This window comes from Chionomys nivalis, chromosome 24 (genome assembly GCF_950005125.1).
Source record: "Chionomys nivalis chromosome 24, mChiNiv1.1, whole genome shotgun sequence".
Classification (NCBI taxonomy): Eukaryota; Metazoa; Chordata; class Mammalia; order Rodentia; family Cricetidae; genus Chionomys; species Chionomys nivalis.
In genome coordinates this window covers 4,299,448-4,371,536 of record NC_080109.1, presented here as the reverse complement: position 1 = coordinate 4,371,536, position 72,089 = coordinate 4,299,448, and the positions used below count along the sequence as shown (strand labels likewise).

The window sequence follows — 72,089 nt, the reverse complement described above, 5'->3', positions numbered from 1 at the left end:
TTCTAAAGTCTTCATAAATGCCTCCAAGCAATGATTTAAAAAAAATGTTCACAATTATTTTGATAACAAGGTTTTTTCCCCCGGACTTCTGATTTTGCCCTTCCAGATGTTTTGATGTGTTGGGTGACCTGATGCTAAAAGAAACATCACACGATACTGTCACAGGTTGTTACAATTCCAGTAACTGGCTTTGATGCAAAGATGACTACAAAACTTGTAGTAGCTTCGACATTGCAACATTATTTCTAAGTGTCCCTGCACTGTGCATGAAATGTGGGACTTTAGAAAATGTGTAAATAGCATTTATATCATTAATTCTTCCAAGCTGAAAACAATTGTAACTCATTAGAGACTAGCAAGGCGTTAAAAACTTAGTGTTAATTTTTCCTCTAAAAGGCTTTTACTTAATACTTGATAGTTGGCAAAAATATTGGTGCAAAGATTTAAAATTTTAACTGAGAATTTAGTAAGCTTTTAAGACAATCTTTTTCTTTGAGATTTGTGTTGCTATTTTTATAAGTAGTGTGTGTAAGACCCAGGATGGCTCCTGGGTGCTACTGCACATAGAGATTAGAGGAAAAATCCATGTACTTTTCTCCTCCCACCTTCACGTGGGTTCCAAAGACATGACTCGGGTCGTCAGGATTGCTTAGCAAGCACCCTTACCCACTAAGACAGCCAGCTAGCATCTCTTGTCCAAGGACTCGTTTCTTAGATGAGAACTTGAAATCATTTCTTAAAACTCTGAATATTTAACCATTTTCTGCTTCACTACTAGAAAAAAGTAATGTTTACATCTTTATGTAATACACTGTGAGACGCATCACACTAACATGAAAAGTCGCCAGGCAGGTACTGTTGCTGTCAATAGAAGAAGCAGGAGAATGAGAAACTTGGCTAACAATTGCCTAGGTTACAAGAGACCTAGACCAGAAGTTGACTTCTCCAATTGCAGACGGACGACTTCATCCTCTTAAGTTGTCAGAGGCTTTGCATCTTCTATCGCCAGGTCAAAATGGTATTCACCCAAGGGAAATTCTGGGTGGCTACATTCTAAAGATTGTGGAAGCTGGTCACACCACTGAACTGTAAACATTCTGACTTGCCAATCGAGGGATAAAGCAGCTTGGTACAAAGCATTCAATGCATGGAAGTCACAACGCCAAAAGTCACCACACAGTGACAAAGACTAGCTGAGAAACTGATCATTTGTAACTTATGACTACCCAGAGAATAAGCCTAACCCCTCCCAAGGAGCTCTGTGATTCTCCAGGCAGAAAGTAATTACAACAAGGGCTATTTTTAAAAGTTGTGAGCTCTCACAACACACCCTAATGCTCCTGCAACCAGTGCCTCTTCCCTCACCAGAGCTGTCTCCAGATGGCATTAGCAGATTACCAGCAGGTTCACCTAGTCGGCACTTTTACTGCCCCCAAGCCATCCAATGCCAATGATTCTGGGGCCTTTATGAATGACTTGTTAGAGGTAACATGTTTCATCATTTGTAAATTGGAGTGTTTATGAATAGCATAGTTTTCCTAACTCGTGGACTCGTTTTTGTCTGGTTATATTGAGAGCATTAGGACTCTTAGGAAAGATAAAGCACTACCTCTCCAAGAGGCCACTGCCATCTCCAGATGACCGGGAGAAGTTTGATCACGAGTTTGCCCTCTCCACTTCCTTTCACGGGATCCACAACATTGCCCAGAACCGGAGCAGGGTGCGCAAGGTGATCTGGCTGTCCGTGGTGCTGGGCTCTGTCTCACTCGTGGTGTGGCAAATCTACAGTCGCTTGGTCAACTTCTTCACGTGGCCCACCACCACATCTGTAGAGGTGCAGTATGTGGAAAAAATCGAGTTCCCGGCTGTGACATTCTGTAACTTGAATAGGTGAGACTCGTTGCTTTAAGTGTGATTTTTATTTAATTTTGGCATAAATTTGATAATTTACATATGTTCTGATGCAGCATTTAGCCTAAGGAAAAGCATTGAAATTTTTAAATTGAATTTAAGGTACAAATATAAAAGAACCGTGCTAATGTCTTCATTCCATCATATTTTCCCTTTCCCCATCTTTCCTTGTGCAAGTACCAAGTTCTATGGTTTAGTAGATGTCATATGATTCCCTGAACTTAAGTATGCTAACGAGAGAGGGGAAACCTTATGAAATTGAGTAATTACCGAACACAATAGACACATACCCTCGTGTTCTATGGAGTGTTTTAGAGACATCTGGCACCTCCAAGATGAACAAGGTTTCTAAGCATAATACATGGAAATATGTTTGCATGGTAATATGATGGATGTCTAGAAGTATTAGAGACACTGTGCATGTTATATATAAGGGGTTTGTGTGTGACCAGCAATACTTCAAAGCTTCAGTTTATTCATTCATGTGTTAGAAAACCTCAGTGTGCATTGCCTCACAATATTTAAACCACATGCATTCTGACAAAGGCAAGGCTGGTTTGCAGGGACCCTTGATGAAAGAAGCAGAGACACTGGAAAGGACCATGTGAGGACATCTGCGGTCACTGTTCCCAGACAATCTGTAACTAGTGGGCAGAAACACTTTCAGAAATTACGCTGAAAGCCTGGCGGTGGTGGCGCACATCTTTAATCCCAGCACTCAGGAGGCAGAGGCAGGCGGATCTGAGTTCGAGGCCAGCCTGGTCTACAAGAGGTAGTTCCAGGACAGGAACCAAAAACTACGGAGAAACCCTGTCTCGAAAAATAAAAAGAAATTACGCTGAATGAAATGTAGCCTAAGATGTGTGATCTTATCAGGAAGGGGTATTTGCTCACTGTCTGCATGTTCTGTACAGTGAAGTCTGCACAGTCTAGTCAGGTCTTCTCCCTTCTCATCCTCCCCTGTCTCAGCATGACAAAAGTTGCCTCCTTGGTGGATTTGGGCAAGAAACCCAAAGCTCCCATGCCTCACCTCCCAGTCAGAATGTGTCCTGGAGATTCAGACCGACAGCATATCTCAACCCAGGTCCCTGGGACAGAGCCTCATCTCCCAGCCAGAACTTCCAGTGTGTCCTGGGAGACTCAGGCTGAGGCTGACAGCATGTTCTCTCCACTCAGGTTCACGTGGCAGGGGTTTAATGAGTGTAACTTAGACACTGGGGATGTCCAGCTCTTTGATTCCCATGTATCTGGAAGAAAGACCTCAGAGGCCATGCTTCAATACTCATGTGTCGAACTATATTATCGGTAGATATTGATAGCTAAAAATATTGCTACAGAATTCATGACATCTAAGAAGGGATCGAAAAATTTTAATTTCCCATGGTCCCCGTGTGTGTGTAGGTTAGAGCTGAAACCACAGGTTCACCCTACCCTGGCCTTACTGGCACACTTCTTCCCACTAACAGCATGTTTTGAAGTAGAAATTGTGGGTCTTAAAGATGCTGAAGATGAAATTTTAAGAAATCATCCTTTGTTTTTGAAGGACATGCATTCTTATCAGTTGTACTCTTTCCTAGGATGATTGCATTTCCATTTAAAGGGTAATGCAAAGTTGTCAATGACTTCATCAATATCGGCCTCAGTGCTTTAGTTTTCAGTACACGCAATGTCACGCTCAACATAGTCTTCATATGTTTTATAGATGCCCACTGGAGTCGTCAATCTGCTTCACTTAGTTTGTTACAAATATCCATTAACTTCAATTTTAAAGTTTCTTGACAGAAAGCAAAGTACAGACAAGAATTAATCTCAGAAAGGTACATTTGACTCAGAGTCACAAAAAAGTTGTAGAATAGATTCTGGAAAATGAGCTCTTATTCATCGCCTTTTTATTTGGAACTAATCTAGTAAATTAGCTCTATCAGATTCCTGCTAAATATCATCATTGCTGAATTCCCCACGGATTTCCAGGACCTATATTCCCAGCCAGCAACAACTTAAAGAATAATTTAAGTGTGTATTAAAGGTTAAATAAACTCAGTGCAAGACATTTTTAGTTTTATGCTGAATATTATATCTTATAAAAACTTTTTTTATTTCTAATAGTGCCAGGCTTTTATTAAATGTTCTGAAATTACTACTAAGTTCTCAACTTTCATTAGTGTAACAAATACAGTTTGAGAATATTTTAAGCTGAAAAATTTCATAATTTATTCCCTGTATGTATGCCACCCACAGAAAAGCTGGTTCTTTTTAATCTCGCTGTATAGTCATCTTGAAGAATCCATGACAGGCATTGCCTCATGGCCTCTATAGGGTTATCACATCTGCAGTGTGACTAATTCAGGGTGAAAGCTGCGCCTCTCACCAGTTGATGAATGGCTAGCAAAGCTGTGCACACAAAACAGCCTTAGATTCAGCATTAAAATTTGAAAACTTCTTGTTTCTATTGGGAATAGAGTTGGAGAGTATTATGCTCAACAAGGTAACCCAGGCATGCTCAAATTGCCTAAACTACACAACATATTCACACATTATCCCTCTAAATATCTAAATTCTACTTTTATAGATCAGTTAACACAAATTTAAGTTTCACAAATGACCAAGTCTAGAACAAAAGATTCTAGAATGCCATGGAAACCATGTCCTGCATGACATGGACTCTACCAAGAATGGACCACCCATTGCTTTCTGTGCTGCAGGATAAAGAGAAGAGATGAAAGCTGATCACTTCCAGGTTTATAGGATTGAAATATGAAATCATTAACTGCATTTTAAAGGGATGAAAGACATGTATATAAAAATCTAAAGATGTACAGTGGAAATTAACAAATATAACCATTTACGAATGTAATTTTGCCTTGTTTCTATCTTTGAGAAATTTTTTACATTCTAACCGATGCCTTCATTCCTACAAATAGATTTCAAGCAGAGGCTGTATCAAAATTTGGCATCATTTTCTTCTTATGGGATGTAGTTTCCAAAGTCCTCCGCCTTCAGGAAGTTAATGCAAACATCACTCACTCTCCAGAGACCTTAGATTTTGTTACAAGTCACCAAAATTTCAGCATTACAGAATTTGTCAAGAACAATGGTTTTTATCTCAATAAGGACACTTTGTTGGACTGTAAATTTTTTGGAAAACCATGTGGTCCAAAGGTAATGGTTGACTCTTTATCCAAATCTAATCGAGATAGTCTGCTATGGTTTTATTCTAAGCTCAAATAAAATAGTCTTGAGAAATCAACCTGTTCAAGTATATTTCCTTAGCTTTCCTAATTTCTGCTTTATAATAGCAAGAGATGTGGGATTCATGTGAGACAAATTTCTTCTTTCAAGAAGGTATATATGGGGTTGGAGAGACAGCTGAAGGGGTAAAAGCATTGTTTGATGTACAGGCATGGTGATCCGAGTTTAGATCCAGCAACCTTACACCTGGTGCTGTGCTTGCAGGCAGTAGAGGCAGGAAGCATGTGGGAGCTGAATACAAGTCCAGGAAAGAATGTGGGAAGTGAGATTGGGGTAATCAAAGTTGTGCTTAGACATCACAGATGAGAGTACATCGTATGCACACACACACACCGGGTGGCTAGAGAAAATGATGACAAAAGGTTTTAAAGACCTTTTTTGAAGCACCTTTTTTTCAAAGTAAAAGAACAAAATAGGTTACTGTAATTTTTCCTTATCTTTCAACACCATATTTAAAGAAAGCATTTCTCTCCCCCTTAAGCAGCTACCACAGTGTTTTTAAGATGGTGGCATCTTGGGGGCAGGGGGGAGTACACAGAAATGAGTCTTCCAGTCTTCCACTAAGAATTATATGTAACATGCAGAATATACAGAGTGAGCTTTCTATCCACGTGGAACACATCTAAAATTGTTTCAATTACTGATACAACTCCTCTAAGAGTGTGTCTGGAATCTGGAATCTGATATTCCTTATTCTATGAGAGGGACTCAAAGTGAACAATCAAATTCATAGTCCCACAAGACAATCAGCATTCTGAGAGGCACATGATAAATACTACTGAGTGGACGGGGGGGGGGGGGGGGGTGAGCAGCAGGGATGGCCTGAATGCTCACCTAAAGGGGCTCGTCTTCCTTGCTTTGTTTTTACTAATCTTTAAATTCAGTCCTGAGAAATTTTTCCCTAGTGATAACATACATTACAGAAACCCAAATCTAGCAATCTGAAGTAAAATATATGAATTGTTTTTGTTAACTGGGTAACATAAAAGCAGGGTTGCCTTTAGAAAATGCTTTGCCATGAACCTCCTTTCTTTGATTCTGCTTCCCCATCCCAAAACTTTCCCTGCCCGCTCTTGGTATGCCATCTCCCCACAGAGCCAAAACTTGTCACGGATTTTCTCACAGTGACACCTTAGCACTCAAGAACCCAGGTGAGGATCCAATGAGAGGCTCATCTACTCCTAGGCCACTTGGTGTGGAGAGCATCCCAGCTTATGTAGGATGCACATCTCTAAGGAGGATGGGGCAGTTATCACAGGAGGTCAATGGGGAGGGAATGTGACTGCCCCACGGAGAACACAGGAAAGAGCAGTGACTTGTCAGAGGAGGGGCGTTGAGGCCCTTCACCAAAGTCCAAACATGTGTTTCTGTGAGTCATCAAAAAACTACTTTTAAGTTTTAAAAAAATGCTTAGATGTAAAAATGTCTCATTTAAAAACGTGAATTTACTTAACTGTTCTTTATACAAGTGTAACCTGTTAAATACATGCATAAATTGCCAGACTACCAATTTTTTATATAAGCATCCTCAAATAAGCATTTGCGAATATAGAAAATGGTAGAGTGATTGGAACTCGAGGGTATTGAAAAGTTTTCCACTGACTTGTTCTGTTTGTTTTTGTGTTGGAGGATTTCAAACACGTTTTTACTGAATATGGAAATTGCTTTACTTTTAACCACGGTGAGAATTTCCAAAGCAAGAATAAAGTGAGCTTGTCTGGAAGAGGCTTAAAGCTGCTCTTCAATGTCCATCAGGTATCCGCTTTGCTTCATTTCAGTCTGGGCTGAAAAGGGACAAGTGCACAGTACTCCATTTTAGTAACAATGTTTTTCTGTCAAATTCCACTGGTTGAGGTCATTTCACCCTTTGACAGTTTGCTCTAATTGCTCCTGAGCTGTGGATTCCTGTTTTAGAGCTGCAGAAAGCAGATGCTTCAGGAGTAAAACAGATAGTGCTTGCTGTTCTGGTACTTCCTATTAGGATTCAAGGGATCATTTATGCAGTGGAGTAAAGAAATGGAGAGTTCTACTGTGCCTTGTTATACAGCTAATGATATTCTCACTAAAATCAATTGTAGTAGGATTTTCATCTTGACATGGGAAAATGTTTTGAGAAGAACCTCTATATAAACATTAATTCATCATAGAATTGTTCCCTGAAAAGGAGAAAAACCCACAAATACCTTTTCCTAAGCCTCATTGTTCATTGGTTTGTTTTGTTTGTGGATGCTGCTTATAACTGGCCTATGAAGTTGGGTTTGAACCTAGGAGACAGGTGTCCCAGCATCTAGGAATCGCATTGCTGTTACTCCAAACGTGCTGGGAGAATAGCCCCCATACCTGCCCTCTGCTACCATGGGTCTGTAGATCAGTATTCTGCCATGCTGGTAGAGTATTCAAGGAGACAATGAATGGCAGAGAAAGATGACCTCTTCATCTTGAATCACAACAAATTGCTGCATCCTCAATAAGCATGAATGAGGTCCCAGCTGCTTTTAAACAACTTCTGTTAATATCTTCATAATTTCCTCCTGTGACTCACTCGAAATCATTTATGCCCAAACACAATGCTGTGTTCAGAAAATATTTCGCCAATATTTAAACTATTTAGATAATAGCCCTAGGGTTATTTTACACATTAATTGTGAATTTTTATTAGTGAAATTCAAAATATTTGTATAGTACAATTAAAACCTACAAATGTAATGTTCCATAAACAAATGACACCTAGATATTTCTGTAAATGAACATGGGCAATGCTTAAGGTTTTAGCAAGTCCAAGACAACCGACCTCAGTGACAAAAATCTAAAACTTACTCATCAAAGATAATTACACAATAGTGGAGTAATTCACTGCAGAATCTTTATATGCACACATCCAGCCTTTTCCTTATGTTTGAAACTGTAGCATCACTAGCAATTTACTTGTTAATCTTTACCTGATATAGATGTATATATTTAAAAAAAAGTAATGGCATCGATTTTCACAATTACTGAAGACATTTGATCTTTAAACACAAGGTTTAATAAGACACCTGCAATAAGAGGCAAGGAAAGGAACCTAGGAAATGAGAGGGTCAGGAAGTGAGGTCGTCGGCTGACATGACTGCTTTTCTGGATTTACTCAGGAGCAACTGACACGGGTTGGGTGTACTTGAGCACACACTCAGCAACTCTGACACCACCTGGAAAGAGTTTTAGCTACCAAATTTCCACACCTCTCATACATCAGTAGTATGAAGCCTAATATGATAGAGCTGACCTTAGGAATTCAAATACACCATGAGCTAATGAACCCAGACCTTGAACTCCTGTATAACTAGTGTGTGTGTGTGCACACGTGTGTTCCCTTCAGGAGGAATTTACTGATAACCCCTTGCCTGGTTTTGCTGATGCCGGGATCATCTTTGTCATTCACTCGCCAAAGAAGGAGCCACAGTTTGATGGCTTAGGTCTGTCTTCTCCTGTGGGCATGCACTCACGGGTGACCATCCGCCAAGTGAAGGTAAAATGTGGGAGATGTAGGGAGAAGGGATTAGCTGGGAATGGCTGCATTAGACACGCAAACAACTTTTTCATGAGAGACCCCTTTCTCCTGTGCTTTTAAACTAAAGGCTGGAAGAGCCAACACTGCATTTCAGATTCTTTTCTCTGGAGGCTCTTCTGTAGTAAAAGGCAGTAGATTCCTACCTACAACCTGAGTGAGCGTGGGAAAGTCTATTAAATGCAAGGTAACTTCAGATAGCAATCAGAACAGGACCACAAAGTCGCTTCAGAACTAAATGTTTCCTCTGTGAAGCCATCTGCAAAGAATAAAAAAAAACAAGTGAAAGAGCATCAGCCATGGAGACGTCATGTGGCGGGTTCCACGTGACAGTGAAAGCATCAGCCATGGAGACACGTCATGTGGCGGGTTCCACACGCCAAGCTTTACTCATGAGCTTCCTTAACTAACATTTTAAATTTGCATCCACTCCCTGTCCTTGGCTAATGGACAACTTTTCGTTTCTAGAGACAAGATGTTTAAAAATGAGGTAACATAAAGCAAAGTACTTGTTTGTTACATGTTAAATAGCAACAGTTGCTCAATAAGGAATTTTTGTCATATTGGTTGATGGTTTGTGAGCAACCTGAATAATATGGCAGCATAACATTTGCATAAATATTTTTTCCTTATTTGAATTTTTACAATTGTTGGACTATGTGATGTTTTCATTGACATTTAGGGTGAAGGTTTAAAGGCTGAGGTTAGACTTGGCCCTCAGGGGCTTTCAAGATAATAGCATGGACAAATGGGTTGTAAACATAGTGTATCTAAAATCTTAAACGCTGAGATAAGCCAAAGTGTAGAGCATCCTTTAATGGAAAACATGGACCAACTGAATTCCATCTCCTAACCTGGCATTTGTCCTGTCGTCTTCAGACAGTCCACCAGGAATACCCGTGGGGAGAGTGCAAACCTGACATCAAGCTGAAGAGCTTCAACACCTACAACACCTACAGCTGTCTGAAGGAGTGCAAAGCCCAGCACATACAGAGGCTGTGCGGATGCTTGCCCTTCCTGCTTCCAGGTAGATAGACTGGCAGCTTTTCCCACACGGCTGAACTCTAAGCTTACGATTTAGTGCATCCTTGAATTGTTTTCCGTGCTCATGGAAGGCTAGACTGGAAAATGGCCCACTCACCACCTTTATCTCAGCCCATTTGGAAACATGGAAGTGTAGAACGGGTTTCTGGGGAGGAAAATGATGCTGTCGGCCTAGGTCCTCAATTCTTAGAAGGTTAAAGTCAGATGTTCTCAAATAGATTAAAATTAATAATGTCAAGGGTTTTGTAATTTGAAATTTAAAACTAGGTTATGTATACTTATAGCAGGCCCTAAAGATCTCACTGTTAGGGAACTCTTCGCCTTATGGCTGTGGGAAAAATAAAAAACTTCCAAGACTTCTTTGTGCACAGTCTCGGGTATTTCCAGGACCAGGGATCCCTCAATCACTGAGCAAAGGTTAAACCTTGGGTCTTATTTTAATACTTTCTCATCTACCTGATGCCACATCTCTCTGCACTTCCTATAACATGGGAAAAATTGTGTCCTGCTGAGCAGGGTCCTGAGGATAAAAAAGTAATAGAAAACATAGATAAAAATCTATAAAATTGAGGAACAATTTGATTTATATTTATCCTATTGCCTTTCCTTAGCATGTCCATAAAGAGATGAATTATGAGAGAAGGAGCCATGGGGAGAATAAATCTGTAGCCTCTCTAGAGTGCTCATAGTGTCTGTCTCTGTCTCTGGGTGGATATGTGCTCCCCCCCGCCCGTATTTCTATCTACCTACTTCATCTCTATCTTAAAGGCTCACAGAAATGTTATTTCAACAAAAAGATGAAAAGTGTGCCCTTAGCACACTATTCCTACTTGTTCTTTCTCTTTTCCTCTCCCTCCATCCCTCCATACCTCTCCTTCCCTCCCTCTTCAGGGTTCCCTTTCTCTCCCTCTTTCCTTCCTTACCCTCCTCATCCTTGTCTTTTAAACTTCCTAAATTTGGAGTACAGCCTTCTACAGCCTCACAGGCACTGTGAAAAACTGTCCAGTCTCAAGATTTTGAAGATTGAGTAAACATTGTGGCTAACCTCAGAGACCACTTGTGTTATACCAACAAAGAAATATCTGGTTACCTAAAAAGGCCATGGTTTTTACAAATGAGCTTAGGGAGTAAACTTAGACCATAAATTGATTTTTCTTTGTCTCAAGATTTACAGCAGATACATAACAAATACTGGCACCTACATGGCCTAACCCAACCCCCTAGAGCAGTTCTCTACCTTCCGAGTGCTGTTGACCCTATAAGGTAGTTCACGTTGTGGTGACCCAATCATGACATTATTTTCATTATTACTTCATAACTGTAATTTTGCAACTATTATGAATTGTAATGTATATATTTTTAGAGACAGAGATTTGACAAAATTGCAACTCATAGATAACTGCTACCCTAAAGGTGGTTATCAATGTGTGTAAAGACATATAAATAATAAACAATAAGCTAATATTCAGAGGTAGCAGGATACAAGATAGAGTACCCCAAGGCTTCTCTAACAATCATGGTCTAGTACAAGTCACCTTCTGGGGCTTAGTTCATCTGGAAAATGATAATTTTTACATCATAAGCTTATGAACATGATAAAATGAGAAAATTGTGGAAGCAAATGTAAAATTAAAATTTACAAACACTTAAAAAAAACTTGAGGGGACAAATGAAAAGGATCCAAAAATAGTGGTCTTAACAGTTCCTTTCTCTAGATTCTGACATGGTTGCATGTTTATATTCTGAAGAATAAATGTCCATATGAAGGATGGATAAAGATGATACAGAAAAATGTGCTTCTAATTTGGGTTGCTGATTTTATCAAAAACCTGCGGCCCATATGTAGCTCAGTACTGGAGGTGGCTGTCTTGGAGCTGGAGGAACTTAGAATGATTGAGGTTCTGAATTCAATCAAATGCATCCAGTGACCTCAAATAACAATGTTCAGAATTGATCCCCTAAATCTATCCAGATAGGTGCACATTTCAAAGCTTTATGGTCTTTTCTAATGGGAGAATTTTATTTCAAGAAAAGCCTTTATATGTTACAATTACTGTTTTTAAGGAAATGGTGTCGAATGCAATCTACTAAAACACTACAACTGTGTGTCTCCTATCATTGGTAAGTGGTTTTACTTTCTGTTGGCAGACACTTTTCCCACCATTCAGTACCCAAATAAGCAACATCGAGACTTAATTACAAATGCTCAGTCAATAGTTCAGGCTTATTACTAGCTAACTCTTATATTTAGCCCATGTTTCTTATCTATGCTTTGCCTGGTGTTCATCTTCTCTCTGCATCTGCTCACTATGCCAGACTCCTTCCTTTTCCTGCCCAACGTTATCTGTTTGGCTCTCCTGCCTAACCTTATTCTGTTCAGCTATTAGCCAGTCAGCTCCTTTATTAAACTAACCACAGTGACAAATATTCATACAGTGTATAGGGAATATGCCACAACTTTCAAGGATTATATTAAAATTGTTTAGTTACAAGATAAATAACTCTGGATATCCTGGAGATGAAAAAGGAAGTGATATAAATTTTTAAAAAAAATCCTTAGCACTTACTATATAAACACAGTAAAAGAAAATTCCCTATGACTACAGGAAATCTCTACGTTAAAGGCACAGGATGACAGAGTGCCAGCAGGTGCTCAGGGGCTTCTTTCCAAGTCTGTCTAAATAGCCTTCATTTTGAGTGCTGAAATATTTCCACAGTTTGATCAAATGTTCATATAAAATTCAGATGTGAATCTTGTTACTTTGAAAATCATTTATATTTTAAGAACATTCTTTAACACATGTCACATAACATTTTTGTGTAAACAAAATTATAACTACACACGTCTTATGCATTGACAACCTAAACAAATTTTGCCTAAACTTTGCATAGACCCCAAATTATTTTTATTCTATGCTTGTACAATTTGTTCCATATATAACTTCATATTTGTTTTTAAATCATCAATTGCCCTCTTAAATTGTAATATTATATTCCCTTTGAATTTTGGAATATAGCAACTTACCTAAACAACCCAGGGACAAAGGATTTATTTTAACTCATGGTTCCAGGTTCCATACAGTCTGTGACCATGGGGAGGTCAAGGCGGAAGGAACTAGAAAGAGCTGATCTTACTACAACCACAGTGAAGAGCAGAGAAGAGTGAACTGAAACACACACTTGTTCTTAGTTTAGTTTCTCATGTGGTTCAAGACTCCTTAAATGGTTCCCCCCAGAATGGGTGGGACTTCCCACCTCAATTAATATAAACAATAAATAATGTACCATAGAAATGCCCACACGCCCACCCAATCTACAGAATCCCAAATTGGAATTCCCTTCTCAGGTGTTTCTAGACTTTGTCAAGTAGACCAAACTAACCATTGCACTCTTCTATTAGTCTTTTCTAACCCATTGTAGAAATATATTTAAGATGGCAACAGCAGAAGAAATAGTTTTCTTTTAAATGATGATCAAATATTTCATGGTCTGGATATAAAGTAGATTTATATATTCTTTAGTTTCCAAACCAATTACACAAATGCCATAATGCCACATTGAAAACAAAGAATAATAACTACATTGTCAACTTTGTTTTCCAATCACTGAAAGCAAGAGGAAGAGCCTGGGGAAGCAAATCATGCATACAGTCGTTGTTTGGGGATGGCTATGGGATAACAGGGTCCCAAAGCTGTTCATACAATTGTGTGAATACAGTGTGCACGAGCATGTGTGTGGCAGAATACGTGCATGTTGGGTTATGAGTGTATGTGTAGGGTGTTACTCTATATGCATATGTCAAAGCACATGCATTCACATGTCTGTATGAGAACAGCACATGTGAGTACGTGGGTATGCTAGATTGTGTGAGTGTAGGAATGTGGAGTAGTGTGCAGGTGTAGGTGAAAAGGCGGACCTGGTCGACAGAGAACCTCAGTGGCCATCTGAGAATCTAACAAGGAAACAAGGAACCATAAGTCAACAGTGTTTCACAGCAATTTACAAGTCTAAAGAGTAATTTAAACCATGGACCTTCAGAATTATGTCTGCAGGTTCCTCTCAAAAAAAGGGGCATGGCACAGACCACTCTCAATCCTAGTCTATCCAAACAGTTGATCTTTTATAGAAATAATGCAGGAACGTCCTGGAATTTCTCATTCCTAACAAAGTTCTGATCCCAGTGACTCAGTGGATCAAGGATTCACATTCTGTCCTGTTGGTTACTTAACAATAAAATACAAACATGTTTGAGGTTTTGGGCGTAGTTAACGATTTCTTTTTGACGTGATGTGCCTGAGAAGGCGCAGGCTTCCCGTTGTGGAGTCCTGTCTGAGTATGCTGCTCTCTGCTCTCGTGTTTCCTTCAGACCACATTGAGCTTGGGGGGCTGTGCACAATGGGAACACACAACTCCAGCTGCCCCGTGTCATGTGAAGAAACAGAATACCCAGCTACTGTTTCCTATTCTACTTTCCCAAGCCAGACAGCATTAAAGTTTCTTGCAAAGAAATTGAATCAAAGTCAAGAATATCTCAGGTAATCTGGTTAATCTTACAAATTTATCATGATTAACATGAAATTCTCTTTAATGAACACTTGAAGTTTCAGAAAATGATACGGTGGTCAGTCGAGGAAGGCAGTTTGGTTGTCACTGAGCTAACAATGACAATAGGACTTTAGAGTGAGGGACAGTCATTACAATATCTATTAAACCCTTATTTCAGCGTGGGAAGTTAAACCGTATTATCAGTGTGAGTGCAAATTAAGAGCACAATGGAGAACAGGAAGTCAGGAACATTAGTAAAATTTCTGAATTCCCATGACAACACTGTAACTTCTTTCATTTTGAAAGCTGTTTTATCACTTGTAAATATTATAACTTCATCTGATGAGCTATTTAAATATTGTACATTTTCCTGTTACCTAACATTAGACTAATGGAAATTAACAAATATTAATGGTGCATGTTGAACTAAGTATATTAGAGTATTGACTCCCCAAACAGTAAACAATAAGGAAATTGGTTTAGAGCTATGTTCCTTAGATATGTTAGAGAATGCCATGTTTCAGGAAGCATTGCTAATAGAGCCCTTTCTTAAAATTGTTTTTGCTGTCTAAAAATCACATGGTAATTGATTTCAACTTCATTTTACAGCAGAGACAGGTTAATATTTAGCCACCTGTTGGTTAAGTTCATCTTTACACTGTTGCAATTTTAACATATATAAAAAGCATGTGTTGGGTGTTCAGAGTCGAAGGGTTTGGTAGGCATGGGAATTCCTTAATGAAGTTTACAAGCCACGCCTTATTGGACATATTTCTATTGTGGTGGAAATGGATAAGTATTGTAAGTTAAATAAAATGATGCTAGATGCTGTAACAGAATAGAGGGAAAGTCATCCAGAGAAGTTGGAGAAAAGACTTGTCTTCAGATTTGTGGAAAGACTTTGAGCAGAAGTGAACCAAACTCTACAGCTATTGGTCTCGAAAGTCCATGCAGGTGTTTCCCAGAGTTCCTTGTGAGTATCAGGGAGAGCAGCCAGAATGTCCTGATTTCAGCAGGTCAAAGAATAATTATTGTATGAAGAACAGATGGTATTTGCTGAGATGCAGTAACGCAAATTGTATGCATTAAGCACAATCTCCAATCAGATACTTATAAGAACCTCTTGGAGAGAGTATGATGGCTTGGGCGGCAATGGGAAGAGTAGTTAGTGTGTGTGGCAATGGGACTCTATAGATGCTGACAGTTCCACAAACAGGGTTTCCTGTTAGACCACAGGGGGTGCTAGATGAAAAATAGCAAGGGTTTGCCTTGGAATTTGTTGCAGTATGCTAAATTATTAGACAAGTGGAATTACCAAAAACCAATCAAATGCATGATTGGAATTCAAAGCACAGGTTTTGGTAGAAAGAGTTGGGACCCTTGACTGTATTAATAGAGGTTTTAATATCATATTGAACTACTCTGGACATGAAGGTTTACAGAGGGCATTAATAAAATAAAATCTTTGCTCAAATATGTCAACAATAAATGGGAAATTGCACTTATCAGCAGGGCAGTTTCTACTTTGGTCCATGTTTAATTTCTCACCAAAACCTGTGAGCTCAGCCCTACTACACTAATAGAACAAGGAAAAGATGCTACTTCAGGATAATTTAGGCAACTTGGGAAAGTCACAAATTGAATTAAGGTTATAATCCAAAATTTATAATTGTAATGGGCCACAATTAGATGATCCACATGTACTGTCTGTCTTCAGTTTCTCAAGAATGAAGCAAAGAAACATGTGGGGGCTGTTTTCTTTCTTTTTCCCCCAAATGTCCCTATGGCAAGAGTGCCTTCCAGATAATGCTAAAGGAATTAACACTGAGCTCATACATGCTGAATCTAATGCAATGGTGAATAGTTTTTGAATCTATAATGGGGATTAAAAGTAATCTATGTTCATTCTGTTTCCACCCCCAGCGAGAATCTTGTGAACATTGAAATAAACTATAGTGACTTAAACTATAAGATAACACAGCAACAGAAGGCAGTGAGCGTCCCTGAGTTACTCGGTAAGTCTGACTTCTTCCTCAGTTCTCAATTTTCTGTTCAGGGGTTGGTTAGGCTATCAGTGGAGGAAAAGATCAATTGCCCTGTCTCTTACAAGGGACTAGGGACCAAGTGTTTATCCTCCCTAGGAATTACCAGTGACTCCGCCACACAGGATTTTGCCAAAGCAGCCACTGATGTGTATTCTAGAGTTTCCCTCAGTTATCTTCCCTTCAGGCTGCCCCCATCACTATGTGACTACTGTAGAGTTTCAGGAGGTTCAAATCTTTGGTCTTTCACAAAGGGCTTCATCCCCCGAGGAGGGGGAAGAAAGTTCCCAAGCAAGCAATCTTATTCATTCCCTTTATGACCGCTGTCAGCGTATGCTATTATAACTTGGAGTCTTTAACCAACTGCTGATTTCCTAGCTCCATAAACACACAAGAGGAAGCTACCCAGGAGTCAGGGGAGAACATCCGGTTCAGGCATCAGCTTAGTCAGATGGAGCCAATGAGAGAGTTCGTGAGGAATTATCCCAGTTCTTTAAGAGTCCGGCAAAAAACACAGAACACTTAACAAACATCAGTTTCCTAAAGACAAGTGCAGGTGGACTATGAACAAACGTAATCTTCCTTAGAAGGCAGTACTAGAGCAGGGATGGGGAGAAACAAAGGGGTGGTTGCTGGGCTCTATGGGTGGAAGCAATTAGGACATTAGAGGAGTTCTGGGGAATGAGGGAATGTTTTAGGGGTGGCAATGCTGAAGGAAAAATTAAGAGTGCGCACTATGTCTTAGAACTGCACACTTATAAACTGCTCAAACATCAATGTATATGCCAATGTAAATTAAACATTTTTAAAAATGCAGTGTTTTAAATATATTTTGGTTAAATGGACCAAGATGAATGCTTAATACAAAATATAATTAGGACCCTAGCAGGGTAATTTGCATGAAAATTGTCTTCTTGAAAAACAGCACGGATCCTTTAAGACCATGTGGTACCAAGATCCAGTTCTGCTTTGCATTTCATGAGTGCACATTACATTGTAGTTAGTTTTACCTGGCATTCAGTTCTTCCAAAGTCTAAATTCAATCCATGAAAACAGTTTCATACCTTCTCCTGTCGGAGATGATTTGTGTGAATACTGCTGTCAGGTATTACTAGTTTGTATTATATTAATTTCAAAATATTAATGTATATTCACATGTCAGCCATTATCAACTCATTGGATTCAAATAATGTATACTATAACAAAGTTTACTTTTGTTTCATGAAAAATATGTAATTTCTTTATGGATTTTTATTGCAGCCGATGTTGGCGGTCAGCTGGGCCTATTTTGTGGAGCTAGTCTGATTACAATTATAGAAATCATTGAATATGTATTGACCAATTTCTACTGGATATTCATTTTCCTTTTGCTGAAAATACTTGAAATGATCCAGAGGTCTCCTCCACCTCAGGCAGTATAGAAGAATGTTAGAACAAAGTATTGTTTTTTCATAATACATATAATTATAATGGCTCATTCATTGTTATGGACTTTGTCATAGTTTGGAAAGTCTAATAAAATCATTGAAGATTCCTATTTCTGTATTATAGTCTGTATTTGTCTTTTTCTATTGTAAACTGGGCACAGAAAATAGTAATTACATAATAGGCATCCTTTACCTTTATATAATAATGGAAAAGTGTATTTTATAACTAAATATGGTAATATCTATTGAACTGTATATGGTTGTGAGGATTATTTTAAATGTCAACCTACCACAACCTAGAATCACCCTCAAATAGTCTTTGTTGAAGAATTCTATAGTCTGGCCCGTGGACAGATCTGTTAACTGACTCAGCTCAGTATAGGCAGCACCATTCCCTAGGCTGGGCCTGAACTTAAAGACTGAAGGAAGCTCCTGAAGGCAACAAGCAGTCAAACATCTATCCCCTCTCTGCTCTTGACTGTGGATGTCAGGTTTTTAAGTTCCTGCCTTGACTTAGGGATGGACTGTGATCTGGAATTGTAAGTCTCAAAGAAACCCTTTCTTCCTTGGTTGCTTTTTGTGAGGGTATTATAATATCTATCCCCTCTCTGCTCTTGACTGTGGATGTCAGGTTTTTAAGTTCCTGCCTTGACTTAGGGATGGACTGTGATCTGGAATTGTAAGTCTCAAAGAAACCCTTTCTTCCTTGGTTGCTTTTTGTGAGGGTATTATAATATCAAAATCAAAGCTAGAACAATGGATCATTAAGACAATTGTTCATTTAGGAACTAGTGTACATAATTTATGCTTTCTAAACTTCCTCAGAATTTTCATTAAATTGTAGCATTTTTGAGCTTCCTTCTGCATGGTTTTATAACTGATTAGGGGATGCAGGAATCTGCATTCCCTGTACAGATGGATTCATAAAATCGATGTAATTGAAACTGGAGCATAATCTGAGGTTGAGAGGGCTGCACAGTGCTCCTTCACTCCCTTCTAGCTACTCTTCTGTGCTTCTTTTTAAGCTAGATAAAAATCTAACGGTTCCATTTGTTTTAGGCAATCAACCACTTTCCGCCTCTCGGAATGTTCATTCAATAGAGAATTGCTCAAAAGCCTTCTTTAACACACAAAACGATAATCAAGTCAAAGAACTCTAACTCCCGGGCTGAGGGTGCAATTAGTTTGTGCTTAGCTTGTGTGAGGACCTAGTTTTAGTCTGCAGCAAAAACAATATCGATCTAATTCCCAGTTCTTTCTGGGTCATTGTTTGGTTACATTTTCTTCCCGGCCGCATGGCATCGCCACTCTTCTTGGCTCAGGTGTTGAGAGAGATGGCCTGACAACCATCACATACGTGAAGGACATTGTTCAGAATGAATATTGATTATCAACCGTTTACACTGGTGCCCAGAATCCGGATAATTCCTGTCATTTAAATATTATAAGTGCTATCTGTTTGGGAATTGGTGAAAAAAGAAAATATCTGGGCTTTGAAAAGTTTTAAATCTTATGGAGGAAAGTGGGATAACCTCCAAGAGCATTGTGAAATCTGTGGTATGATCAATCTTAGGGAATGATTGCAGCAATGAGCCACCCCCAAATGTTACACTCTTGACTCAAACAGAAGTTGATGTAATAACAAAACACCTTATGCAACCTCTTATCAAAGGGATAGGTCACATGTGACATCCTCAGTCTATGATTGATCTGTTTGGTAGAAGTCATGTGCATATAAATAATGAGCAAAAAAAAAATGACTTAACCCAAGGAGGAACTTGTATTGAGCAATACACAATAAGGAATATTAGGTGAAAAAATACTAAAGCAAATCATGAGACTTTGGGAATGTCTGAAAAGCAACAGGAGAGAGGAAACTGACAAGTTCACGATGGCAGAGACAGTGACTTTTCTTTTTCAGGGTGCAAAGACACTCCCATCTTTAGATCCGGCTTCATCACAGGTAGAGTGTGGGACATTTCCTGCCTTACCCCATGGGATGAGTTTCGTAACAACACAAAAATGGAGCAGGAGGAAGGAGTTAGAAACAAGTGAATGTCCTCTTCTCAGAAGCTGGCAGGAAAAGGATGATTGAATGGCTTGATGATCAAAATCTAGGTACTAAAGCCTATAATTGTTAGTGCTAAAATACACTGAGCTGGCAATCCTACACAAACCAGTTCACTTAGCCTTGGAGAAAAGGCAAGGGCACTCCTGAAAATCAAGAGCAGCAGTTGGAAGGTGCAGTTCTGGAATAGCTGGGTACCAGAGCTAATAACAAAGTGAAGTCTGTAGTTTAAGGAGCAGGAGAGATCCCTGTGAGAGCAGCCATTACACCCCAGCCTGCCAGGATACACTAGCTGTGTGAACACGGGACTTTACCCGACTGTCAAAGTCTCGATCTCTCCTTCTCATCCTCCACTATTCCTAACCTGTGACTTCACCTCTGGAAGGACAACCAACTCAAGACTCTTGCACTGCTCCTCAACAAATATCATGGGATACAGTGACGGAATGCAGTTTCTTAAATAATACTATTGTGCTGCTTCTCCTTGGGCATAATTCATTAACTCTTGTCTCATGATCTTTTATCAGATAATCACATCATATAAAGTAGCACTTTTAGATACTTTTAAATGCATTTATGCAGGCTAGTTTGGCAGAACAGGATATACTTTAATATTTCATCAGTTTCTTTTTTCAAAATGATTTCCTTTTCATAAAAATGCTCATATTTCCCTGACTTTTGAAGGTCTACATTCTGACAAATAACCTTCACTGGCTTTAACCACAATTTAAGTCTTCTCCATCAAATTGTAAGACTTTAGAGCAATAGGAAACATTTACTTACAACATCATAATGAATCAGTAAATCAACTAGACAATTGGATGCATTTATGCAAAAATTAATAGAGAAAAGTATGTTCATGCAATCTTCAATTTCTCTTTTGAGTTAAATGTTTCAAAAATTGGAAACTTCAAATCAGAATGAAATGCAATGAAAGGTCATATATCCACTACTCAGGTTTAACCTAACCAGCATCATCGGGATTACTTCCTTCAGAGTTTGCATTCATGGAGTCCTCTTGTTTTTAACACAATGTTTCTGCCCTTAGAGCCACTTTTAGCCTTGGCCCGAGAAGCCACTTTTGCTGTGGGATACAACACAGAATTTCATAGCTCTGGTCAGAGCGCTGTGAATTACTGTTGACAGCTGAGCACTAAGGAGACATCTATTTCAACCCTCTCACTCTGCAAGGACATTGTGAGACATCGGGTCAGACTATAAGATCCAGAGGACAGGAAGGGATTCCACAGGATGCTGTCTTCTGCACACAACATGGTCATGGCACTTAGGAACTCATTGGAGTTATGATTGTTTGCACAAGCTCTATACAAGGCTAGGTCAACAAGATCAGTCAACACTCCAGCAGGTACCACTAACTGGACTCAGTGGGTTACAGCTAAATATAGAAGAATAGATGGAAATTGGAGGGGACATGTTTAGGGTGGTTTGGGAGACAGAGAGGAAAATAGTAGTCGATATGATTAAGATATGCTGTGTGCGCATATAAAATTGTCAATAGATAAATGAAACATACCTTAAAAATTAAATGAACAGAAAGCTGTTTGATAACGTGATGATATATGATAACATGAATGTTACCTAGGTTTCTGTAAAGCACAAATGGCATCTTTCATAAGGATGGCCTGAGATGCAATGCCCATGGTCTATCAGGACAGCAGGGGAGAGTCTGGGGTAAATAACAGTTTGGGGGGGGATTCTGGTGAAGCCTGGCCCCACAGAAGAGAGCAAAGGATCACCAGTTTGTAAACCGTTCCCAGCATTCCAGGTGTGGGAGATAGGTAAGCGTCTTCCTCCTGAAGAGATGAGCCTGTGTGTAAACTTGCCTGGTTTCCCTCATGTGTAACTGTGTGCACAGGGACCTCGGACCCTCTACACTCATGCTTTTTAGGTTAAATTATTACTTACAGTGCTGACCAATGTTTAAGGATACACAAATTTCAAAAAGGAATGGTATGACTTAAAATGTCGCTACTGCTTTTTTAAAATCAAACACTAAAAGGGCATTAAATGTCAAGATGTGCTATGATCCTGGAACCAAGGGGTTTTGAATGTTAAATGCTGATGAATCAGGAGAAATATCAGTAACTTCACAGACAAGAGCACACTTAGCATTGTAGAGACACTTGCTTCCTGAAGCCTGGAAGGTTCTTGTAATTCTGGAATATTTGGTTGAGTACAAGTCCATTTAAAAAATGTGTTCATCTGGCAGAGGTTTGCAGATCTTCTGGTCTTCACCATCAGATTTCTCCTTCCTGTCATACTTTGAGAATATCCCTGCCAAGTGTGAAAGGATAGGGATGACCCAACTGTCAACTCAACCTAACAGGAATACAAAGAAAAAAATCATGTGGGTAGGGACTCACTAAAGAACTAGATCTTTACAAAGAGCCTTAACTTTGTCATTGGATAGTAGGTGCCACTTAGTTGTCTCATAATTACAGTTCACTAAAAACAGCAAAGAGCTGCCAAGTGGGAATGATGTAAGATCTATGTCATCTCAAAAGATTGCCTTGCTAATGTTAGCAATTTAGAGAAAGGACCAGTTTATGGTCTTTTTTCTAAAATTCTTTCCCATAGAACCCTTTATTTTTTCTTTCTCTTCTTGACACTACATATGTTGTAGCACATAGAATGTTAAAATGCAAAATAAACAGTTCAGAGCTGCATACTGCAAATCAAAAAAGTATAAATATACATTTATCATTTTCCTTTACCCAGTAACTACTTTCTCTTTCAAATATTATGGTTTGCATGTGAGGTTTCCCCTAAATGTTCATATACTGGTTCTTTTTCATGGTCAACCTGGCCCAAACTTGAGGCATCTGGGAAGAAGTGCGTGGGTCAGATTAGCTTCTGGACATACCTGTGAGATTGTCTTGAAGTGCAAGGGCCCAGCTCACTGTGGGCAGCTCCATCCCTAGACAGGGAAGCTCAGGCTGCCTTAAAGCTGGTCTTCTGCACACAGCAAGGTAGTTGATCTGGGAGAAGCTGTGGGGGTGATTGTGATCAAAATATATATTATACGGAATTCTCAGTGATCTAATGAGCATTATTTACAAAAAAAAAAAAAAACAAGCTAAACAAGTCAGAAGGAGTAAGGCAATACCTCTGGTTTCTGCTGTAGGCACCAGCTCTGAATACCTGCCTTGACTTCATATTACCTGGAACTGCAAGCCAGTAGAAACCTTTTCTCCTCTCAGTTGCTGTTGGTCATAGTGTTTATGAATGCAACAGGAAAGCAAACTAGACCAGCTAGCTCATGTGTCTTTGCCCCAGGCACTGATCTCAGCAGTGAGAAGTGATTGAGTCAAAACAAAGAAAAAGCTATGACTGAATTACTGGATTAATCCAACGTTTGGTCAGAGTTTGGTGTCGTTATTGGTGGGTGTTAGAAAATTCTAGAGATAGGACCTATCTGGAGCAAGAAGGTAACTAGGACGTGTTCTAGGATTGTGTCTTATCTCAAGCCCCTTCCTTTCTTTTCTCCCTGGTTGCTACAAGGTGAGCAACTTTGCTTTGAGAAGCTATTATCCATGATGTCTTTGTTGCTATTTGCTGCTTGGGCTGGATCCTCCCTTGGTGATGGTCTGCTGTTTTATACCTGACACAGTGGACACATTGATAGCAAAGAGAAAACAAGCCGGTTAAACATTTCAAATCACTTCAGATCTTAGAGCTGGGCAACTGCCTGTGCTCTTATCTCGTACAGACAAAGCTTTGTGTGACCTCTAAGCCATGGAATGTGGCTGACTTTAGATGTGCTGAGAATATGGAATCTAGCTGTGATTTCAGACTTAGGAAGGAACAAAGCAAGTAGAAGAGCCAACAAATTTTTTCCAGTGGGGGTTTATAGAAGCTGTTCTATTAATTTAGCTCATGTGAACTCCCTGCTGCTCTGTTCCTAACTTTGTTTCATGAAATATGTTTAAAGAGCTGTAAATCTTTTATTACTATGTAAGCAGGGTCCTCATTTAATCGTGATTGGTTTTCTTTTCCTTACCATGGTTACAAAACAATGTAGAAAACAAAACAGTATCTCACTATTTTCTCTAGAATTTCAAAATCCTTTCTAGATTACAAATTGGTGAGAGCAAGAGATAAAGTAGAATTTTTCTTTGATATAAACACACCATTAATAGTGCTTTAGATAAATAAATGCATTCCTTTATAAACAATGAAACACTAATATCATGCTATAAAAACATAGAGCTTTTCTGATGTTGTTGGTTTTATTTACAAAGTTAGGGTTCCTGTTGCTGTGATGAAACACCATGACCACAGAAACTTGGGGAGGAAAGGGTTTGCTTGGCTTATGCATCCACCTCACTGTTCATCGTTGAAGGAAGTCAGGCCAGGAACTCAGCCAGGGTAAAGTACCTGGAGGCAGAAGCCAATGCAGAGGCCATGGAAGAGTGCTGCTTACTGACCTGTTCCTCATGGCTTGCTTAAACAGCTTTCTTATAGAACCCAAGACTGCTAGTCCAAGGGTGACGTCACCCACAATAGGCTCAGCCTCCCCCATCAATCACTAATTAAGAAAATGCCCTACAGGCTTGCCCTACAGCCTGATCTTAGAATCCATTTTCTCAGCTGAATCTCTCTCCTTCCCATTTGTGTAAAATAGACATGAAACTAGCCAGTACAGCAGACCCCTTGTCAACTTGGCATACAAACACAAATACTTTTCAGTTAGAACCTTTCCTGCCTCATTTATCCCCAAGATGGCATATAATATTGATACTTTATTGTAAAACATAAATGGATTTAAATATCCTACAATCTCATTAAAATCGCCAATCTCTTTAAAAATCCAAAATATCTTTTAAATATAGTCCTTTCAGCTGTGAATTCAAATACAAATTATACAAATCAAAATTAAGTTAGATACTTTCCCACTTCAAAAGGGCACAATCACAGAACAAAGAAAAAACTCCAAAAGTGAAAAGAACTTGATGGTCTGATCTGAGATTCACTCAGGGTCTTCTGGGCTCCTTAAAGGGCCTGGCTCACCTTCCTGGCTCCACCCTGTCCAGCATACACAGCTTTTCTTCTAAGCTCACGCAGACTCCATCCCAATGCTGTTGCTCTTCTGGGTGGTCATCCCAGGGTACTGGAATCTCCATAATGATGGAGCCTTCTAGTTCAACGGGGCTACACTTTCCCCAATAGCTTCTCGTGGGTTTTCTTCATGTCACCAGCTTCAATTTCTCTGTATGGCCACTCCAGTACTAGGCGTCCAACTGCTCTCAGGCTGCACCTTCAACAGTGGCCTCTCCTGGCCTCTCACAGCGCCTGCAAAGCCTCTGCTGCTCTACATGACCCCTTCATGCTTTCAAAACCAGTACCATCTGGGTGACTCTTAGCACTGGCCAGTTTGGCTGTCAGTGCAAGGTACAACGTTGGCTGCCTCTGGAGCACAGCTTCTGGAGCTAACAATTTTAAAGGTGTTGCATATTGGAATAATATTTTGATTGTGCTGGGTTTCATAAAATATATCATTTAACTATTAAGTTTTAATTCTTTTAATAAGTACTAGGGATTTTTGAATTCTAAAATTTACATGCCCTAAGTGGCTACCTTTGTATCATACATTCTATTTTCAGTAGATTTTATTTGTAAGAAACATTTGAAAACAAAACACTGGTATTTGTATAAAAATTGTTATAGAATATATCAAGACATAATGTCCATTTATTTCAATTTTGTTCTACACTTATAATCTAATAAAACCAATGAGTATATGATTAATGTACTTTTGCACAATCTTGAGTTTTCACAACTCAAGGCTACAAGCTCTTCACTGTAAACTGACAATAGTAATGATTATGGTGATGATGATCTGGAGAAATGGCTAAATGATTGTGAACAAATAGCACACACGTGGAGGTCAACACCTGTCTGTAACTCTAGGTTCAGGAGATCAGGCACACTTTTCTGACCTCCATGGGCTCCAGGCAAGCTTTTGGTGCACACATATACATCTGGGCAAACACTCAACACATTTAAATGAAATAAAATAAGACATGAAGTTTGGAAGAAGATGGGGGAGGTTGTGTTGGTGATGTGGGAACTAGAAGGGAATTGTGGGAAATATGATCAAGATACACTGTATGCAAGTATGAAAATTTTAAATAAAAAAGAGGCCAGTTAAGCCCCTTGTCAGATTCTGAACTCAGATTTTATAAGTTTCCTCTGATTTGCATTTCTTTCTGACCTTGTCCTCACCTTCGCTCAGGATTTAGGACACAGACTCATGGCCACCTGTGTATGCCCCAGCATTGGCCAGGGAGCAGAGGACCCAACAGCAGGCTTGGCACATACTGAGGTGGAAATGAAAGAGCTCTCAGGTCTATGATTTGTACTCATGCATGGCACATGACATCATCACCAACTCAGCTCGGGTGTTGCGGTCATGCACGTCTGGAGTCGCCATCTTTATGAAGATGGGTAGTTCTGCTGAAGCTTATTTACGTGGGTAGAAAACCACAGGGGGAAACTAATGAATTTTGGGGAATATGTTTCATAAATTTTTTGATTTCCTATGACTCTTCCTTTAGAAGATCTAAAGCTACCTTGTGGGCAGTTGTGATCCTTCCTGCATGAATGGGCAAGATGGTACAGTGAATAATTGCTCACCTTACAAGAGTCAACAGAAGTTTGAATCCTCAGAACCCACAAAAAACAGATGTGGTGGTGAACATCTGTAATCTCAAGGCTTCCAAAGACAGGTGGAAGGCAGATGGAAAAACTCAGCATTCAAAAGCCTTCCAAGGAAGCACCAAGCTTGCCTTAGATTTCTTTATTTCTTAGAAGTTAAATTTCATATCTCTCCATCTGGACAGTTAAAGTTCTTGCCGTCAAAATTTTAGATCTTATTCCTACCAGATCCAGATCAAGTTCACAGCCTGAGCCCACAAGCCTTTTGCTGAACTGCTACAAGTGTAGAGTATGCCTTACTGCTGACCAGGTCATTTTCTACAGATTAGAAACCTGGGTCTCAAGCTGAGCTGTGAAGGGCCATAGGGAGAGGGCCTCGCTCTAACAGGGCTAGGGGTCTTCTCTATGGATGCTTCATTCTATTTTGGTCAGATTCACTGTATTCTTGTTTACTATGATAGAAATTCAAATTTAGGGTAAATTAAGGCTTTAAATAAGCAGTAATTTCTTATTGATATTTGACAGCTTTCAATAGGAGGTAGATGAACAATGCTTTTACAGCAACATTGTGTTACCGTTTCCGTCACAGATTGCTTGTTCTAAAAGTTAGGGAATGCATTTCTGAAAAATATCAAAGTAGATTTGTTATCTCCTGATGAGTAAAGCTGGCTGTTTTGTGGTCTTTTGGATTTGTGGGAGGATGGGAATATGAATTCAAGATTGCACAAGGAAGTGACTGAGTAGCTACAGAAGGTGAACTCTATACTTGAAGAGCAATTGTCTCCGTCCCTCACGCTCCAGTCTTGATGGGCTATTCTCTGCTGCCCTCTAGAGGTTGATCAGCCGTCATTGCAAATGGCATAAAAGGAAATCCACTCAGGAAAATCTTGCAGAAAACTCCTCTCCCCATTCAAGGACAAAGAAAACAGCACATCATTTGAGTCAGTTATAGATTCAAACAACATGAAATACTTATGAAACATAAAACACATGCATATTTTATGTATTAATGGAAATGTCTTTTGAATCCAAACTGACCAACTGCTGTCTTTTATACTTTATTAATTTGTAGGAAATTTTCTGTGTTTGAATATTGAAATATTCCAGGTTTTGCTTGTGGATACTATTTTATGATGACACGTGCTATCCATAGTTTTCTATCCAGTGTGTCACCAACGATTTGTGAATTTGCATGTCTCTGGTTATGTTTCCACTGTCCTCAAAATGCCAAAGCCATGTTCTAATGCTATGATTTCTCCATGTTTTAATATGCCAACAAGTAATTTCAGCAATGGTTATGGTACTCCCACTTTTAACAGTGAGAACTAGGACATAGTTTAGGGACGTATCATGGTCACAGGCTGCTAACAGACTGTGAAACCAAAGCTGTACAGGCCCAGTGTTATTTCTACTCGCTCACCCTGCCTCCTCGAGAGAATAATCATTACCCTAAAAGACAGCCATAGGCACTCGACACAACCCAGGTCTAATATTCTCATTGCCTTTCCCCGAAATTCCTTCTCCCTTCTGCACCCTCTGTCCCATTTCGAGGTCTTGTTATCTATCAACTAACTGGACAGGTAGCCCCTGCTTACCTTTCTCCTCGTCCCCTTGGGCCCATATCTTACTACAGACTTTGAGTTTATGAACCTTGAGTTCTCAGTGGCCTTCTGTCTTTCCATCTTAGTACAGGCTCAGGCCAAAGACTAACCACTCCCTAAAACCACACTCTCTAGTTCTCTGGTGCGGGTTGAGTTGGCACAACTTCCTTCCTGAACCGGTTTGATCATAGCTTAGTAACAACCTTTCTGTAGCCCTTTCTTCCCTCCAATCTCATACCTTTCCCACTCGTCCTGCAAATCGAGTTTCTACCTCCTGCAGAATGCTCTCTCTGTTCCTTCACACAAAGTATTGATCAACTGCTTATCTGTGGTGGATTCCAGTGACATGAAGGAAAAGAGGAAGTACTTTGGCTGTCAGACTCGCAGTGACAGGATAAACAGTGTGCACTGTTAAGTACTGTGGGACCATGGAGCACACGAGTCCTCTTCTCTATTGAAAGGCTCTTGAGTTAGGCGATAGAAGTCTGCCATCACAGCATGGCCAAAGGCCTTCCAGACAGAGCAGGTACAGCCTTGCAAAGGCAGCAGCTAGCAGGTGGCATCGGCTAAGACAACATTGTTTTTTTCGAAGGGATAGACAATAAGTAGAAATCAAGTGAATTTAGAGAGGAAAGAATTTTGAGAGTGTGGAATGGAGAGGAAAAAGCAAAAAAAGCCATTTAAAGAGAGATTCGGCAACTTTTCAGGTTGAGCAGTTTATACCCATTGCAGAGCGGTCCGGATGGGAGCTTTTGCATGGAAATGTTTTAAAGGCAGAGGTGTTTTGCTTATTAGCACGCCTCATGTTTACAGCCACTTCATGTAACAAAAGACCCAGGAAAACTAGGGGGAAACTTTTTCCTTGGGTTATGATGGTGATGGTAGGCGTTTCAGCCCATGATCTTGTTTTGCACCTGTTATGAGGTGACACATCACAGCAGTGACATCACTCCCCCTATGGCAGCAAAGAAGCCCATGTGACTGGGCCCAGGGGGAAGGTTGGATGTTTCAGTCTTTTTCAAGGGTGCTACCTCCATAACCTAACTTCCTTACACTGGAGTTTTAAACAACAGCAGGAGGAAGACCAAGCCAACAGCACTGGAGTCTGGGGGAGTCAGTCAGATCCAAATTATTACATGCCCAAACACCTAAGCCAGTGTAAGCCCAAAGGGACCCTCAATAAGTGTGTTGGGCCTTAGGAAGATGCTAATGGAATTGTTATTTGACCTTTTCTCAAGTTACTCATTCAATATCATTTCTTTGCACCAAATATCTTTCATTGCTACGAATATTAAACATGTTGGTTATCTGTATACTGCTCCCACCTTAAGAAGGCTGTGAGCTATCACAGTTGAACATTTTCACCGTTGTCTGCATTTTCTGTTTCATTTTTCATTCTGTTTCTCCATGAAGCAGGAGGGAAAACATCCTTTAGCGCCCCATTCCTGTCATCCCAATAAGGCGGGAGGACTACTTAAGTTCAGGATAGTCTGGCTAAAGACTGAGATGTTGTCTCAAACAAATGAACAGAGTGCTAATACAAGAATACAAGTAACTAATAACATTTATATCACAGATTGGGTGGTCCGTGCAGCTCCCTGTTAGAGCATTTGTCCAGCGTGTGTCATGCTCTAAGATGAACACCCAGTTCTGAAAACAAATTATGAAAGTAGAAAAATCAGAATTTATAGCTCAGAAACAGTTATAAATGCCTTTAAATAGGATATCAAGAAAATTGCAAGTTGTGTCAATATTGAATTAAAACTCAATAGACAAGTGAAAAAAATTTATTGTAGAGTTTTTTTACACAATTAGCAGGTAACATTTATACATATATTGATGTGCTGATATGAAATACTAAATTTAAAGACATTTTTACATAAAAGTAGTTGTACTATATTTTATAAAGATACCAATAAATTATCAGAGACATTTAAAGGATGATAGGTCAAATATTCCCACTCGAGGTTGGAATTAAATGATTTTTCTGAATATTCTGAATATGATGTCCTGGATGTGTTGCCATTCCTCTAAGCTAGTAACGGAAGCTCAGGCCTGGAGACAGGTCACGGTTGGCCCCAACCATGTCCTAGCTACATATTCCCAGCTTTGTTCTTGGATATAGTTTGACCCCCAACGCTTGCTCAAGCAAATGCAACCTTTGAGTGTGAAATAATACAGCCCCATCCCAGCCATCAGTAGTTTCTGAAACTCAATACAAGAACTGCACTACAGATTATGGCATGTCAGAGGTTAGATAAACTGTAATCGGCGTGAGACTTGAATGAGCAGCCCAATTTTACAATAAAAGAAATGTATATCCTATATTTCCACGAGAGAATTAGCATCCTTCAAAACAGCCACTCATTTCTTAGTATAGCATATAAATTCCTACTTCAGAAGTCTAGAAATTGCATTTTTCCTAAAACTTAGATCCACTCCTTTAGAAAATGGTTTCTAGAACAACATGCACCAACATGATATGAACCTTGTTTTACATCAGTCATTAAAATATACATGTACATATACATGGAGAATAAAACAAACCTGTTGAGACATGATAAATACACACAAGGCCAGATTCTATTAAGTCTCATTTTGTCTAATTCAACAAATACATATTGGGTGTCTACCACTTTTAGGTCACCAGTATATAGGTAACGCTTGCAGCAGAATTTCAGGAACGTGACGCTCAAATCATCCACATCAAAAGCCAAACTTTACCATCGCCTTAAAAGTAGTCGAAAGCAGAGCTAATATCAAATAATGAATAGTGTTGGATACGTGTAACTAGGTGAAAGCGTTGGGGCATGAGAAAGGACAGTAGAAATCAATATCCACAGGGAAGAAGCGCTCCCAGCAGGCTTGATACATCGTAGGCCGTCACCAGAAGCCAAATGACAGTTCTTGTTGCCCCACAATCTTGAGACTCAATTTTCATCTTGGTTTGTTTCCTTAAATGGATGGAAAAATTTGTTATAGACTTTCCATATTAATGAAGCTTATGGTGTCCCCTAAACACATTTTCCTGTCTGACAGTGGGGTATGCATTTATATCTATAGTTCCCATGAACCATCTCCAGCACAGTTTGAGAAGAAATCATTCTTAGGGTCTTTTGATCAAGAAGACAGACACCAAAGAGCCCGCCTCTTCAGAAGGGCACCCAGGGGCATGCGACCCCCACAAGCTAGTATTTAGAGGAATAAAAGCAGCTGCAGTAGGGTAAGTATTTAAAAGCTGCCTTTCTAATCCCTTTATAGTTTGTTATATCCTATGAAAACATTTTTAGGGAATGTATACAGAGAGGAAAAGATATGTGCTCGGGTCATCTCACACCCTCTGAAGAGTTAATGGTGTCAAAGAGAGAACAAGTTGTACTTGTTCTTGTTTGACCCCTTGAGATGAAGAGAACAGGCCTGGGAGGGACAGTGCAGTCCTGCCTTGGCTTGGGGCTGGAGTGGAATCTCTCTGCACTTGAGAACCTAAATCTCTTCTAAGGAATTGTTTGGATTCTTGAAAAACCAGAAGCCAGACATCTTTGAAGGAGAAACTCTAAGACCAGATCATCAAGGGTCTTTCAAACACTGTGCAGGAGCTTCTGGTGACCTTGGGAGAATCCTAAGCTTCTGAGTGATAAAACCATCAGGAAATATCGTCATTGTGTAGACTTGCTGAGGTTTCAGAGGGGAGCAGCAGGGGCCAAGATGGCCTCTTGGGTTCCTGAGGACCCAGCACTTGGGCTGTTTGAATTAGACCAGAGAAGAATTACACCCTAACCCTAATCCTAATCCATGGGCCCAAGGCTTTGGTTCCTATTTCATTACAAGACAAAAACCGAACACCACCTTCTAAAGCCGATCTGGTTCTAACTGGTTTATCAGTACTGCAGTGAAGTCGCCCTTTACTGAAGAGTTCCTCTCTGTAAGCAAGAATTCTTTTCATTCCGAGGTCGTCGCTGGTGTGTCGTCTGGAACTCCCCAATTTATTTTCTTTCTCAGAAACAAAAGCACAGATGCCCTGACGGGCCATACCTCTAAGCCTGTGTTTTTTCTGGATAGGAACCAAACTTGCATTGGTTCTTTCTTGCCCTTCATGGACACTGGGCCTCTGTGCTCCAAATGGAACTGTGGATCTGAATTTTCTGGAGACATGAGACACCTGAAAGGCAGACGATGGAGCAGACAGGGAAGCTGATTAAGGCCGTGGAGAGAATCCAGACAACCAGATCCCACAGTGCAGGTGTAGTTAAAGGTGCTTAAGATTTTAGTAATGGTGCTTACGAGAAACCTCCACTGTGATGTGGAGTGGCTTACTACAGAAGCAGTGGTACACACTTCTCAAAACAATCTCAGAAGCAGAGGGGGAGATACAGAGCTAGCGGCTGTTTAAAGGTAGTGAAACCAGTTTGCCCCCACATTCCCCTATAATAAAGAGCATGACTTTCCCTCCTCACCTGTATGTATATTCAGACACGTTAATCTTTCCCTTTTCTCCTGTGGTTTCTGTTCTGCTTGTGAGGTTGACGGTATTTCCAAAGAGGCAGTACCTCGGCATCCGCTGCCCTATGACACCCGTCACCACCTCCCCGGTGTGGATCCCGATCGTGATCTGAAGAAGGCAAAGTTGGACTTCGGTTGTCAACATATGTGCTATTTTACAGACTATTTCAAATGCCCTCATGCAACGTCCCTCCGAGAAGGGAAATAGTCTGTCCAAAGAGAAAGGTCTTAAGATATAATATGGGCTGCTTCCATGGAAAGACAACAGAAAGTGGGAAATTTCCTTATCCTCAGGATGGTCTGTCTACAGAACAAATGAGCTAATTTATTTCTATGTCTGGAGGAGTGTAATATAATAGTCAGTATTCTCTCAAGATGCCCCTTTCTGTACATGTTAACCACTTCCAGATTAGAGGTATGCATCGGTTATTAACCACGTTCTACCATTAGCATCCCAGTGTCCGATTTCTCCACTCACCTGAACAGATTCACCATCTACCTGAACTTGACCAGCGATTTCCATCATGTCCAAGGCCAGGTGGCAAATGGACCGTGCGTGGTGGATACAAGGTTCCGGTAATCCACTCACAGTCATGTACTTGTCGCCAACTGTCTCCACCTAAGGTGACACATAAATCCACGTGTTCAAAAGGGGACATAAAGTGACTGGTTATTATAATTATTATAAAACATAGTATTTCCCAGAATTCCTTAAAGCTAGAGTCGTGTGAGCTCCAGTACAATGAGAGCCTCTAACAATTGGAACTTACATGATATGGGCTCTTGATCATTTCCTCTGAGACCCCTTTATAGCTCAGTTTGTATGTGTGCATGCACATGTGTGTAAAGATGCCCTTACCATGTATGTGCAAGTGTGTGTGGGTAGGGGTGTGTGCAGTGTGCTTGCCCGTGCACAGAGAGACTTCAGGTTGATGGAAGCTCTCTTTCTACCTTAATTTTTGCCATATTTCCTTCTTGTGTGTGTGAGCATATGTTGATGGAGACTGAATTGGAATCCAGGTACTCAAACGCTCTAGACAAGCACTCTGCCACTGAACGCACTTAGCCTCAGCCTGTTGCCTTATTTTCAGACAGGGTTTCTTACAAAACCTGGCACTGAACATTTAGTTCAGCTGAACTGGCAGGCCAGCAAATCCCCAGGGTGCCCCTGCCTCCTCTTCCCCAGCATTGAAGTTACAGATGTGCACGCCCCTCCTGGCTTTTCCTAACTCATGCCTGCACAGCCCTCTATAGAATAGTCTGTTAATTCACTTCTTTCAACAGCACAGGAGCTGTTGGCCTGAAGTTCATTGATTTATTGTGGCCTCTGACCATGTTTTAATTTGTCAGTTAATTTTTTTAATTTTTAAATTGAATTGTTCTGGTGCATGCATGCTGTGCAGGTACATATATATCTCTGCGAAGATGACGTATGGAGGCCAGGGGATGGATGACCTTGGGTATCATGCCACAGACATTGCCACCTTCCTGTTTAAAATAATCTAAGTAGGCTGGGTTAAGCCACGTACTGCTGTGATGTGCTCAGCAAGTGCAGCACTGTGCCTCAGAAAAGAACCACAGAGTAACTAGTCCGCATGGAGTTCTATTATCCTGGGAGCCTAGCGACAGCCAGGAACGTTCTTGCCTTTATAAAGCAGCATTCCACTGACTTCATTTTTCCGATATTATATTTGTTTCTACTTAAAACAAAGGGCAGAGATGTCTTGTAAATGTTTAGCTTCAAGTTGATGGTATCTGAAAGTAAACCTGAGCCCCAAACCCTTCTCAAGCCCCATGACTTCTTCATAGTGCAAAGCATTTATGTATTTTAGGAAAAAATGTCTTTGGCGGAGCACAAAAATGAATGCTGTGTTTATACTGAATGTATTAAACAATCTGCAGAGACTCGTTAACCTAAGTGCAAAGAAACTGCCGGATACTTCATGTCAGCCCGAGATGGTCTGCTCCATGAAACCTCAATGTGGTTGCAATGAAAAGAAAGTTTCCTAAGTAGTAACTACTCAGTCTTGAAGTTTATACCATAGCCTAGTGCTACCCTCAGCCTTGGTCGGAGAAGCTTCATTTTACAGTGAGCAGCTGCTAATGCAGAGACTCATGACTGGTCAAGGGGCTGAGAATGAGGTTGAGTGAACAGCCTAAGAACAGTGTGTATCATCTCCAGGCTCAGCAGACATCTGGGAATGTCTGTCAGTGGGGGCAGAACAAAATGTAAAAGCCAAGGTTGGGGAGGAAGGCTGTGGAATGACGTCTTCCAGGAACGTAATGGCTGTTGTACTGCAGATCACTCTGCAGCTTCAGGTGCCTTTCAGGGCTGGCACAAATCTGACACAAGTTAGCGTGAAATCGTAAATGGGGCATTTGCACCTGGGGACATGAGACACCTTGTATTCAGTGTTCCAACTACTGGTAAGACGTCCATATGCCTATGGGTCGCTCCACGCCCATGCTCAAGCAGGCTGCCCTGGTTAAACTCAAAGGGCCAGAAAAACAAACAAAAGCAGGAGAGTGAGAGGGGGGAAGGGTACTTGTTGGGAAGAGTGAGATGGGGGGGTTAAGAGAAACTGGTTGCGAATACAATCAGAACGCATTGCCCACATGCATGAAATTACCAAATAATGCATTCTTTACAGTGAAGAATTATGGAAGCTAGCGCCCTGCAGGGACTCAATAGACCTTATAACACTAGGAAGCAGTTAGACCGGAAGCAGTGACCCTGGGCTTCTGTGGGGCGTCTTTGGAACCCAGACCGGTCTGCATGACAACGAACTTACCTTATAAACGAACGGGTTTTTCCGGGAGTCGGTCAGTGTATCAAATCTGGTGTAGAGATCATTGAGGAGATTGACAATCTTCATGGCCCCTTCTCCAGACGCATGCTTGCTACAGAAAGCATTGAAGCCCACAATGCCGCTGAAGAGGATGGTCACATTGTCGTATCTTTTGGCAGGCACTGGGCGCTTGTGTCTCAGCTCATTCGCAACAGATGGAGGGAGGACAGAATACAGCAATCTGCAGGGATTAGGGGAAAGCACTCTAAGACACGCTGTGAGCCTGGACCACCCCAGCCTCACCTCTGTACTGCATCAGACATTGTGCTGAATTCTGATAAGAAATCCTTTAAAACCAGCGTCAAACGTTAGCTACGTACAAAGCAAAGAAACACAGCAACCACTTGTCTGTTGTCATTGCATACATCCCTAACCCTGAACCATTTCAAACCAACTCAAAATCAAGCAAATAGGGCAAACAAAAGATCATCAATAGGCCCTCAGTTTTCATTTGCAGGTCCCGCCTTTTCCTGTTCTTACGACAGTGACATGTTTGACATCGTCAGTATGAGAATCTAAAACATTGCATAAACTGCCCAGTAACAGAAGCATGTTCACTCTATAGGAATAAAGTTTATCTCGGATATTGCAAAGTGACAAGAAGATAAGGTAGAATTCACTCTTTCCTGGGAGAAACTGATCAAAGAGATAAAAGGGGTCCAGATGGGCAGACATCTTGTTTACAAGCAATGGTGAGACCACCACCATAGCACTGGGAATGAGCCGAGGAGAGAGTGTGGTAAGCACACAGTAGGAGGGGAGCTGATGGATTAGAAGAAAAGCAAAAATCTTTGGGCTCCAAGCCTGAAGAAACAAAAAGAAATGAGGCTTTCTTATCCGTCTCATCCTTTTAGCCAGTGGGCAAAGTTCAAATATGAAAAACAGACCTGAGCTCTCTATTTTCTCTCTAGCCACAGCAGAATTTCTTCAGCGATTAATGTTAGCTTCTAAACAGAAAGTATGTCATGCAACATTGAAATTAGATCTTAATATTGAATGTGAGTAGAAGAGCTTTAGAGAAAACTAGATAGTTTATAATGAAATATTCTTAAAGTCTCCACTATAAAGTCAAACCCAAATCTGTCAATCTAAAAGTCAATTGTGAAATTTAATGAAACACAGTATCCCTAAATAGTGCAAATAGTTTTGAAAATCCACTCAACCTTGGGCAAACCAGAACAAAAAGGGTCCTGTGATGGATCTTTATATTCTGGTTCAGAAGTCAAACTCTAGTGGTAGTATGAACTCCAAAGGCTGTGCCATAGACTAGTGAGAGATGTGAATGCTCAAGCCACTAATTCAGAGGCAATGTGATTCAGCAGCTTGTTTAGCATGGAATGTAGAGCTTATGGATATTTCCATAATTTAAAACACCTTTGCACTGTTAGATGTCTGTTTACTACTAGTGTAGTTTAGACCCGAGACATTCCCCCAAAGGCCCATGTGTTGAAGCCATAGTCCCCAGGCTGTGGTGCCATTGCAGACTGATGGAACATTTAAGAGGTAAGGCCCAGTGGGAGGAAGTTAGGTCACTTGTACACACTCCTGACAGGGGTCTCATCCTTCCTGTTAGCGTCCTAGCCAGCATGACATGTTCCTGTCATGCGTCCCTGCTGTGATATTGCAGCCTAAAGCGATGGGGCTGGCAACAGAGGCGAGACCTCTGAAATCACAAACTGAATCTCTCCTCATCTCTTCATGAGCTTATTATCTCAGCAGTTCCTATAACAGAGAGCTGAGGAACATAGCTATAAGAGTGGATATCGGCACATATGGAACCATAATATATAAAAAGGTCTGCATTATTTTCTGATATCACAGCCAATGCAGAATATAGGGTAACTGGAACTGACCAACCTGTGCAACACTGAATCTGAATCCTTGGTGCATCATACCAAGGATATTTTTCATGGGTGAGGTTGGGCCATGAACTGATAAAACAGGTAGTCTGAAGTTTTTTGTCTTTGTTTTTTCAAGCAGTGGGTAATGTTGAACTGCCTGTCCCCATGTGCTTGATGAGATTTACAGCACATGCAGCCAATTAAACTAGGTGTCCTCACAACCACGGGGGAAGTGAAGGGTCTCAGAGCAAGTGGACACAGCTTCAGACAGTGTAAAGGGAAAACCCAAATGGATGAAGCTGTTGTGGACGAAGACAGGCATTCGCCATGAATTCTGTTTCTTTCATGGTATCAACAATGTGAACGCTTGTGTTTACTGGTGTGCCCAGCATCTGGAGACAGGCATCTTACACAGGCATCAATGCCATGGAAACAGAGGGTGTGCTGCCCTTGTACATCCTCTGGTGCTGAAGTGGAGTGAATTGGTTCTGATGGAAAACCAGTCAATTGGTTTCAACTCTCTAAAAATACAACATCCTATTTTGCAAACAAACAAAAAAATTCAAGACCCTGAGGAAAACATCCTATGGGCTTCCGGAAAGAACTGCTTTTAATTACTATGTGGAGACAGGGCCGAATAGTGACCAGGGACCCAAGAGGCCCCAGACCCTTCTAGTCGAGAGTATGGACTGTAACATTACACAAGAGGCGGCAGACAGTGAATAAACGCCAGCCCTTTCCAGTCCCGTTCTTACGTGTCTGTCTTTTTCTTCTCGTCCTCCAGAGCTCTCAGTGTGAGCTGTAGCCTATCCGTGAGGATTTCCAGCTCCTGGGTCAGTTTGTACTCCTCCCGGAACTGTTCCCCCAAAAGAACCAGGTCTCTAGTGGCATCATGAAGAGGGATGTCGCTCAGGTACAGGCCTCTTCTTGTTAGGTCGTCCAGGTTCATGACACTGTCAAACAGCAATGACGCAAAAATCAATACCGCGGGCCCACAAGGTGGGGCGAGCCCTCGCCACAGCGCGAGGTTGAAGGCAGCTTTCTCCTTCTCCACCTTCAGAGTTCAAAAGGCCAGTCGGGAAAAACATGAGGAGCTTTGTTTTCTGTGTACCTAAAACCCTGCAGGCAAGGGCTGAACTTTTGAAGTGGGTGTTTGTCGATTTTTACTTTTTGGAGGATCTGCATCTGCTCTCACAGGATAATGCAGAAAACGGCCCCACAAACATCATCTCCTTCCGTATTTAATACAAGGCTAGCACAAGGTTTTACAGAACCGTCATGCTTTTCTTTATCCCAGAAGAGCAATCTACATGCATGAATCAGGAACAATGTTTCTGTTGAGAAACTACCTCATCTGCCTTATGACTCTAAGAAAATCATAATTGCTTTTCTATTAGAAATGATTGCATTTCTAAGGATAGAAACCCTCCTCAGTATGCATTTTAAGGAATCCCTGCCTTGTGCTTGGAATACCATTCATTGGTCAGGCTTTCTTCTCTTCCTCTATTCTTGTTTTTGCTGATTTTCCCCATTTTTAAAATGTATTAGACCTTGCTGAAGTCTGAATCTTTGCAACTTAAATCTTATCATTTATAGCATTATTATAATAATTCACTAAAATTCTGATAAGCAAAAAGTTTATTTAAAAATTACCCATTACCTGAGCATCTTAAGATTTTTGTTTTGAATTCTTAAAATGTAAAGTTATTTCCAGATATTTGGGATAGTAATTTTTCTAAAATAACAAATTTGGGTCATGAGTTTATTAAAGAATTTTGAATTAAAGTTCCCATGAGAGCATTTTCAACAGAAATATCTAAGTCAAAGTAAGCAAATGTCTGTGCAAACACAGAACAATCAAGGATGTTATTGACAGATTAGACAGGTGCTGTGTATATTTTAAAGCTCCCTTGCAAAAATAAACCCATCTAAAAAGATGACAAATAACTTGCCAAATGATCCAAATGTTACCAAAAAGATGTACCCATGAGGAATGACACAATCAGATAATCTTAAAATTGAAATGGATACCATACTGCCAGGTGTAATCTGCCGTCTTAGTCAGGGAGGCCACAAGAACCTCTTTAGACAATGCAGATTCTTGTTACTCTTCTTAGCTGCATACAACCCGTTGCTAAAATCCTGTTACTAAAGATACCACACATCTTGGCTGCAAGGTGTAGAGAAGCCAAGCTGGAACTGAGCTGAAAGTTTCCTTCATGCTGGGAAGCTATCATAGCTCCAGAAGGGGTTGTATATTCCGCTAGGGGAGAAAGGCATCAATGGTTTTATCCAGCTGAACTCCATGATCTACAGGACCAACCAGCCAGGCAAGATTCCACCACTTATAACAAAGTTGCCCAACTGTAATAAGAAACAATGGCCACAAGAGTAACACTTGACACCTTCTGTGACTGAGAAGATCGTAAGCCCTAGGAGAGAAGGTAATAAACATGTTTATACCTATAGATAAATGCCACCCGTGGCTTTAATCAGAGACCTCTGTAATGATGGAGACTGAAGAGACACAGCTGCTCAAAGTGCTAAGGATTGAGAGTTGAATTCTCAGCCTTGAGGATATTTATACCATCCCTGACAAGACTCGGGAAACATCCTGGAAGAGGGCAGGAAGAATGTAAGATCTGGAAGAATGTAGCTGTGAAACGCTGGGTTCTTGGCATGTCTAAGCCAATGCAGCCATGACCTGGCTCAACTGTGCTGCCTGCAGTAGACCTAGGCAAGACTGAGCCTCAACAGTCAGTCATGGCCTGGGGAGTTTAGGAGTTTTCCTTTTCCCTGATGAACTACCCTTGTTACTGATGGATTCTGTGGGACATGCAGTTATTGTCTTCGCCTGTGTGCCTCTGAGGAGCCCGCCAGGCCCTAGGGAACAGTTCCAATAGTGAATAGATATCAGTGATTCTCATTAAACTCAGGGAGTCTCAAAAGAACCCAAATCCAAACAATGACAGTCATGAAGGTAGAAATAGAACTCGGAAGGAAAAGGGGGAATAGAGGATTACAGTGATCAGCACAGAATGAACACAAGGTGAAAGGTAACTCATACTGAGGTAGAAATCTTAATGAGATTATAAACAGCTTACTCTTCTGAGAGCTCCTAAGGGTCCCATGCTGTCTCTTGTTGGAATGGTTACCTGGCGTGCAAGAAAACCTCTTATTCACTTCTCAGTATTATACAAATGGCTACCGTGGTGCACACTTGTTAAGATCAGTCTTCAGGAGGTGTGACCAGAGGATCTAGTTTTCCCCAGTATGCAAGTCTATATATCTAGTTTGAGGCTAGTATGGGCTATAATAACATGCTGTCTCAATTGAAATCCTTATCTATTCTTAGTGTGAATTAATCATCCTGGGATTATTCATAGACAAAACTTCCATTTTAAACAGATTTCATGGTAATTAGTATATCTATCACTATAGGACTGATTTCTGCATATGAAAATTAAACACTATGAAATCTGCAATTCTTGCTCCAAAATAAACCTTTCTGTACTTGCTTAGAAATCTCTCCTAAAGTGAAGTTGCCATTCTCCTGACACACATCCAGAAAAATGAGAGCAAGAGGCAGGTGAGGTGTGTGACTTGGTCCCTGCGTTATGCTAGCTTTAAAGATGCTTCATGGTCACCATGCTGCCTCTTCTGTCTGCATGATAAATAATTCTCAAAGTCACGATTACTGTTATTATGCACAAGATATCATTTAATAAGCCCTGCAGTTCTTTTCCTATTTCTCTATAGATATTTCAAATCCCATTGAATCTTTAGTAAAGTGCTAAACCCAGCAAAACAAGCCGTTTTATCTCCTGTTTATTATGAATAACACATTTAACATAAATTCTAGCTCAATACATTTTGAGCACCATAATCCAATTAAAAGTTTCATGTTTTAATTTAAAGTGACTCAGGCAAAAATTAGTCTTTTTAAATTGTTGCCAACTATAGAAAAGTTTCTTATTGATATCATTGCATCCTATGCTTTCCAGAATTGCTCTTACATCATGCTCTTTTTGAAAGTACAAAAATATAGAATTAACTAACAGGTTGTTCATCCCATGATCTAACATCATAACTTCGCAGACAGGTTATGATATGACATAAAGGAGGAACTTTGACTTTTTAGAAATACCCAATGAATTGCATAATGAGGGCCTGAAAATCCAGTTTATATTTCAGCAAAAGTAAGCACTGTGGATTAAAATGTTGGATTCTGAGAGGCTGATGTACATGTATGCACTGAAATATCATGCCAAATTCTATTCATATGTACATCTAGCATTACTGATCAAAGAGTTTTCATGGCATCTCTTTGAATTTGTAACTTTCGGCAATTCCAATAAAGCTAAAAGTTGTTACCTTGGTGAACAGAGGAAGAGGATGCTATCTGCTTCTGGTAAGTAGATCATTTGGCCCTTGAGACGTAAGCAGCTAATCTCTGTCCCGGTCAGTTCATCCTCGCATTCAAGTTTCTCAACATCCAGCAATCCTTCCTTGAAGGGGGAAAGACAAAGCATTAGAGTCCACCTTTCCCTGCCTGACAAGGCATGGGGAAGGAGTGAAAACCTTACCCTTCTCGCCAACCCTAAGGGAGAGGATGCTGGCCCATTAGAACTGCACAGGTGCTGCCCTGGGTAAGACTGTCAGTGCTTGATGGGCTTCTCTGCCCCCCAGGTGGCAGCGGTGGAGTTGCTCCTGTGATTTTTCTGTGTGGCCCCAACACACGTTTCTGATTTGTACCAAAGCTAAGCCAAGTGAACCCTGTATTCACAGAACTGAAAGCAATCGCTCCCTAGCATGTAAAACACAAGTGGCTGTGTCTTTGGGATGCCCTGTAGGGGGGTATGAAGAGAGGATGCTGGAGAAACTGTGTTTGCTACTATTATCCCAGGCGCACAAATGAGGAAATCTGGAAACCATCTAAACTACCAACTACAAGAGTTTACGGATTTTTAATCCGTTTATTTCCCTACAGAAAAAAATTAACAAGAATTATAAACAATTTGCAGAAAAATAAATAGCTTTGGTGACGTTATCAAAGACTTCTTGTTAGGTCTTCTGATTTCTTTTTTTAAAAAACACTGTAAAATCAAGGGAGTAGATGCTGGTTTTATTATGTGAGACTGAAGAGGCTTAAATGTTCCCAGCAAGACACTTTCTCAAGATGTTTTCCCCACTGGTCCTGATCAGCTGATAGAGGGCCCTGTTCCTTAGCCAAACACTGCTCTCCTGGGAGTTGTGTTTTATTCTATCTCCACTGCATGGGCTGTGCTGGCCAATGATTTCCCCTCCCTATTACGGCTGATGGATGACATGCCTTGCTTGCATCCAGCTGAAGGAGTGTGTGCTTACCTTGCTTCTCAGGACAAAGACTGTATTGATGTGAGAAAGAATTCCATGGAAACTGATGTCAATATGAGGGCGGACCAGAGAGAAGACAGACAGAAGACTGCAGTTCCCAGGCTGAAGCTAAGGGGGGGGGGGGGGGGGAGCAAAGAATGCTCAGCAACTTGATATTGACTTTATGACTAGATATCAATCTTGAAATTAAGTCAAATCAATTGTATTTGTAAGTAAAAAAAACTTTATGGGAGATTTATCCTATATGTACAGCTGAGTGATTAAGCAAACCTTAAATGCTTTCGGAGACAGGAAACCTAACGTGGATTTGGGTAACTAATGTTCAAATATAAGCTGGTACAAATAAAGCAATCCTTTCAAGAGAAAGAAGAAAGGTTGCCATCTAAACCATAGCATCACATAGTAGATGACTGGCTGAAAATGAAATTAAGTATCGAAATGCCAGTAAATAGTTGCTTAAAGTTTATCAAAAGGGAGATAATATTAATAGAAGCTGTAACACTGCAGCTGCCTAGGATGGAGCAAAACTGAAGGAAAGGAACCTTGTGTCACGTCAGGACACAAAGAAACCGAGTGACACACAAAACACTCTTCTGCTTCCAGATTTCACAGCTTCACACAGACCTCTGCGTTCTAGTCCTGAATTAAAGCAAACGGTACATCCAGACATACGCATGCCATGGGCGAATCCTCGCGTGGAATATGGGAGGGAAAGTGTGCTGGCATACGCATGCCATGGGCGAATCCTCGCGTGGAATATGGGAGGAAAGTGTGCTGGCCACCGTCTGAGGCCCTTTGGTGCTCTACCACTCTACCCATGGTCGCTTCTCTGCTTCGCACCCTGAGTGTTTGTAAACTTCCTTCTTCCCCTTGTCAACAGCTGATTTTGAAAACTATTTTTGGATGGCAGATAGGCAGTGAGCATTTATTCAGTAAACAAAAACACGAGTGAAATTTGGCTGCTGTTGTCAAGCACCCCCTCCCCCCGCCTTTGCTCACAAAGCAAGTCTGCTGTTCTCGTATAACTTCCTCCCCTCCCTGGGGTTAAAGAAGAAACAAGTGAGTCTTAGGGAAATATTTTCAAATACCTTTAGGTTATAATAAGTGCGTGGGATACTTTCTATAGTGTTGTCAAAAGTTAAAAAGGAATGAAGCCCGTGAGAGCGTCAGGTCCCAGTGCTGAGCGCTTTACCTGGGGCAGCACTCTGTAGATGGCATTACCACATTGAGTGACCACCAGGTCCCGGTCAAATATGATGTGGAAAGGAAATGCCTTGCAGAAGGTGTACGGACTGATGCGTGACTCCTGGGTACCGTTTTCTTCGAATCTGTCCAGGTCTTCATAAAAATCCTCTTCCTTGGACTCCTTTTCTTCAATTAAAAACTGAGTGTGGTCACATTCTTCATTTCTTTGCTGAATAACCTGGATGTGGATGGGTTTATTAGTAAGTGATTGTTTACAAAAATTGTGTTTAGAGAAATGCTATGGACATGTAAAACTGAAAAACCTTTCTAGATATTTTCAGATCTCTTAAATGTGAAGGCAGTATACCTTTGGGATGAGGTGTTGTGTTCCACACAGCTCCCTTAGGGTAGTTTCAGTCAGCTGGGTAGCTGAGGATAACTGAACTTCAGGTCCTCTTGTCCCCATCTCCTAAGTACTGAGATCATGGGTTTGTGCCACTATGGCGGTATTTCCCATGCTAGGGATTGAACCCAGAGCCTTGTGTGTGGTATCCAAGCATTCTGCCAGCCGAACCACCTCCCACAGTTATTCATAATTTTTCATTGTAATTCTGGTGTGAGTCCGCATAGCACATATGGCCTTTTGGGTGGCCTAGAAAGAGAGCGCCGCCTTGGCCTCATGGGGTAGACCTCCCAGACAGGCACAAAGTACAGAGAACTTATGGTTGCTTTGCATTCAAAGCTGAGCAGGAGAAGCTGACCAGAAGCCACACAGATCCGAGACAGAAAAGCAACAATTGTCTTCATTGCACACTTTCCCTATAGGTGCCTTGAAATTGCCATTCAAAAATAACAATGTGTGTCATCAACAGTATCGGGAAAGACCAGAGCTGGCTTGGCTGTGTTCGCCAGCACACTTGACTTTAAAAAGAAAAAACACAGACTTTAAGTTAACAAAATAAAATGTTCTAGGTACATTCCCTGGGAGACAAAAGAATTCCCATAGAAAAGGGGATCTGTAAAATCAGCTGATTTAATATGCTCTTTCCATCTCACTACCCACAATCTGATATCTTGCAGACTGAAGCTCAGTCAGCCCCCTCCCCTTTCCCAGCTGGCGTGTATTCACAGAAAGTAACTGAATTTCCTCTTGCCTTAAGCAATATATAATTAGAAAAAAATCTGTTGCAAGGGGAAAATTTCCCAGTATAATGCATTCCCAGGCCAAATGGAGTAGACTCCCGGGGTTCACACGATTTCATCTTACAGGGATTGCAAGTGCAACTCGTGACCAGCAGCCACTGCAGTATTGTTTCAAATATTTCCGTGCTCCTTTGTATTCAGAAACATCTTCACTGGTGATTACCTTCATGTCTATCTCAGTGCCATGTATCTGTTGAGCAACGGTCTTGATGATCCCGATCACAATGTCCTGAAGCCCCTCTCTCTCCGAGTAGTAGTGCAAAATGAGCCCTTTGCCTTTTTCCGCATCAGTGCACCGGAAGGAAGGTGCGCGCATCCCTGGGTAGATGGTAGCGAGGTGGTCATGCAGGGCATCGAGGTTCTGGAGGGGAGAGAACAGTGACTAAAAGCTTCTAGAATGGGGGAGGGCTTAGCAATGCAAGGAGAAGACACAAGGTTCAAATCTGAATTTGCTGGAAGGATCACTAGAGTAAACATTTACATAGGAGATCCTTCGTGGAGTCCTTGAGACAGCTCCAAGGTTTAAGCACCACAGAGAGTGAAGAGAACAGAATATGTCATTATTAACTGTACATTTGAAGAAATGATAAAGGAGGTGAATTCATCAGAAAAGAAGCATCCTTAATGACGAAAGCAGGCATCTAAGGTTGCTATTCATGCACATTGTAGCAATCAATAGAGCATGTTTAAACCACCACTTCCTTTTCACTTGCTCTATAATCCCCAACTGAATTTAATTAAAAAAATCAAAATGGTCAAAGATAGTGAAATATAAACATGTTACTTTGATTATTGATACTTTACATTAAAGATATGATTATTTAAAGATATATAATTCCTTGTTCATCAGTAGTCTCCAACCAAGATGAGATCCCATAGCAAAGCAACCAACACATGACCGTCTCAGACTAAAGTCTTGGAAAATTAGTTTTTTACTTCGTTGGAGCTCTGTCACTTAGAATACGCTGAATTTAACAGTGTCTTCTATTAGTTCCTAAAATTCAAAACAGGTTCATACACAAACCTGTGAAAGCTGCAGCTTAACGTCACAGCATTTAGGTGACAGCATGTGTCAGGCAGGGTTGTGAAGCCGCGGGAGATACCCCCAGGCACAGAAGATCATGAAGACCAAGACTTCTCCAGTCAGCTGGGAGAATCCAATGTCGTGCTGTATCCTCAATTTGCAATGAATTCTGTTCTCTTTCCTCTAATAATAACCCCTATAAAAATTATGTCTCCTAGTGCTGAGCAAAAACATGACTTCTTCCTGATTGCCCCCAGGGGTCACTGTTGCAGTATAAAAGTTACCAGGCAGAGAGTGGCCTGCACAGGGCAGTTCCTGGAACCCACCTGTCCCAGAACTTCTCATTCTTCCTATGGAGTTGAACAGAACAAGGGGTTCTTCTGCCGGACCCTTAGACCCCTTTGGGTCTGTTGGTGTAAAAATCTTGAGAAAATATCTTGGAGAAAATGTACTGTCGAGTTTTACTATTATCCCCATTTTCCATAAAGTCTCAACTGATTTTGTGGCTGCATTAAGGACATTTTCATTATATATTACAGTCCAAGTACTGTGTTGCATTCCTTAAAATGAAAGGAAACTATGTTAAATAGTGATATTTCATTTTCCTAAGCAAAATATTAATGTTCCCTAGTCAACATACCCATGTCACTTGCTTACTGTCAGTATCCATTTTGGCTCCTGACAGGGCTTTGTACATTCCTACATGGGGTCAATCCAATCACTGGCAGTGAAAAGGTACCATTTCTGCTAGCGGCTGCCGTGATGTTAAGGCAGGTCTGCCGCTGGACTGGATGACCCAGGATGGATGTCATTTAAGCCGGCCCCCTCCCTCTCTCTGGTGCAGCCGTTTGAATGGTTGGGCACAGGCATGGGCGGTATTAAAGCTTGGACACTGTGATACACATCCTTTAGACGCTCTCTTAAAGGCAAGCGGGTTACCACAAATGCTGAGTGACAGTGGCCAACGATTCAAGCCGTCTTTGTGGTAACCCAACTCTCCAGGGATTTGTTGTTATATTGAATTTGCTATTAATTAAATGGACAAGTAGAGTGCCTTGTTGGACATGAAAGATTTTACCACTTAATGTAATATTGATTTTATTTAGATAGTACCCAGTATAAAATACACTCTTGGGGTTTCTTCTGTTACAGTTTCCCTGACTCAGTTTTACTCCGTCAAAATTCAAGTTGATTATCACAGCCTGCCTCTTCTAAGAGATTGGATTATGAATTTAAATTATTTTTCACCACCCTTATGCGCTGCCGAGAAACATGCAGTCTTCACATTTGCACCACAATTGTTGCAGTAACCTCAGGAAACCACAATCGAGGCCTCTTAGCAAGGTCGAGAGAAAAGCTTACCCACACTCGATAGCGATGTCTAAACAGACTTGACAATTCATGAACACAGCTATTTGGATACATCTGGGCAATAAAACGTTCTTCACAAAACTGGAATTGTTTTACCTCCGTGGGTATATTTAGAAATAAGAGCAGGAAGAGAGCAGCTGCGTGGCCAGTTAGGAGTATGAGCATCTGACCAGCAGCCAAAACATCATGGGAAAACGTAAACACGCATGCTCCAGTGTGAGCAACCTCAAAGCCACGAAGCAACCTCAAGCATGCTCGAACTCATTCTCCTCAGCATCATTTAGAAAGGCAGCCCTTTTGTTCCAATACCTAAAATTCAGTCTGAAGGTTTAATTTCTAATTGTGCTGATATCATTTTGTGCTCCCACACACACCCACACAGAGAATGAATGCGCTGTTTCTATGCAGGGAATCTGCGAATGTCAGTCCAGTTAACCCGTCTCCAGATAAGAGCAAACTTCACAGCTGATCTAGATTTAGTTGAAACTATGCAACCCGTTATTCATAGACTCTTTCAACCTTAACATTTTTATCTTCCTTCACTTTTGCTCTGTCTTAAATAAATGGAAATTGTATTTTAATTGCAGGCTCTAGACCGTGGAGTTTAGATGTTTCTTTTGAAATTCAAAAGTTAAAACAAAGTCACTAGCGCATTTTTTTCCTCCAAAATGTAAATAACTTGGGGAAGTATTAGGATTTTACAGCTGTTTAGGAACATCCCAGTCTTTCCCAAAATAGCCCTTTGCGCAAACATTTGAGACATCGAAATTGGATCTGCTGTGAGTGCCGGGTTGCTGCTGGTGGGCTGTGTTTTATCAGCCGGAATCGGAGCCAAGAAGAGCTGAAGGGGTGACTGAAAGTACGACAAACCCAACCGGGAGAGCCAAGTCTCCAGCCAAGAATGAAAGAATATTTCAATTTCTAAACATGGTCCTTCTGGCTATCGAAATAAGCTCATAAATACAAATCTTAACGGGTCTCTAAAATATTTTTTTTCGTGTATTTTTCAAGTCAACCTGGCAGGTTTTGATGCTGATTTTTTTGCCTATAGAACTGTTAGGGCCATAGAGAACAGACACGGTAACAATGCAGCAGGATTAGCAATGAATGGATAGACCTGCGTCGGCCTCATTTGGGTCCCATTGCCAAAGTGTAGGGGAGACCCAGCCAATCACCTTGCTAGCAGGGGGCGGAGTCCCCCGAGGATATTTTTTACTTATAAAGATTGCAGGCGTGCTCCCAGCCGCCCCTTCTGCTTTCCTATTCTCCGCTGGTTCTATAAGTCTATTTCCCCATTAAAGTTGTATATATTTTTACAATCTGTCTGCATTCATTTACGCCGTTATACCAAAGGCCCTGCATCAGCTCAATCAAAGACTTAGTCAAAGGTTCTTGACTCATTGTCCAAGCACATACATGATATAGCAAGCCACATCAGCACGGACTGATTGAAATACTAATTTATTGTTATCCTTGATGGTTCTCTGTGCTGCCTGTTTGTGGGAAACTCCTGGCCTAGAGTCATCAGCACATTGGCAGGACGATTTTCTGAATAAATACTAGAAATGGTCATTGATAAGGCCAGGTCTCTGCAAGGGAATCAGGCTGACTTTTGCCCTGACAATCTCTATCATTTGTGTGGCATGAGCATCTCATGTTGGCTGTCTGTGTCCACAGAGCAACATGAAGACATCTTATGCTACGGTCTAGGACATTTCAAATTGCCACTGTTGCCATAATCTGTTGGCCAAATGATTCCCAAAGCCAACCCCTACTCAAAGGCAGCAGAATTGCATCAACTAATGGAAGCCAGGCACAGGAGCGACAGAGGAGACACTGTTGCAATGATCTCTGGAAAGTGTTTTCTGTCACCCTGCAGAGTGGGCTGCAGTGGAAGCACCTCTGGCTGGACATTCCTTACCAGTGATGTTGTCAGGGAGCAAGCAAAGCTTGCACACTGCAGCAAAATTTCTCTTAGCTCTTAGAGGCCTCCGATAGGAACCTTACATGTGCCTAGCATAAGAATATAAAAGCAGAAAAGCGAAAGAGCTTGCTAAAATATAGCTTTGTCCTTCTAGCAACACTTTTAGCTAAATGCATATGAAATCTAACAACCATACAGAAAATACTTTAAAGTCTTCCCCTTAGTGCTTTAGGTTTTCAGTTACGAAATGAACTAAAGAATAAATCAACAGCTCCAAAATGGATGGCTTCACAGACTTTAGAAAAACTGGTTGCAAAGTATGCAATCCCTAAAGACAGATTATAAAAGCTTCCTCAGGAGTATCTCCTATATTTTTGTCGCTGTGTTCACTGGGAAAACTCACTTTGAAAGTAACCATGGTGCCAAGTTTTAAACACTGGACATAGGAACACAAGAGGAATTGTATGAGGTCATCAGCTTGGTGAAGGAAGCAAAGACTCACGGGAGAAGTCCTTTCAACTCTTGAAGACGGGTAATCAATAGAAATGGCAAAATTTCCTAGAACTAAATTGCAGACGCCATCTTTACTGTGTGGCCTCGCATATACCATTTCTATAAGGGAGCAGGGGCATTATCCCGATGAGAGAACCAATTTTGAAAAAGTTACTAATATTCCAGAACTAGGTTGCTGAGACAGCTTGATGCATAAAAGCAGTTGATGCCAAGCCTGATGACAATTTGATTCCCCAGAACCCAGAAGGTGAAAGAAACCAACTTTTTAAAACTGACCCATGACATCGATACATGTGTCTTTGCATGGACACACATGTGGGTAAATTCACACACGAAGTAAATAAGTGTGAAACGATTCAAAATAGCTACTCCTACTCTAGAATTAACTAATTCCCATAGGACTGAAGATGGCCTAATATATAGTTTTTGATATTCAGAAATATTTAAAAACAATTTCAAGTTTTATGTGTGTGTGTAAAAGTGTACGTGTGTCTGTGGGTGTGTACGTGTGTCTGTGGGTGTGTGCTGAAAAGCCATTCTTGCTAATATGTCCAGAGAGACGGGGAAAGATTCCCCAAGTCCTCTTTGGTGTGCTGAACGTGACAGATGTGTCAAAGGCTGGTCTAACAGTCTCCTGAGGTATAACTTCATGGCAACTTTATTGTCCTCTGAGATATTTAAATGGCAATATCAAATCCATAAGTATATTTAATATACAGACACAGCAATGTATTTAAATACACGGGTACACTATTGTGGCCTTTAAATTAAATAATAAACATCAATTTACCTTGTGCACCTAGAAAGAAAATTAGTTCCATGTGTCTCCTTTTATGTGTCGGTTTAGGTTTATCTCTATCAACCAAAATTCTCAGAAAAAGAAAACAATGCAGATAAATTGGGAATTCTCTAAGACTGAGCAATAGGAGCTTTGAAGAGTTGGAATGCTTAGATCTGGGCTTAATTGCCTTGGGTTAGCATAGACTCTTAATAGCCCTTTTCCCCCATTTGTGACCTAACATCTTTGTGTAGAACCTTCAGGTAAAACATCTGAAACATGTTCTTAGCCTACCACTAATTTTCACCAAGAGTTAAGCATGTCATCGGATAACACCCAAAACTTGTAGTGTCATTCCCTCACTATGCTCATCTGTGCCTTGATTTATAATTTTCTTTTGTTCTGTAACTATAAAAGTTTGTAAAGTCTGTGCCATCATGGAACATGTAACCCTACCTGGAAACCTGAATCTGTGTTCCCAGGTCACGGTCCCTCATCTTTGCCTCAGAATAAACCATCCTATCTCCTTTAAGATGGGAGTTAAACTTTTCTTAAACCGCACAGCCTCACTTCAAGTGGATGGTCCTTGATGGAATCCTTACTGGCTGAGTTCCTGCCAGGTCTGCTTATTCTGTTTCCTTCCTTGCAGGGACTATTCTTTTGTCCTTAAACTATTGATTCATCCCCCAGATTCCGACTGCAGCCTGTGTCCTCAGAGCTGCTCTCAGGGTCTCTGGCCTCCGTGGTTTACATTTCAGTGGGAGAAACAGGAAACGGTGGTGCAGTCAGTGCCAGGGCTGAGGCTGGGGACAGCGTGCTTTGAAAGCGTGAGAAAAGCCAGCGACCCCAATGCAAGTAGGGCAGAGTCTGGAGAGGAGTGGAATCTTCCCGGAAGAAGCAATGGGACCTGGAGAACTGATTTTACTGTGTGAAGAGCACCCAAAACCATTCTCTGGCCAGAGGGAAGAGTATGCACAGGACCTCAGAGGACAGAGGGACCATGGCTAATAAGAGTCTACAGAGATCAAGGCTGACTGTATGTTCTGAGAAACTAGAGATACAGAGGACAGAGGAAGTGATTTCCATTACATTAAACCTGATATGCTTGACACTTCCAGCGAGCAGCAGAGAATCACTCAGGGCTCAAAGAAGAAAACATATTGAGATTTTCATTTTAGGCAAATCATCAGAGTTAAAGAGGACTGGAGAAGCCGAGAAGACTATCCAGCCTCTACACACAGGAAAGACCCTTCCTGGGAGGTTTCAGGAAACTGCTAAAGAGGCTGAGTCCTCCAAATGAAGCAGGCTCAAAGAGGATAGGCTCAAATATTTGATTATTCATTCAAATTGGGGCATGAAAATGAAAGAAAAGCCTTTGAACTCTCTTAATGATCAAGCCCAGTTCATCTCACTCTCTCCTAGATGGTGGAAGTACATGCTAAAGAGTGTTTCATCAAAATATGCTGGAGGAACATTTTTATATGTAAGCTAGGACCTTAAATCAATATGTGAAAACCCAATTCTTTATATCACAGCAGCGGATACAGGAAAACAACCCCCAAATTTCTTTCTGCTTTTTAGCCTGACCATAGCAAAATCATAGCAAAACCACCTCCTCTACAGTAGAACATTGTCTTAGCAGAGTACATTTGTCATAACAGACAATTTCAAAACTAGAAAGACAAAAATTCACATGTTCAAAAAGAACAAACAATAAAAAATTTCTAGTGTCCAAAATAGCCTCATTTTTAACAGTCTTAATCAAGGGGACATAGAATAACACCAAACTTAAAGACGCTAGCAAAGTTTTATCATTAAATTGTGAGCCATTTTTCTTTTGCAGCATCTGTGAAAGTGGGTGGCTTATTTCCAATGTGAAAATTCGTGCCTGGTGCTGTGCGCTGATGAAGGGCCATGGCTGGGGAGCCCAAGGGCTTCCAGGTGAACTTCTGCTTTGCTCAATGAGCATATTGACAACCTAAATTGCTAGCTTCCTGCTGGTAGAGCAGCCCTGTCCACAGACTAAGTCAGAGAATCTTCTTTTGTCACGAATACTAGTGAGGAAACTTGTGGCTTCGAAAGTGTGACCTTTGAGTCATTTTGTTCAGCCCTTGCTGTGACAACCCTAGCATCATTTCTACGGCTCAAGGAGCATCACGGAAGTCGGGGGAAGGAACGTGAGGGCCACAGGATGGGGAGGACGGCCATGAAACCTGGCATATCCAGTACACTCGTGAACTCAGAGAAGCTGCGGTTGCCTTTTCTAGACTGAACTTGTCAGCATGGGTTCTGGAGGAAACCATGGGGTCCTGGCTTTCACAGGAGGGTTATTGGTTACTGGTAGTGGTGGCTGATAAGAAAGAGGGTGAAACTATTCTTAGCAGTGTAGCCAGCAGCTCGTACTCACACCCACAGGGACAGTCTTGATTAAACCTAGTGGGTCCTAAAACAAAGCAAAACAGACAGATATGCTAGTAGGAAGAAGACCGTTATAAGGAGTAGATTTGTTAGAGACGGAGTGGGTTTGGGGAAAGGACAGGGTGGGGGTTGGGACCAGGGTCTACTACATAAAGGACAGCGTTGTCAAATAAGAATTATGCTTTTATAAAGTGATGAGGGACCTCTCCAGCTAGGGCCCCTGCAGTGGGACAAGGCAGCCTGAGAGCACAGAGAAACACAGGCACAGTCAGGCATGGATGTTTATTCCTCGGCCCTCATACATTCAGCAGATGGTCAAGATGACTACAGGTGGGGTAACGACATTGGGAAATCTACTTAAAGATGTGGGCTGCTGTATAGACAGGGTGGTCAGAGTTTCACTAACATTTAACACTGCTGGAAGGCGGGGCTGAACAGATGGCACAGCCGTTGTGTGTATGTACTTCTCCATCATACGACCAGAGTTCAGATCCCAGCACCCACATGGGGGCTTCAGAAATTCCTGTAACTACAGTTCCAATATGCCCTCTTCTGGCCTCTGTGGGTACCTGAACACACACACACACACACACAACACAGCACATTTTTTTAAAAACTTTTCTGGTAAGGTGACAGTGGTCAACCAAAAAAACTTTTAAAATGGACTTTGCATTCAAAAATATAAAATCCCTCCAACACTTTGAAATATCAAACTCCAATTCATTTGAAATCAATTTAGAAGCCATCAGGTTGGCTTTAATTTTAGCAGCTATTTCATATGGAAGGGAAGGCTTTCTTTGGACGGCAGGACTTCAGTAAGTCCACAGCTGGAGACTGTAAACCAGCGTTCATCATGATTTAATGCTGCTTTAAGTTTATAAGAAAAATGTCCCTGTGTAAACAGCAGACATTTTGATTAAACACAAAAGTTCTTATTTTGGCTGTTAAATCAATAATGCAGCTGGCCTTGGAGTCGTTTACATTCTCCCCAAACTGGGCTTCAGTTCAGCTGGTACTGCACTGACATCATTTTCCAGCAAGGTCTAGCCACTCTCAGCAGTCAGGTTAGACACACTCTTTGCAAACAAGCCCCATGAAGCTGAGTGTTCACACGTTCATCCAGAGGGTCTCACAAACGCCAGAGCTCAAAATAGCACAGGCGGTCCAGAAATAGCGTCTCGGCAAGTGAGGAATTTACTAGCACAGACTTCTACAGCAATTATTCAACACTGTAAGATAAAGGCCTTGGGTGGTGGTATTTGTTTTATCTTGTTACCTGAAATGGGCTTTAGACTTATTAGATTTCCATATGTGTGAATAATCAACTAATTAGCAACTCTAAGGCAAAGAATTAGTTTTCCTAAGCAGGATACCGGAAACAATACCCGCAACCCCACCCCAACTTTTTCCTCATAAGGAGGCCGGTCAGCACTTCCTGAGTTAGGAGTATATTATAAAGAATAAAACTATTATATATGGAAAACAGAAAACCGCACTGTTAACATCTGTGATTCTTATTTAACGCAATTGAACAAATAATAGACCTGTGGCCTCTAAGAATACTAATTGACGGCTTGTATATTGAGAGTTATCGAATAGAGACTAGGAAGCTACATGAAGGGAAATGCTGGAATATGTGTGAGTTCATCAGGTAACTCAATGCTGTGTGAGAATGGCCATTGTTCCTCTTCAGGAGCAAGACACTCTTGTCCAATTGGCTGAAGAGAAGCATTCGATAGCGCCAATGTAAGAGCTGACACCGAGAGCTGTCACCCTAGGACCTCAGATTTCTCACCTGCAAAAACTCCCTGACGTTAGATCCCAGGACACGCAAGATGGTGTCGTAGCCAGACTCTTGACAAAAGACAAAAAACATCTTCCCGAACATCTGCAGGATTTCACCAGCATTGAGGTCTGTGTTGTAGGTTAGAGAGGAAAGAACAGGTAGAAAACGGTCAGTGAGAAGGGAAACACAAGTCTAAATGAAAATGATTTAACATGCCCATAATTATTGTACAGTATGAACACAGACTAAGGATCTCTGAGCAGGGTACTGTGACGACACTAGAGAAGACTGTGTGTTAACATGTCAACAGCATGATTCATACTACTAGCAATGGGACCTCTTTCTCAGCTCTCATGGAGACACACTTAATTTTAATAGTTTATAATTATATGTTTAGTGTATTGTTTCTTTTGAGAAGCAGTTTATTCAAGTCAATGACACAGGGCCAGTAAAATTTCCAATGGGTAAGGATGCTTTCTATCAAGTTTAGCGACCAGAGGATGATGTCCAAGTCCCACATTGTGGAAGGAAAGGACCTTCAGAAGTTCAGTTCTGACCGCCACACAGGAACTCGGGGACATAAGCATCTGTATAGCACACACATACACACACACACAAACACATGTATACACACATTATAAATAAATATAACCCAATACTCCATTGCCAAATATCTTTAATAAACATAACATTTTATTCTTGTCATAGTGTATATCCTAATATCCTGCTTTTTTCTTAATATGTAGTCATTAATATTTCCTAAACTTTAAGTGGTTACTTTTTCTATGGATTTTGACTGACATCATCTTATACAACGTATGAGTGTAATGATTTATTCAACCACACTTCTCCTACTGAAAATCCAGACCCTTTGTGCTTGACTACATACATAGTTCTCAGAAAACCACTTACACAAAAATCCTAATAAGAAGCAGATCTCCTATGTCTTTGGTGAAAATTCCTTAACAGTGTGGGAAGGCAGATGGAGCCTTTGGCAAGATGCCTGCCGCAAAGTAACCTGTGTTTGGATTCCAGCCCTCATATGATAACCAGGTACAGTGGTGCATGGAACCTCCAGCACCTGTGAGATGGAGACAGGTGGGTCACGGGTCACTGGAGCCTGCTGGCCAATGAGTCAGTGAGCCAAACCATGAGCTTCAAGTTCAGTGAGAAAACCCTATCTCAGAAAATAAGGTGAAGCAATTGATCAAAATGCAGTGTTGTGGAGCCTAGCTCAAATTGATATATCCACAACACCACTGCTCTATCTGAGGCTCGGGAATCATTTCAGAAGAGGGGCCAGAAAGACCGTAAAATCCAGAGGAATGGGAAGGAAGTTTGCTGTGAGATTGTGTCCCCTAAATATATCAGAAACTGTACCCATGAAGTCTTACCATCATGACTCCTGACACAGGATCTGCACAAGGATGACACTAACAGACACAGTAATGTGGAAGGGTGCAGGAAGCTCATGAAACCCAGTACAGGAAGAACTACAGGCAACTAAGGAACGCTTGTAGCAGAAGCAGTCTTTCCCATGGAGAAGCACGCCAACTGGTATTTAATAACAGATGGTCATCCCTGAAAGCATGTACATAAAAGTAGCATTATGTGGTCTGAGCAGGTGCTATTCATGTATTTAGGAATACATGTAAGTGTGTGTGTGTGAGAGAGAGAGATGACAACAAAGAGGGCATGGATTTGAATGTGGGGGGGTATACATGGGGGGCTGTAGAGATAGGAAAAGGGATAGGGAAATATTTACATTATAACCTCAAACTTTTTAAAATGTTTTGAAAAAATGACAAATACCTGGCCCTGATTTCTGGCCTCGAGATGCACACATATACACACATACAGGCACACACACACACAAACACATGTGCCTCTCTGTACATGCACGCACACAAACACTTATACCTGATATACAAAAATGAATTTCAAAACATATTGTCAGAGTAACATATTTTAAGGGACTTGGATAGTATAAAATCAGTTCCCAAAGTCACCTTATCATTAAATTGAAAATGTCTTATTTCCTCTCTGGAACTCTTGACCCAAATAAGACTCTTGATCAGAACAGATATTTCAGTTTTGAAAATTTGAAAATTAGTATTTTAAAAGTTTGCTTCATATTTTATTTCATAATCTGTAACCATCTAATAGTTTTGTTTCTAATTCACGGAACCTGTCCAGTAGAGCTAAGAGTTTCATGACTTCTGCATAGCTTACAGCCCAGATGAACATGAGCCCCTGGCATGCATGTGAGCACTCAACAGTTTCACACCATGAGACCTGTCAGAATTACACTTTTTTCAGTAATGGTTCTTATCTATGAATCTTTCTCTCTCTCTCTCTCTCTCTCTCTCTCTCTCTCTCTCTCTCTCTCTCTCTCTCTCTCTCTCTCTCTCTGCTGTTTCACATAGCTTATTATGGTAACACACCTGAAAATAATTTATGCACTCTACATTTGATTGCTCACTCTGGTTGGGGCTATAACCAGAGCTTTTGTGACCGAAATATTAGTGCTTGTATTTTCTCCATACAAGACCTCACAAGGGGAAGGGAGATCTCCACTTTCCCCTTGTTGCCCACTAAATAGCATATACTGGAAGGCTGGGCTTCTGCATAGCCCTGGCCTAGCATCATACGATTGCCCCACCACGGTAGTTCAGTGCGCAGCTTGCTTGCGTCATCAGCTTGCGTCATCATACGCTGTGGTCTCGGAGCACACATTCCTCTGTGAACCTGTGTCTGTTTGACCCAGAGAGGGAAGATTCATTGAACCTACTGAGGACTTTGCTTGCCGCCGCCACCAAGTCGTATGTTTTGGAATCATCATAGATTATTCTGACAAGAAACTGGCCTTCTTCATCCAGCTGCGCCTCTTTTCTGAAAGAAAGCAAAGTGTGGTGGAGATATACGTTAGAATAAGACGTCTGTCAAGATCGTAATGACTGTGTGAATAATGGATCTATTTCTGGAACATGATTTGTGGAGGCAAAATTGCTTAAATTGACACTTAGTACCTAAAAATCTAGTGATTTAGGAGAAAATTGCTATGTGCTTCTATCCAAATCAAATGAGGTATTGAGCCATATTTTAGTACTCTCATGTGTAATACAATGCCCAACACTATATATAATCAAAAGTTATGTCTGTATTGGGGGAAAAAATCAGCAAATATTTATGGATTCCCTACAGGTGTGGGATACTGCCCTGGGAACTGGGGATACAGGCTTTACCAGAACAGACTGGAACCCACTTTCCCTGGAGCAACCATTTTCTGGGAGGACAGACGTGTGTCTGAAAATGCAGTGCGTGGATCAGGGGCAGCAGGGGGTGCGAGCCATAATTTCACTCTAGGTGTCCATTCGGGTAAATAAAACATGGCCAGCTGAGACTGGACTGGGGAGGGCAAAGCCTCAGGGATGACAAGGAGGTCTCTGGCCGGAGCAACGGTCATCAGTAGCTGGTTTTAAACACATTAGGTTTGAGTTGCTGAGTGACCTAGTCAAACCTTCCCATCTATCTTTCAAACATTAAACACAGTAGCTCAAATTATACACAGTTAGTACAAGGAAATCCCAGTTATCATTTTTTAACGGTCATCAGGATTCTATAAATACATTTATTTTGATAGGATTTGAATAGCTTCTCTCAAATAAGCGTCAGAGCAGAGGAGGAAGTCATCTTTCAAACAGGGCTGGGTGGAGAAAGCACTAACTAGTTCCCAGACTACTGTCTCCATGTGAAGTTCACACATAATGTGGAGCCATCTGTGACTCACCTCTCAGCTGAACCTCTGTACCCACACACTCGCAATGAACCTTCAAGGCCACCCACTGGCACACTTCTCTCAGAAGCCATCCAGTCATGGCTGCTGCTCATTCTGTTTATTCAAGGGCCATCTCCCCATTTGTGTCAAGTCTTATGCACGACTCAACATGGAACTGTTCCTAAAGACATCCAGTGTTCTTCAGGGCATGTCATTTATGATTTTGTTGCAATCATGCAGAGCTGGGATGTTGTTTGCCCAGAACTCACAAGATTTTAAATTCCATTCCCAGGATTAAGAAAACACGATTTTAGAGTTCAAAATTTATTGAGTTGGATGAAGTTAGGCAAATTACGTATACAGCAGAAGCATGACAACTTAGCTTTTCTGAAATGTGAGGGAGAATGTAACTCATCTCCCACGACTATAAGGACACACAGCCATGTGAGTTTATGATCTAAACCATTAAAGCTATGCATACTAATTAAGATGGAGTTTCATATATTTACTTTCTCAACAATATTACATTCTCAATTATTAATACAAACTCAATTATTGAGGTATGTCAAGTGTGGCCTTATTCTATGTCACATACATACATAACTATCAAGTGAAGGGAACATAGTTCTCCAAAGTGCTTACATCTTCTCAATAGCATCCATTGGGACCATATGGAAAAATTCTGAACATGTAATGGACAGATGTATACCCTTTGATAATGCAGTGATGCTGGTTAGGTGTTCTATTGCGGATTGCAAGAATTCACAAGGCACAGGAAAGAAAAAAGCTAAAATTGAAATAACAAGCTTCCCTTAGCCTGAAATAACTACTGTCAATATTATATCAAGTTTTCTGCACTTGAATATATAATGCATTTCAATGCTGCCAATTTCAATGTCATATTTGATGGCTATCTTTTCATTTCAACAAATACTTCTGGCTGCCTCAATTTGCATTGTTTAAATACACTGAGTCTTGGCAGTGAGGCAGAGTGATTTTATTTTCTTCCACAAGTATAAATAATAAAATTATGATGAACATATTTGTAGCTAATTTTATTTCTATATAGAAACAGAATGAATTCCTAGGAATGGAATTGCTGGTTTAAAGGACATGACTGTGCTAATTCTGTTATTATCCCATTAATTTTTTATTGTGAACCAACACCAATGTTCACATGGGAATTTAGAAACATCTGACCTAAAATATGCATAAATGCTAATCAAGTCTGCAATAAAATGTATGCTAATTCGCCATAGTCACCATGTTCTGTTCTCCCAAATGAATTAAATCAAATCACAACATGTATTTTTATAATAAACTTAGTTTGTATAACACACACCCAGTCATAGTAACCTTTAAACGAATGAGAAACATCTACACTCCCTATGCATAAAGTAGAGAAGCAGCTTTTTGCAGAGAAATCCACTAGGCAGGGCCAATCACAAACCATTACTATATCCTCTCTATTAATTGCAACAAGTCCCTTTATCTTCTATTCCTAAAATGATCGTAGAACATGCTCCCTGGAGGGGACTAAAGTCAAAGTCAGTAGCAGTGGAGACCAGAAAGTGTCTTGTGGAAAGGCCATGCTGAATTCCATGAATTATTCAGACACTTAGGACTCCTTATTGGCATCTATCTCAGAAGCCGTGGGGAATATCCGGTTGCTTGTTATCTTTTCTAGACCCTGACCCCAGAAAATTTTTCCACACATACTCAATGTTTCTTATGCTTTAGGCTCTTTTTCAAAGCACTTTCATGATAGTAAAGAAAACTACAAAAGATGCCAGCCCTAACTGACCCGTAGATAGCTGGTAGAAAGAGGTAATATGAAAAACAGGTTAAATTTTCTATTATGTTGTAGCATGATCGATGCTTCAAGACGAGAAGACAAGGGAGACACAATGAGAGTGAAGGAGAAGGAGGAAACAGTGAGATTTACACACTCCATGGAGTGGCACTAAGGTCTCAGAGATGATGTGCTACGTGAGTCCTCAAAAGGGCACTTGCTGTGCACCCTCATGCTCCCTGCCTTCTAGAACAACATCATCTCCCTCCAATTTCAGGGGACATGGTAACTAGAGAATCACTGGAGACTCACCCCTCCCCCCAAATTGTGCCTGGTTAACAGAAAACCTGAGCAGGAAGAGACATGAGCCACAGGGAAGGGGAGGCAGGCAGCGCCACCTGCAGATGCTACCGGAAATGCCCTGTCAGTGTTCAGCACCAGTCCTACTTTCTGATATGTCCATATGGGATCAGGGTTCATGGTGTCTAATATCTTAGCTTCCATGGGGGTACAATGAGGTGATTAATGTCATCACCCAGAACTCTTCACCATAGCCCCCAACACCATCCGTCAGTGATCTTCATCACAGCCCCCAACATCATCCGTCAGTGATCTTCATCACAGCCCCCAACACCATCCGTCAGTGATCTTCATCACAGACCCCGACACCATCCGTCAGTGATCTTCATCACAGCCCCCAACACCATCCGTCAGTGATCTTCATCACAGACCCCGACACCATCTGTCAGTGATCTTCATCACAGACCCCGACACCATCCGTCAGTGATCTTAAAATCTTGAATGGCTCTTCTTCCATTTCTACTACACATTCTCTTTCTCTTCAGTTTGGGAGGTTTTTCCCCCTTCACTTCACACCTGACTGAAATCACAGAAGGCAACTAGCAAATGTCAGCAAATTTAGAAAACAAGCTGGTAGCTAGATTATATAAGCAGAACACATTGCTCAAGTTCCAGTTCTCTACAATTCTGTCTCTTGCTTTGCTGACCCATGGTGTTTATACATTTTCCTTAAAACCAATACCGAATCTACATGCCTATATCTGAAATATTTCTAATAATCTACCATTTACATTTTATATGCAGCATTTCCTTAGACCTGGAATTACCCGAATCCAGGTATACTCACCAACTTTTCTAGACCCAATCACTGTTTCAAAATCAACTTGAGTATCAACCTTGCTTAACTTCTCCATCACATGGGAGCAGCCCTTGGCCTGTCTACCATTTTGGTTTACAGGTAAAGCAAACTGGGGGTTTCGCTGAGATTTATAATTTGAAATTTTCTCAATTAAATATATTGGGCATACTTTTATTATTTATTTTGTTAACCTCTCTTGGTTTTCTCCAAATTATGAGTCAATGCCCTTCTTTACAGCATGTGAAAAACAAAGAACTTCAGCACTTCGGCATGCAGGGGTGCCGAGTCCGGGGGAGTCCACTCCCTGGGTTTCATTCCATGTCATGGGCAGAGCACAGCGTCGGTGCTCTCCTGCAGTCACTGGAGAGCACAGTCAGCCTTGGCCTCACGCTCCACACCCAGTGCATTTGACAGGTGAGGTCCAGGTGCTGGAGAAGAAAAATGAGGAAGCCACCAGGGAGGAAGAATAGGGAATGTCCAGGACAAGAGGGGAGAGGAAGAGGAAGACACAAAGAAGGAAGAGGAAATGTTTAGGGGAGAAGCAAGAGGAGCAACAACTCAGAAAGCCCCATGCAGTGTAAAATAAAACTAGTGAGCTCTTCGCTGACTTGTTGATAAAATGTATGGATTCTAATGGCCAAAAGCAAGCTCTGCTTCCCTATGTGACTTAAAAGAGTGGCTAAATTCTCCAATGGTGACAAAGTGATATAGAATTATATGCTGTGTTCACTAAATAAGTATTGTGTTATAGAAGGGTGACATATTTTCCTTAAAGCTATTAACTTCTCATTTTCAATGATTGATGGTTGTCGGCAAAATCATCTTCATATCTACTAATTACTTCCAAAAAATAGGTAGATATAGCAGAATAACATTTTGTGGATTGACTGAAATAATCACCATCTTAATACACATGTGCACATTTTAAAACAAGGGAATGAATTAATCACTTATTCCTCATGAATGTCTATACTTCATATTACAAAATCAAGCTATTCAGTATAACTGCAAAGTCCATAGTTCATGTTTAGTATTAAGTATATTTTGGATGACTTAAAAAAAATAATTAGATATATAGTGAGTTCAAAATGGCCAAGTTTCATTTCTCATAACTGTTTAAGGAGCTATTCATTGATTTCATGTGTGAACACAGAAATGCTGCCTTTGCTTCCTACCCTGAGCTGCTGCTCCTGAGCACTCCCCAGAAAGTGTAGTCCATGGAAGGTCTGTGCCAATGGATAAAGAAGCATCCCGTGGAGGTATGAGAAGGGCTGTTCCGAAATGGGACAGTCTGAGGTCCGAGGAAATGACATTTCTAAACAAAGGTCAGCTCTGAGCCAGAAAAATTTCCACACTTCCCTGACTCTCATTTCCACCCAGCACCTCCAGAGCTACTGACCCAGGAGCATCACTGGTGCACACAGATTTGGTCTTTCTAATAAATCCTAGCAATGCTGAGGAGAGAGGGAGGGAAGTGTAGTAAAAACACTGAGCTGTATCTAGTCATTATGAAAATTAAAATGTTCCATTAGAAGCCACAGATAATAACTGCAGGCAACATTGAAACTGCATGTAGCTTTTTTTTGTAAGTGGCTGGAAAAAAATAGTTGCTATTTCTCATTATCTCAGTGCAGTGATTTTAATAAATCTCTGAACCCCCTAAGGTGCGACTCCAGTGTGAAGAATTTGCCCGAAGGAGAGACAGGCCCTTTAAATCTAAGGCCAGTTTCTATTTTGGATTTTCCTTGAAGCTCGGTTCCTGTAAGTGAAGCTGTCACTCATGTATGCTCTGATGAGTGACAATGGGGTCTCAATTCTAAGCAAAACAATGCCTTCACTCTTGGTATATTTTTGTTTTCACTGTGACTTTCCTGACATGGGAGACCTGTCACAGCAATGACTGCAGCTCTGAAAGTCACTCATAAATGTCTTAAATGGGAGCCTTCCACAGCCTTATCACACAGATGGATCCATTTGGCCATCAACACTGCCTGGGGGAGCACCCGATCACAGCTCCCCTCAAAGCAATCTGCTCAAAATTTCGGTGGGTATGGCTTTCTCTCACAGATGTGATGGCTGATTAAATAAAAATCCCTTCAAATCGTAATAATCAGTGTCACCTGTACAGATGGGTGGAGACTTTGCTAAGTCAGCCCTCCCTGGGAAAGAGAGTGCAGGTTCTCGCTGGGAGAAAGCCCACAGTAGGATGACTGACAATCTGTGCCCCAGTCCCTACTCTGTGAAGGTGTGTGAGGGAAGTTCTCTAATATCCTCCTGTTCCCTAACTTACAAAGTGACAAAGGGTGAATGGAGTGGATGTGACTGACAGTTTGGTGATGTCATGTGTCGACAGCATTAGGGTACAGTAGACCTATAAGGCAGCCGTCCAATATGAGTGAGATATTGTAATCAAAATAGAATGGTGCGCTGCCAAGTCCCCCCACACGCCGAACTTCAGCATGGCATACATTTCTCTACAATTTAGGACACTGTCCTTATCCAGCATCTCACAAATTAAGGACCTAGATGTGTTCTGAATCATATACATACATTCATACATATGAGTATATGTTATACAAATGTTGTCTATTGTCTCCAATTAAGAGTATAAAAACAATTTACATGCAAATGTATGTATCATATTCACGGAGAACAAGAGGAAAATAGAGACACATGTAATAAAGGGAAGGAAGGGAGAGAGCGCGCCAATCTCTAGGTTTTTCCCTAAGAATGGTAAGAAGCCTACACTCTGGTGAGGCAGGTCAGATTTTAGATGAATAATTCAAAGCACACTCACCCATGACTAGGAAGGGAGCACAATGCTGAATGTACAAAACAGTTCCTTCAATAGCCTTTGCTGCGGTAGGGCACAGCTGGGAGGTGGACTTTATAGAACAAGGAGAGAACATGGAACAGAAGGAGGCTCAACTCCCCACCTCAGTATGGTTAAGTGACTGAGATCAGACCTCGGGGTGGGATGCCGAGAGCAAATGGGACACCGTGCACACCGACCTTTGCCTTCCTTACTACTGCCATCGACAGTTTATAGAGGGAAAATGTCTTCCCTTTTTCTACATACAGACAATAAAGGCAATGTTCTCCTACTATTTATTCTTTAGCGCACAGACAGGCGAAGCAGTGAGCACAAAAGCCGCAGAGCTTCAGGTCTGTGCTGTCGCCCAGGAACAGGGCTGGAGAGATTCCTCTTTACAGTGCTCATTTCCTTAAGTGTGCTTTCCTAGAGACATCTGCACAGCGTCAACCCTTAACTATCACCTTCCAACACGGCATGAGGAAACATTTGCCAGGTCCCTGTTGCTGGAGGGAAAAAAGACATCGCAAAGGACATTGCTCTCGCAAACAGCAGCCATGTTTAGTTAATATTTGCCATCACCCCATCTTGACATAGTGAGAGCGAAAGCATGGGGTTACTGGGTTCTCTTCTAGTCCTCACTGGAACGCACACACAAAAAAAAGCATAGACCAGGCTAATATGATTCTGGTATACACCTAATGCGCACACACAAAAGGAAGAGTCTAAGGAAATTAAGACTCCCCTAGACCAGTCTTGGGGCTGTTGCAGATCATAGAAACAAAACAATCAAAAATGCTATGGCCTCCCTTATGCAGGTACCATGTTGTTCTCAAAGTGGTGTGGATTCTAGAAGGTTCTGTTTAGACAGCTCACCAGCAGCTGTGTGAGGCCTAAGCAGTTAGCTTCCAAGCATCAAGCAAACATACAGTGTGTCTTCCTCTGGCTTTCAGGCTACCCGGAATAATTTTCTACAGAAAAAGGTCTTACTCGTAATGCACAGCTAACTTATTTTTTTTTTTTTTTAGCTTTTCAAGGAATTTGTTTAATTTTCAGCGGTTGTTTTTGAGTAAGAAAATGAGTATGTTGTATTTACAGTCGGTAACTCTTCTTGGGTAAACACATCTAGAAGCATATAGCCTGGTCTCAGAGGATTGGCTCCAAAGTAACTTGTGACTTTTCAGCCTCCTACACATAATGCCCCTGACAGTGTTCCTTTAATTTCTTCAAAATGCAACTTCATAGTGGATAAAAAAGAAAAGACAACAATGACAAACACATTGAGCTGGAAAGTCATTTCCTGTTTTAAATAGATATCGCAGCACTCAGCTGAAAATACATAGAGGAAACAGTTCTAGAAAGTTTAAAGAGCTTTCTCATATGAAGTGCCAGTCATACTTTCAAACACACATACGCTTTTTCCTACCTGGACTCAGATATACAAAGGCATAGAAATTTATTTAACTCACCCCAACATGAATGTGAAAATGCCATAAAGCATGCCAGATTACGGTGATGCCCTAGTTTGTTTGCTTCATTGGTTTGGATAAACTCAGTATAAAGAATACTGGCAATCTCCGTGTAGATGGCATAGTGAAATAACCATCTTCCTACAGTCTGCAGAAGGGCAGAAGGTGGGCCCAAGGCAAACACAGAAACCTGGCAAGAAGATTGTTGGAGTGTAGGGCGAGGGGAACTGATCCAGGACCAAGAGGAAAGAAGCAAGGCTAAGGGATAGTCTGAAGCAAATTAGTGTGTGAAGAGGAGAGAGGAGAGAGAGAAGTGAGTTGAGGACCTCCAGCAAAGCGAAAGGAAACATTTAGGTTGGAATGGCACGAACACACAATGGGCTATTGTTCTTGGTATTTTGTCTGGGTATAAAGTGCTAGACAGGCTCTTTAGCATTGAGCCACACCCCTAAATCAGGCCACTGTTGTTGAAATGGAGCTTCACAGCGTTCAGGCGTGCTGCAGAAGATGTTGAAAAACCCAGTTAACAGAGGGAAGTGGGAAACAGTGCACGTTGTTACTCCGGCAGCTATTCAAGAAACATATTAAGTGTGTTTCCAGATAATACTGAAGGTACTGCAACAACCAAGGCTATCAATTTCCCCATATACAAATGAAACTTGGAAAGCTTGAGCAGGTTAAGAAGCCATGTAACCTAATTTTTAAAATATTGCTTGTGTGGGCCCTAATATTGATTCGTAATCAGCAAATTCAACTACACGTATGAAATTCAAACTGGAATAGCAGTACATGCTATCTAGCAGTCAAGCCATTTCCTTATTTGAGTGACAGACAGGAAAGTTTTTTTTTTTTTTTAAAAAAATGATTAAGACTAAAAATATCCTGATATCTCTAGACATTTTCAAGGCAAGAATGACATCATTTGCTTTTCTGTCCTCGGTGCCTGAATTGTTAACCTATGTTCATTAAAGATACGCTTAACAATCAAAGAAAAGAGCCAGTGCAGGAAGAGCCCATGCAGCAGCTTGAGCAAAGCCATGAAAAACACTTGGAAGGCGATGGACCACAAATTGACAACAGTGTCTATTAGCTAAAATGATATTGCGTAATTCTAGAACTTACAGATTTTATACCAATATTTGGATTGAACTGCTTATTTCTAATCTCTCAGAAAGTCTGATACAAGGTAGCCAGTACTCTGGCCTGGTCACCTGTAGGCAAGTCAGTACGGTTTTTTGCACGGTGGTGTATGGGTGGGTGGGGGCTGTGTTTACTGTTTTGGATCCCACCACTGAGTTACATCTTCAGCTACATCTACCACTTGTTTCAAAGAGACTTCTAATCATTTTAGAATTGTTTGAATCCACCTTTAGAATTCATGTATTTTCAAGGGTAGACAGAATCTCAGAGCTCACTGGCACAATATAGTTGTCAGGTTAACCAGGGTTGATGCAGTGTAACAGAGGCAGACCTATTGAGCATTTAGAAGATATTCTTATGGGCATAAAGTCGACTACATTTTCTAAATGAATGATAGGTATTTTTTTCTCATCGCTTAAAAGACATGGCTTCTTTAAGAGGATCATCTAAAAATTTGAAATAAATTTACAAAGCAAGATCTGAGGCAGATTTGGGAGCAGGGCCTGTCTCTTACTCTTTTATGTTACTACATAGATCAAAAGTGAGTAATGACGCTATATCCAGAACACTGGATGTTCCCTGGTTCAAAACATAGCAATGACGTTTACATGGCTACATTTGAGAAGTTATACAGATACATCCACAACATCCTGAAACTGGTCTTGGAAGTAGACACTAACCCTTTTCTGTCTGTCACTTTGAGAGGAATTGCCTGGACTTGGGTTTGGGGCAATTTTTACTGAAGTGGGGGGGAGGCAAAGCACTTTTGGGAGTCAGTGATGCTGATGATACTAATTCATGTGGTCGCCGAGTTTCCAAGGAGGTATTTTCCTGCTCATAGTCATCTAGAATTTTTATCTGGAATCTATTACTTAGAGTTTTATTTGTCATTAAGTGTGTGACTTCCTGTCTCGTAAAGGATGTCCACTTCCTACTAAACTGAAAAAAAATACTACAAAACAGGTTATAAATATACAATTAGACATTCTTCCACAGATCAAAAAAGAAGATAGAAAAGTTTGATTCGTATGGGGGCAAAATTATAAAACAGCTCTTCTCTCATATATTCAAGCTTCCATATAACTTACAGCATCTTGGGGAATGGCTACAGGGGGTGTTCAGGAACGGGAGGGGAGGAGCACCTTCACGGCCATAACCTTTGGCAGTTATATTTAATCTCACCATCAGGTAATCATTTGCTGATTGGGCAGATGCTCTTCCAGGAAGCATTCAGCAGCATCTGGGGAAGCCAGGCAGGGTAGCAAGGAACAGTTTTAGACCCTCAGTGCAGAGAACCAAGCCAGGCTGTCCAGCTCATACACAAAACTTGCACCCATGATCTGAGGAATGCCTTCCTAAAGAGAAAACGGGCAACTGAGTGGCCAACACTATTCTATTCCTGTGGTAAGGGCACCATCCTGACAGTAATTTCACAGAAAAGTGATCTCTATGACCTGGTTCATATTTACAAGAAGTGTTTTGCACGATTGGCATTATTATCACTTAGCCAACTAAGAATTTTGTTCAACCACACTTCAAGATAAGTACACACGTCTGTAGTCTAGGCCCATGAGAGGCAGAGACTGGAAGACTGTTGTGAGAACAAGCCAATCTCAGCTACATGGTCATCTCCATTCATTCAAAGCTACATAGCAAGAACCAGACTCGTGTGTGCTTGTGCGCACACACACACACACACACATGTGCACACATGCATGTGTACAACCTACTTGAAGAAACACATAACAATTTCAGCCACCACTTGAAAGTTAATAGAATGTATATATGTTTAGGTCTTAACCATCATAAACAAGTATCTGGATAATTTAATTTTAAAAATAAACGTGTTGTTACGTTCTTTGAAGTATGAAGTAAATTTTTGATTTCTACATTGACTAGTTATCAACATTGATAATACTCAGATGTGTATTCTAAGTTTTATTTAATTTGCATAGTGATTATTAACTCATCATAGTCTGTTCTTGTACTCTCAGAATCCTGAACATATCGACTGTTATGGTTTATCTGTCATGGACTTTGGGGACTTCACTTCTAAAGGTGAAAGGTTAACACATGGGGATGTGTGTTCCCTTCATCCACAAAGAAAGGGGGGCTTATGTTCATCCTCACGTCTGTCTACACTGCGAGGGCGTGTGTTTAGTGTCTTCAACAGTGCCTGTCTCCACAGAAAACCAAAACTATGAAAGAATAAGGTCCAAAAAAATTACAATCTCCAAGTGGCCTTACTTAGTTTTGTTTGATAGAGCCATAACTGCCTCATCTGGCCCTCTGTTTATAGGATGCAGATGTGTCCTCTGAATAACATAAATGTGGATAACATGAAAGACTCTGGAATATCAGTTAAAACTCAGACCCAAGAGAGCTGGAGGAAGATGGTGCGTACTAGAGCTTATTTCTACGGAAACAGATAACTAAAGAAAATCACCATCCTATTACTGAACGATAAAGTCCATGAAATCGATAGCTAATAAAAATGTGCTGAGAAAAATAACAAGGGCTCGTGCACTATCATTGAGCGCAGGAACTTATCAAATAAGAGAAACGGGTTCCCCTCTGCCCTTCTTAATCCTCACCACTCTCCCTAGCCAGTTAGAATGTGGTGATGCCTACCTGTGATTTTAGTATAGCTAGTTGGTAGCAACACTCGGCTATGCAAGAGTTAAACCCCGGTTTCAACAAGGGAGCGAAGGAAAGATAATTCTGTTAAATGGTAAATGCTCTGCTGGGCATGGTGACGCATTCCTCTAGTGCCAGTGCTCAGAGAGGCCTGGAAGATTGGCAGGTCCAGGACAGCCTACGCTGTATCTAGGGAGATCTCTCAAAAAATCTAAAGGTCAGTCATGGAGCTTGGTGGCATCCTGCTCGCCTGTCACGCACAAGGCTCGGAATTCAGCCCCCAGTAAAACCCAGCCCAAAACCCACAAAAGGCTTCAGAGGTGACCAGGGCCTTAAAATCTCACCTAAGTGTATTCTTCTGTCCCATCTGAGTAGCAGGCTCGAAGTTCTACAGAAACTAGGATGCTCTGTTAGGACTACTAGAAGAACGCCCAGCAAAACAAGGTTGATTTGAGGAGGTTATCGGGCAGATGTCCCTTTATTAAATACGTGCTTCACGTGACTTATTGTAGAAATAATTTGAGTGTACTATAGCACACCCAAATGATTTAACCATATTATGTGTACCAAGTGTGTAAATCTCAGAGCAGAGCAAGTCTTCTGTTCATTTCCTGCCTCAAGTCCCAGAACCGTTCTAAGGCCCCTGCATGGGAGCTGACCAACCCTCCGAACCTGGACTTGGGAGCCTCAGGACTCTGGCAGGGTGTTCCCACGCTCAGGCCGGGTGAGGAGGCCGCAGTGACCCCAAGGGGCCACGCCATGGCCTACCCTCCTCTCCTGGTCCCGGCTCCAGAGCGTGGGAGCGGAGACCAGAGGATGCGCACCACGACCCTGCCTGGAGCATTAGGGAAGCCAGCGCGGGCACGGCGCCAGCGCGGCCCTGGGAGCAGGGCTGTTCACTTACTTGATGTCTTCCCACACCTCGGGACCATAATTGCGGATCACCAGCAGCTCCAGGGCATGGTTGACGAATCCGTACTGCAGGGCAGGGAAAGACTGAGGTCAGGGACCTGCTCCTTTCCACCGCGTCGCCCACCCCGCTCCGCTGGCCTGTCACTCGCCATCTGGTTGCGCTTTCGGGGTACCCTATACTAAAGGGGGGAGATTCCCGAGAATCATTGGATTCTCAGCTCCACAGCACCCCCTCCCCCATCTTCTTACCCCTGCTCACCTGTCACCACGGTACAACAGGGGACAGCAAGGGAATCTGAGCCCTGGAGCCTCCCACCTGACCCGGCCCGCGGAAGCGAGAATCACCCGAAGTCGAAGGCTGGCGTTGCGCGGTGGGGACCTACTCGGGACCCAAAGACTCAGAGCGCTCCAGCAGATCATGTGTCCCCACCTCCCACCGAAGGCGCTGTTTCCTGCAGCCTTCCGCTCTGTGCCCCTCAGCTTGCTCCTGCAGCACCGCGCAGTCCGCTCTTTAGTCTGTTAAGGTTCACCCAGCCTAGGTGTGAGGTTCCCGCTGAGCGTCCTGACAGCACTCACCATGGTGTCTGCGCCCGGAGCCCGGGAGACAGCCTCGGCACAAGGGTACCGCGGAAGAGACCCAGACAGCGACTACAGCGGCGACAGCGCACCCAGACCAGCACAGAGCTGCAGCTAGAGCATCAGCCTGGGCCAGCCCTGATTGCCACCTCTTCCCAGCCAATGACGAGTAGAGCCACAGGAGACCGGGCGCTGTTTCTTTCCATATCTCAGCCAATCAGAGAGAGCGGAGGGAATTCGGATGGGCTCAGAGCTAGTAGGCTCCAGCCTTTTCCCGCCCTAGTTTGGTTACATGTCCTTTATTTGAGGCCTTAAGGAAGACAGAGCAGAGCCAGCTACACTCCTCCCAGTAGCGGGTAGGTGCGTTGTCATCCTGGTACATGTGTACTAATCCAGAAGTCTGCTTTCTGGCTTGTAGGGTGTGAGTGTGTGTGTCCAGCATCTTCATGTTTATTGCAGTTATGCAGATAAACATTTTGTCTGTGTCTTTACATTGCAGCAGCTGGCAAACTTATAGCTAATTCTACGGAACTAAACACATTTTACTTTTAACTGCTAATTAAGTGTACAGACCAAGATGCTCTGTAATAGATAAGAGGTTAAACAAGTGTATTAGACTTTCTGTCGCTGATACAAAATACCTGACATTAACCAGCAGAATTCATTTGGGCTCACGGTTTCTGTGGTTCGTCGTGCTTGGTTTCTATTGCTTTGGGGCTTGTAGGGAGGCACAGCTCCTAGGGGACTAATTAACAGCGGCTACTCAGTTCATGACATACGGAGAGGCCTGGGATTGGCTATAGTTCCCAAGGACACCCACAATGGTCTACTTCCTCTACTAGGCTCAAACTCCCAGAACTTTGAGAAGTATTCAAAATGATGCTAACGGCTGAGGACTGCGCTTTCAGAACTTGAGTTTCTTGGGGGATCCCTCACG

The 72,089-nt window shown here is 41.4% G+C and overlaps 2 protein-coding genes across 3 annotated transcripts in view; one reads left to right on the top strand and one right to left on the bottom strand.

Moving 5' to 3' along the window:
- The window catches only part of Asic5 (acid sensing ion channel subunit family member 5), an 18,457-nt gene extending 701 nt beyond the window's left edge, over positions 1 to 17,756 (top strand). The window contains exons 2-10 of the mRNA XM_057757363.1: positions 1,584 to 1,890; positions 4,833 to 5,070; positions 6,790 to 6,915; positions 8,516 to 8,665; positions 9,584 to 9,731; positions 11,813 to 11,869; positions 14,115 to 14,283; positions 16,217 to 16,308; positions 17,596 to 17,756. Coding sequence (XP_057613346.1) covers positions 1,584 to 1,890; positions 4,833 to 5,070; positions 6,790 to 6,915; positions 8,516 to 8,665; positions 9,584 to 9,731; positions 11,813 to 11,869; positions 14,115 to 14,283; positions 16,217 to 16,308; positions 17,596 to 17,756 — 1,448 coding nt within the window. The remainder of the gene's footprint in view (positions 1 to 1,583; positions 1,891 to 4,832; positions 5,071 to 6,789; positions 6,916 to 8,515; positions 8,666 to 9,583; positions 9,732 to 11,812; positions 11,870 to 14,114; positions 14,284 to 16,216; positions 16,309 to 17,595) is intronic.
- A 12,124-nt stretch (positions 17,757 to 29,880) lies between these two features.
- Gucy1b1 (guanylate cyclase 1 soluble subunit beta 1) lies at positions 29,881 to 71,291 on the bottom strand. Of its 2 annotated transcripts, none has more exons than XM_057757090.1 (14): positions 71,153 to 71,291; positions 70,569 to 70,642; positions 57,669 to 57,769; positions 54,887 to 55,005; positions 45,227 to 45,424; positions 43,868 to 44,098; positions 42,667 to 42,783; positions 41,674 to 41,807; positions 38,055 to 38,252; positions 35,402 to 35,639; positions 33,088 to 33,228; positions 32,564 to 32,718; positions 32,142 to 32,268; positions 29,881 to 31,063 (listed from the first exon to the last, which is right to left on the bottom strand). In XM_057757090.1, exons 1-14 carry the CDS (start codon positions 71,153 to 71,155, stop codon positions 31,040 to 31,042), a joined length of 1,860 nt encoding a protein of 619 aa, XP_057613073.1. In that variant the 5' UTR covers positions 71,156 to 71,291; the 3' UTR covers positions 29,881 to 31,039. The 2 variants fall into 2 exon arrangements, with proteins under 2 accessions (XP_057613073.1, XP_057613074.1); XM_057757091.1 differs by lacking the exon at positions 71,153 to 71,291 and adding an exon at positions 70,836 to 70,877.
- Between the last annotated feature and the right edge of the window lie 798 nt (positions 71,292 to 72,089).

What these genes read in the sequence shown, in the direction of transcription:
- Gucy1b1 (XM_057757090.1), bottom strand. An exon ending in GGCGGCAAGCAAAGTCCTCA is followed by an intron (nt 55,006 to 57,668) that starts GTAGGTTCAATG and finishes CCTACAACACAG; the next exon opens with ACCTCAATGCTGGTGAAATC. An exon ending in GAAAAAACACAGGCTTAGAG is followed by an intron (nt 31,064 to 32,141) that starts GTATGGCCCGTC and finishes CATCCATTTAAG; the next exon opens with GAAACAAACCAAGATGAAAA.